The sequence below is a fragment of the Myzus persicae genome, unplaced genomic scaffold (assembly GCF_001856785.1).
Source record: "Myzus persicae strain clone G006 unplaced genomic scaffold, MPER_G0061.0, whole genome shotgun sequence".
Taxonomy (NCBI): Eukaryota; Metazoa; Arthropoda; class Insecta; order Hemiptera; family Aphididae; genus Myzus; species Myzus persicae.
This window is the reverse complement of record NW_019101535.1, coordinates 108,143-180,231: the sequence shown is the minus strand read 5'-3', so window position 1 is coordinate 180,231 and position 72,089 is coordinate 108,143. Positions and strand designations below refer to the sequence as shown.

Genomic DNA, 72,089 nt, shown 5'->3' with positions numbered 1-72,089 from the left:
TCAATACATTTCTAATGTTTCTGAATATATAAAAAGTTTTCTTATAGTTGAAATAACATAATCAATATGTATTTTCCACTTTAATTAATTATCCACGTGTAAACCTAAGTATTTAATACTATCCACTTTTCCAATATCTTTACAGAGGCAATTTATAAATGTATTAACTATACATAGTCCTAAGTGATTAATTATTTCACAACCATTTTTAAAGGCTATATTTTATATGTTGATTTTTTGAGGTTAAGTACTAGAAAATTATTGTCAAACCACAATTTTACCATTTTAAAAATTAGGTAAGCTGTTATGTCCAAACATTCTATATTTTTCTCTTTCAAAAGTATCACTGTATCATCAGCAAAATAAAGTAATTTAGCACCAACATTTAAATTCAATAAGCCATTCATATTGAGGGAGGGCTACCAAAATGTATGGTCTTTCATCAGTTAGCGATCTTCTCCAATTCAAGAATCTTATTCATTCTCTTTTTCTTTTTCAACAGGTATATTTAACCAGATCATATTCTCCTCAGAACAATATCCTTTTTATTTTTTCATTAGTTTTCTTCATTACCACAAGAGGTTTCCTAATTTTAACTTTTCAATAATTTCTACATCATTATTAATAATTTTATATTAAATAAATAAAAACACAAAAAAATTGAAAAACATAGAAAGTATATTGTTTATTTTTAGAACATTAGAGGTTAAAAATTGATTTTTTTTAATTTTAGACGATACTTTCTTACATCAAAAATGTATTAACAAATAATTTAAATTATATATTAAAACTATTAATTTGAAAAAATATTTGTACTTTTTAAAATAACCATAAATATTATAAAATTAGAATAATACCATTTTGATGTATTCCTGTATTATTATTATTCAATATACCCAAACATTTGATTTATAAAATGCAATGCATTGAAATTAATTAGAAAAGATATTATTTATTTTTATATTTTTATGAATTCTAATTTTTTTGAGAGTGTTTCATACCATTAATATGTCATATTTCTATATTATTTCAATTCATTATAATGACTGAATTATATTTTAATGTTTTTAAGGTGATCAACTTTAAAGCAATAATTATTACAAAAAACATTACATTGCAATGAGTCCTCATCAGATGCATCTTGTTCTGTCGTATTTAAAGAAGCACCACAGTCAAGTTCACCATCACATATCCATCCTCGTGGTATACATTTTTTTGATAGTGCACATTGGAACTCAGAATACTTGCATGTTGGACGGCCTAAAAGATATAATGAAAATAATATAACAATATAAATCTATAAATTTAATCTTAATAAGTTAGACAATATATTTTAATTATTTTACCACATGAATCAAATTCATCAGAACCATCAGCACAATCAGGACTAAAGTCACATTTCCATTTTAAAGGTATACATTCTCCGGAACCACATAAAAATTGATTTGGTTCACAAGAGTTGATAGGTTTTCCTAAAAAACAATTAAAATTAAATTTTAAATTGGTTATCATAATACATATATATATAATATATAACTATGTTTACTAAAATTTTACTATAATCATAAGCAGGAGAGAGCTTATACAGATGTAGATAGGATATAAGGATGTTCAAAAATTGTTATTAACAGGGTATTGTTTTTTTAAATATAAAACTTCTTCACCAAAAGATAGTTCCAGATTCCAGAAATACAATATCAAAAACAGGTAAAGTTTCAATGAACGTGCTTAGTTTTTATATTTATGTTTAGTCTGAATGCTATTTTTCATTAACTTATACTATTATCACAGTATATTTAATAAATATTAATAATTTAAATATGTATCCCCAAATAAGCCTACCTACCTATAAAAAGATTCCAAAATGCTATGTATTTATTAACATAAGAATAATTGGTACTTTTTGGTTATTGTGACAACCAGTTTAATACTTATTGACCCAGCAAAGTCACTTGCTCATTCGGATCATTTAAATTCAAAAGCATCTCTTAATTTTCTATGTTAAACCACCTAAGATCTTGGGTAGGTCTTTGAGTAAAACCAATATTTTTAAAAGCTCATAAAGACCTGGCATGCAGCGTGGTCATTCACTTGCTGTGCCATTGAAAAATTTAAATTGATATGTAAAACCACATGGTAATGGTAGGTTAAATTACTTTGAGACCTGTCTAGGACGGTTTTTCATCATAGCAAATCAAGGGATGTTTTGGATTTAAATTTTCTGAGAGAGCAGTGAATAAGTGAATAAGAGCTAGTCTATATGGTTGGGAGTCAAGAAAACCAAAAAGTATCTAATAATTTAATATTGTTTGAGAAAGTCTTGAAAAATATGCATTTATATAATCAAGTTATAGACATTACAATGGGCAGTTACAGAATCTTCATTTACTTATTTATTACAATAAATAATAACACTGTAGTATGCATAAAGCAAGAAATGTTATTGATTCAACGTTTTTTATTAATTAAGTTTCTTAGTGTTAACACTTTTTCAAGTAAATTTCAATAAGCACTAAGTATTGACTATTGAATACAATTCAACAAGTGTTTCACTGTAATAAATTCTGATTGCATGTTTAAAATAGTAAGTAAGAACATAAACTAAAAAAAAAAATAAGACAAATTTTTTTATGAAATACCAATATATTATAATTTACACTTCAAGCTAACTATTAAAAATCAACATTGGAATACATTTATTGCTTTGCTAGAAACTAGTATATACAATAGATAGGTACACAAACAACATCACATTTCATTATATTATACAAAAGAGATTGTACCTATTTACACTCTAAGGACTGAATATTGAAACAGATTTATTTATACATATATAATTCTCCCAACTGCCAAGTATATCCTTATCAAGTAAAATTAATTGGATACTTCCTGACACCACAAGTCAATTTAATTCAACATTAGTGAATAGTGGTTCATTGATCTATGCAATAACAGTTTTATGATTTTTTATAACTTATAGGTAGTTTTCATTATTTTAATAATTTATTTTAAGCACCTTTAAAAATGTATCTATAATTTCAATATATATATATTTTATTTTATTTTATGAAGATGTATTGTTCAAATACTGCAGTATTATAACAAACCCTATTATATATTTTTTTAAATTATTATTATAAAAGCCACTAGTAAATAACTATGATAACTTCACAATTACACCAACCTATTATATTAATGAACTAAATAATAAATGAGATAATAAGTAAATAATTTTCATTGTCAAAAAAAACAAAAAAATATACCTACAAAACTATTTATATCTATATTTTTATTTGATAATTATACTATATTAAATTCAGCACACAAATCAAAATTAATATTATCAATAAATAAAGATAACCTTTGATTATAAGCAAAAAATGAAACATTCATTAAACATAATTGTATGAAATTTACACTAAGCATTTTTTTTTCAAATAATTTATTTACAGAATATTTAGGTATTAACATAAGACATGTAAAACCAATATAAATTCATTAACAATACAATAAATAAAAATAATAATCTGGTAGTTGCAACTAAGGGTCTGAATTGACTGAATAGTCTTCAACGATCAGCCGCCAGAATAAAAATTAAGATGATCTATACAGATAAATATTTAGATACATTCTATCACTTTTTATTTTCATTTTCTTCACTCTTGTATTTAATGGTTTAGATTTTTAATGAATTTATTAAAATAACAAAACAAATGTGCATGTACATCAATACTATTTACCTAATTATACTCAATTGTTAGGTATTTATTCATATGGAATTAATAAAAAAGAAAAAACACTAAATGCTCTGTATGTACCCTGTGAAGTAGAAAATACAGCTAATAAAGAACGCAACTCAACACACCGATTTGAAAAATCCAAAGGTCATGATCACCTCAAACAATATTTACTCTTAAACTTATCAGAATTCCTTGAATTAAAAACATAAAAATGTTAACAAAGATGTGCCATTATTCATTGACCAAGATATCAGTTCATTCAAAAAATACATACATATATACATACAAGGAAATATTTTTAAATGTAAATTTTAACTGGCATGAAAACTTTAAAAGAATTTTTGTTAGTTAATTTAAAATAAGTCTAAAAAAAATCTTTGTTTATTGGTAAATTTCATATTATCATTTACCAGTATTTGAATGTTCTTTTTTGAATAACAGCATACGTTTAAATTTTTTTTTCATAAAGCTACCAATATAAAATTATTACAGCTCTACCTTTAAATTTCTGAAGTAGAATATTTTTTTTTGAGAGTTTTAAACTTCTAAGTATTTAAAATATAGAATGACCTTTTTATATTTATTTTTATTTTTTAATAATCTTGAATCATAAAAAAACATGTATTTTATACAAAAATTCAGTTTTATTATTACAAATTTTATAATTATATTTTGAATTACAAATTATTTATTGATTTATCTTATAGCATATTTCCGATAGCGATGGCTTATAATTTTATTGAAATAGAAAATATACATGCTAAATTTCAAATGTGATTGCAGGCCGCATATTATGACTGGGTGGGCAGCGGGTTGAAGACCCTTAACATAGATGAATGAAGTAGAGGACCAACATTTGGTGCATACACCTTTTCTACTCCAATCATCTTAACTTTAACTACATAGGTATAAGTTATAACTCCTTGAAAAAAATTTGATTTTTATACATGGAAATTCTTAGAAATATATTCTGATTTGGTGGAATATGAAATTAAAAATGTACCTATGGTTCTCCAAAAAAGTAAAAAATTATAAGAGTTTAATGTTTTTTGAAAAATGTAATTTATAATTATTTATTATTTCTTTTACACAATATCATCAACAGTTTTTAAATTTCTAAGAAATTTAGAACTTTACCTTCAAAACAATAAGTAGATTTATAATATATTTATCTACTGTTCAGAGAATTTCTTTACCCAGCATTAAGATATTAATAAATTTGTATGTATAATATTGCTAGTATGATAGTTCGGTAGTTAGCTCTTAGGTAATTAAGCCATTGTAGGATAAATTATAACATTTATAACACCCAAACAATAAAGAGTGCACTTTTAATGAAGAATCTGGAGCTCACCTCATCGGTAAATATCATATAACTATTAATGGTTATTTGGGTAAGTAAACAATCTTACCATCGATGGAATCGTCAAATGTACTTGTTGCCGATGGTTTGTTGAAGAAAATCAAAATCCCCAACAAACAAAACCTCTGGATCATTTTGAAATCGATCGTAGATACTTCAATATAGGTACTACTAATACTACGGTTCTAACATGTTATTTATTTTTAATTTGAACTTTGCAATTTGCATTTGCCAATACGAAAACTACAGGTCAGGTCAGCGAACACCGCCTTGCGATTTCAACAATTGGCAGCCGACGGCCAACTGAACAAATGATGGTAAGTATTAATTACAGATAGATGGGCCGAGTATCTCTCTAGATTCATGAGCGGAAAAAAAAAACTACGGTCGAACAAACTGGGACCTGTCCTTTTGTTTATTGCGCCATTTTGAATGTTTACTGGCGACCACCGACTGCCGTAGGTTGTGATTTGAGAACACTGAACCACAATTTTGTGATTTATCAATATATATATTATATTTTAATCGGTTTGACGTTTCCCACCGATCCATGATTCGCCGCCAGACGGAGTTAGCGTTAAGAACCGTAATATGTAAGCCGTTTCTAACTACAGTTACATAAAATTTGTTAACCTGTAACCAGGTTGAAGATAGTATTATCTAAATTAAATGATAAAATTAAATATGCACTTCGGTTAGCCTGCATTGCAGCTGGTTCTGGCATGCTTTGGTAACCTGTTTTGGAGAGCCAGCCATTGGAGACCAAGGAATGCGTTTTAATTTTTGTTTTGCACAAATTGCGACACTGTATTTTTCTTTGGGTTAGATTGTTTCGGTGCCCAAGCGCATGCGCTTATGTCACATGTTTGAAATTCAGAATACTGAACTGTGATGCGTTCCGGCTTCGGCATCGGCTACCACCTCGTTTGTTTGAAAGTCTGATTCACGTGTTTGTTTTATTCCATATTTTTTAATTTTTTTTTTCCGTAACTACACTATATTATACAATGGGTAAGTATTTTATTTTTAATTCTTATGCTATCTTTTTCGAAATATAAATGACACATGGTCACTTGTAATTGTTTTTTTTATAGACGTAAACACGTTTTTCTGTTTGATGAAAAATTACCTATACTTATTTTGTATTCTTTTTTTTAGGTTTTGACCGAGGTGGCCGTGGTGGCGGTCGAGGAAGAGGTGGTGGTGGTGCTCCTCGATTTTCAGGAGGCGGAGGACGTGGTGGTTTCGGTGGTGGTGGCCGTGGCGGTGGCGGCGGTCGAGGAGGTGGTGGCGGTTTCGGAGGTGGCGGTGGTTTCCGTGGACGAGGTGGTGGCGGTCGTGGTGGAGGCGGCCGAGGTGGTGGCGGAAGGCCATCTGGAGGACCTGGAGGCTTCAAAGGTGGCAAAAAAGTTATCATTGAGCCTCATCGTCATGCCGGAGTCTTCATTGCCCGTGGCAAAGAAGACGCACTCGTTACCAAAAACATGATTCCTGGAGAAACCATTTATGGTGAAAAGAGAATAAGTGTTGATCAGGTACATTACATCACAAAAAAAAAAAAAACAATAATATTTAGATGTTTATAACATGATCAATTTTTTCTTTAATTTCAGACTGAAGGAGATAAAATTGAATACCGTGTGTGGAATCCGTTCAGATCGAAATTAGCTGCTGCTATATTAGGTGGTATTGATGAAATCCATATGCCACCTGGGTCAAAAGTATTATATTTAGGTGCTGCTAGTGGAACAACTGTATCACATGTTTCAGATGTTGTGGGACCTGTAAGTTTTTATAATAACTAAATAATATGATTCAAATTTCTGAATGAACTGATAATTTATAGGAAGGACTTGTGTATGCAGTAGAATTCTCACACAGGTCTGGTCGTGATTTGATTAATGTTGCTAAGAAAAGAACTAATATCATTCCTATTATTGAAGATGCACGACATCCACATAAATACAGAATGTTAATTGGAATGGTAGATACAATTTTTGCTGATGTAGCTCAGCCTGACCAAGCTAGAATTGTTTCAATTAACGCACAATATTTTTTAAAGAACGAAGGTCACTTTGTTATATCTATTAAAGTAAGTTTATAATATTTATTTGAATTAGTGTGTATATTAATAACTTTTATACTTATTTTAGGCAAATTGTATTGACAGTACAGCTGAACCAGCTGCTGTATTTGCACAAGAAATCGAGAAATTAAAAACTGATAAGCTGAAACCAACAGAACAGCTTACACTGGAGCCCTATGAAAGAGATCATGCTGTTGTAGTTGGTGTATTTAGACCAGTTCCAAAGGGAAAGTAAACTTCAATCAAATGATTTTTAATACATAACAAGTTTTGTACAAATACTCGATGAAACCAATGTTTTTACTTAAAAAATAAGTATTCAAGCATTTTATTGCTAATAAAAATTGGATTTTTATTTTATATTATACAACTAATTTGTATTTGTTGAACTTTAATTGTTTAAATCCTTCTATACTATAATAATATATAACATGAATTAACACGTTTACCCCTGCTGCCGATCACAGGTCGGCGTTGTTAGTAGAGCTCTTCAGGCCACCACCGATCCGTAATCGTTATTAGTACAAATTGAAAATACACGCCTCTAATAATTCACCATAGAGGCACTCCTTTATTATTTATCAGGCCATTCAGAACTTATTAATAGAAAATTCTAATCATACGATTTTTGTTTCCCACATTTTTTCGTATACATTTTTAATATCCTACATAATATGTTATCCATATCTACACAGCGTGTGGCAGTGAACTTGTTAATTTACAATTGTCCAATATTATTAATTAGTTTATATGCTTGTTTGTTATCACCCCCTACCTTTATATTGGTTTTAATATATACTTATAAGATGTACACTTCAAACTACTATGTTCCAATTAAGTCTGGTGAAACTTGCATTAAGGTTGCATTAATCACAGTAAAAGAGACTGCACTTAGTGAACCTCAATATGTCATGTTTCCATCATGAGCTTTTGTCAGACTAAAACATCATACAACAGGCTATCAATATAATTAAATATTTTGCCCTTTTTCAAAGAATATAATTACATAGATACCAGACATACCTAAACTAGGTATCAAGATACAAAAAAATATATCATGAAAAGACTGCTGATATACCTATGATCTGGTCATGTGATAAAAAACAAGTTTTAAATTATTGGACTTCCTTATAACAGGCAATTGCCTCACAAAACCTTTCTCGAGTCATTGCCGGAAACTAATTTAAATTTTTAATAAATGATTGTTGAGACAACACAATTATTACTATCACCTTGCTCACAATGTTAAATTTAATTAACCATGTTATTTGGATATAAATACATAACTGTTTAAGTTATATTTATTTGAACATTTTCGATATTGTATTTAGTAGACATATATAATAGGTATTTTTTCGTCTAAGACCCACCACTTGTTTTTACATTTAATTTAAATACCAATAAAAAAAAAACATCTACAAATCTAGAAATAATATTACACTAATGTATTAATCGCAATCTGTTATCTAAATACAATAATTTTTTCATAACTGTTCATACATTTATTTTTATTTCTCTTTCATTTGATATATCTTAGAAAATACTCAAATGGGTATCTATCATTTTGTAGACACCACCATTGTTCTGCTAAAATTTAAAATATTTATATTAATATTTTGTATCAATTTGTTTATGCCCACTTTCTTTTAAAAACATAATAGTATTTTCCTCTAACTGAATAATTAAATTGACAATTTTTGCTAACCATAAAATAAACATGATAAACAACTTTTGAACGTCGACTCAGTAAATAATAAGTGTAAGGTAAGTAAGACCACATGCAACAAGAAAATATTGTAATAGTACTAGGATACATGTATTTTGATTTTTCATTCAGATCATTCTACTTGCCAGAAATTAAATAATGATGCAAACCGTTAGTTTTGTAATTAGGTTAGTCTTTTTGTATAGGTACTCATGTATAAATTAATCTAATTTTATGTCTAATTATTAAATTAACTGGTGAAATTTAAATCATGGTATCTATTCTACTGGAAACAAGTGAAGATAAGCAAGACCTCTGCTTGAGTTATAGACTTTCATAGTAGTGAAGTATTTTCGTCAAGTTTTCAGAGTAATTTGACACCCCTGGTATATTGGCTATAGGTACACGTACAAATAGTAGACAACAAAATAATATAATATGACTGAAATAAAATAAAATATTTGAGTAGGTACATTGAGAAAGGAAAATACTGAGAAGAATTTATGGTCCCGTGTTTGATGTAAACTTAGGAATTTTCGAAGGAAGAAAAAATGAAGATTTACAAAGACTTTAATAAACCGAACATTTACAAATTTCTTAGTAGCAAAAGACTAGAATGGACTAGGCACGTGTGGCGTGCAGAAGGATGTCTTATAAGAAAAGTGCTCGATGGAAATATGAGTGGAAAAAGACCCATAGACCACGTCAAAGATGGTTCGATACGGTGAAGAGAGACTTAACACGAATGGACCCTACTTATAGCATCAATTTGACAGTAGATAGAATACAATGGAGAGAAATTGTAGAAACGGCATTAGACCATAATGGTCTGTTCCAAGCCCAAGAAGAAGATTTGAGTACCTTAATACGAGTAGCTACTAAAATGCGATGTGTGCAGAAAAATAAAGAGATAATTTAGGAAATGTGATTGACCATGACCATTAAAAAAGTAGGTATTAAACACTGAAAAAAAAGTATTCAGAATACTTCCTCCAAGTCGACAACTATAGGGTATCTTAACCTTATCTACCTACCCACGTAACCAATTGGATCTGTAGAGATCGTTCACCAAATATTTTTGACATTTAAAATACCCCACTTTTTCTAGTTACATAGTGGGGCTATCTTTTTTTGGGAGGTGGCAAAGATATTATATTGCCCTCCCCCCCCCCCCAGATATGCCAATCATAGAAGTATTTAAAACTTCTAAAATAAAAAATAAATACACATTTAAGTATTTAATACACATTTGTAAGATACAAATATTTTTTCATCAAATTATTGTATAAAGATGAAGTACATTTTATTCACGTTTCTCCTGTTGCATAATAATATGTGTTATCTGGGTTACAAAAATAATCCAGTAATATTATTTCATGAATTATAATTACCTACAGGATTATCATATTACTTAGTTTTTTTTCAAACAAGTTAGAGCGCTTTTTTTGTGAAACTCATACTATGTACATTGTATTTAATATTATTTAACAATTTGTCGTGTGTACCAACGAATTACAATTTGTCTGTAAGTCAGAAAATGAGTTTTAAAAATCGTGCAAAAGCAAACAATTAGTGTATGGTTTTGATTTTGGTACATTAATTATTTTGCCCCTCCTAGTTGTTTATCCAGTTACGCTACTGTTCTACAGACTGCTAGGTGTTAAATTTATCTATACAAGTAGTAGTCAGGCGCGTAGCAAGGATTTTTCAGAGGGGATTTTTTTTATATGTATAGTTTAATTTTAAAATAACCAACGAGGTTCTCTAGATATTATTCTTCTAAATTTGATTATAGATCAATTCACTCCAATATTAATCATAACAGAGTTAAATCGATTATTCAGAACGTACTTACATGCAATTTGCCATATTGTTACCTACGCGTTTGTGAGACGGAGTCAACAAATGCTGGTGTGGAGTCCTCTTAATTGGTACATCATATAATCGTACTCGTACATGTACCGGCATACTTACAAGTTACATTATGGATATCAAAACCATACATATCGGTGGAACGTGGAAACAACTCGTTTGTACTTGTGTAGTTGTGTAGCTTTTGTAGTTTGTGCTGCTGAATATTAGAATTACGTAGATATATATATATTGTATGCTTACTAGTTACTGCACTTCAGGTGATTTACATTTGGGTGAATTGTTAAAAATTGCAATGTGTTTAGGTGATATTTTTGAATGTGATTAAAATTAAAAAAATATATTTGTTTTTTGTTTTTTAAATTGTTTTCCTGAAAAATTAGCCCCATACGTTTTATGCACTTTAAAACTTTAATCTCGAGTGACATATACTTATTAAAATTGTATCTTTTATCTTTTAAATTGATTAATCCATCATAAGAAACATATTACTTGTATTATGAAAATAAAAAGGTACCTTATTCGCCCAAACGCATGACGCCCCTACACGTACACCATTCAACTGGGATTTTCATAGGATTTGCAAGGCTTGGGTGATGTGAAAATAAGTACGGAAACCAAGATAATATAAATATTTATATTTATGAGTGCCTTTAACATACCTACCTACTTTTTTTTACTATTCATAATGATTTATTCAAAATTAACGAACTTCAGAATAATTGTCCATCTTTCAGCAGAACAAAAAAAAAATAGTGTAGTCTGAATCACCAAAAAAAAATGCATAGCATCTGATAAGAAAACTTAATTTTTAACTAAAGTTATGAACCCAAGAAGCAAATTAAGACAAAAAAAGAAATACGATCTATGGGGTTTTCTGAAAGTCTTATTCTTATATATTTATATCTTATACTGTACCAATTGGTTCTGTTCATCCATATTATGCTTGACCAATATAATTATATTTTACTTATTATATACTAACTAGTAACTACTAAGTAGGTAGGTAAGTATACCTATTAATATTAAATACCTATATATGGCTATATATCTAATAGCTATCGTAGACGGTATTGGCATATCGCATATTTCTACTTTATTTCTCTATGAAACATAACGTTTAATGCTATGAAATTAATAATAATATAAGTTTTGTGACCAATTTTCCTATTGTTTTATTTTCAAACACAACTGCACAAGAGTACGAGACGCAGCAGGGCTCAGCTGAAGTCTGAGTTCAGCACGCCCACATCTAAGGACGGCTCTGTCATCAATAACTATATACGTATACCTACTTATTTAGGTTTACTGTAGCCTTGTTGTCACTTAATTTGCATAATATGTCTACCTATACCTATGGCTGTATGCAAACCTAGTTTTTATAAGAATTATAGTTTCGCATAAGCCATAAATTGTAAAAATTGTTTTAATCAGCTATAAAGTTTATATCTTTATTATAGTTTTATTTATGTAATGTCTTTTAAGCAAATAAAATACTGCAAAATAAAATAGAATATCATTAAACGAAAAATAAAGTAAAATGAAAAAATTAATATCATTTTATAAAATGTTTGTATAAAAATAAAATTTATTTTTTACATTTATATAGTTTTCGTACTTTCGTGGCAATATTTTTCTAATCATTAGTAACTATCTTAAAAAAAAACTCTGACTTTTATATCCCTTATACCGATCATTATTATAACGCATAACCAATTAAATATTATTGTTAATTTTTTTACATTAGTTGTCGGTTTTTTTTTTAAATATAAACTTATCATTACACCCTGACTCTCGTGACAACTCGCCCACATAATCAAATGATGCCTATTGCGCAGTAGACTTTAGTTAAGAGAACGTTACATCCGCATATTAAAATTAAATTGTTTCCGTCTCGTAATATAACAAATTTTAAATGAAGAAGAATTTGTTATTTTTAATACCAAAGTAGTTAAATTGATAAATTATCATACAATTTAAAGCCAAAAATATTATCTATAGCATTTGGAAGTTCATTTTTATTTTTATTTTAAGCCAAGTTCAGAGTTATTAAAAGTTGTAAATTTTTGTTAGTTGTTCAAAGCTCATGACTTACTTCAAAATAAAATATCAAAAATATTTTTTAGCACTAAGGTGCCATGGATTAAATTATCTCCTTTAAATTGGATAATAGGTGAATTCACACTTAATACTAAAAATAACCGATTAAAACAGATTCTTCTTCACTTAAAAATTGCCATGTTATGGCGTTCGTTAGACGAAGCAGTGGTGGTCAAATAGTGGGGTGATGGAATCTAGGACGTTTCCCTCCGTGCCTTTCCCCTCATGCATTGGACGTATCCCTACCTACAAAATGGGACAATTCCCCCCGGACAAAAAGTTTAAATTAAACATATTAAACAATAATATGCAACTCAAATCAATAAATTTACAAATGATTCAATTAATAATATAATTAAATAAATAAATATTAATATATTAATATAATTCAATAATACGTTATAATAACACTATTGCCAATACAAAATTAATTATATATATATTAAACAATATACAAATTACAAATAAATAAATGTACTGTTAAGAGATTTTTCTTTAAATAATTATACAAAATGTTAAATTAACAAATAAATATAATTCAATAATACTCTTGCATAACTTTGGTTTATCAACCCTTTAAATTGAGTAATAAATCCATAACGTGAAAGATGGTAGTCGATAGATGATCATATACATCGGGTAAGATCAAAAAACGTATTTCCAATCTATTATTATGTGTATAAAAATATATATCAATTCAGGGGGGCGTGATGCAAATGCCGGGCTTATGAAGAGATGATCCTCAAGAACCTTTTATTTCAATATTTATAACTATTTATAACTTGCACTTATAATAATTATATAAATCGTGTAGGTCTCTACTTGAAGAGGTGTTTAAAAATGGCTAATCACACTATACATTTTTATTTAATTGAAATATTCAGTACAGCTATGTGCCTATGTCATTTTAGATATATAATCATATTGTAATAGAATATAGTTGTAAGCCCAAAACGTATAGAGATGGTGATATGTATACCTATTAATAGCTGTAACCGCAAATTTAGGTGATTAACTATAATTAGCAGTAAAATTGAGACATAATGTACATGTTATACTAGTTATACCTATTATAAAATATGAACTGTGAATTCAATAATATTTGCGAAAAATAATTAATATTTTGATACATCATATTATATTCTTGTAGATAATTTAACTGTAGTGCCTTTAACTTTAATTAATACAATTCGGTAATTAATGATGGAGGTTTTTTAATTGTTTCCATGCTGCATCGCATCTCAAACACTGTTTTATTTTGATAGGTATCTGCACCATAAAAAATAAATTTTATCATTGAAAAAATGTCTTAAATGTCCGGGGAACACTGGAGTGCATTTTGTTCAAGGCCGATTCCAATAAAAAATGTACAACATTTTGTTTCGTTGGAAATAGAAATTTGGAAACAATATTGTACCTACTGAACGTTATGTAATATATTTAAATGCGTTTGTTTGTATGGAAATGAGCATCGATAATTATATTTACCCCAGTTACTTGATACTTCTTATACTTTATATAATAATAATAATATTAGATAATTATTACTGTATAGATTTAATTCAATGATATCACGATCGTAAAATTGTGACATTAAAATATGTAAATTGTTTATTTTTTTAAAAACGTTATGGCCATTATGCACGCCACTATGTCAGTATGTGCTAGCCAGTACTAACTATAAAAACGTACCTATATGTGTAACAGACCACAGTAATGACTTATTAAGTACTTCATTGCGACTGCAAAATATGTGTCTTAAGAAAAAGCATGCTCATCTCATAAATTAATTTTTATATTTAATGTAGAATGTGGATACAATAATAAAATAATATATTATGCCAATGAAGGTACCTCGCCATTTATTGGGTATAGGTATACTACGAGTAGGAATAATAATACACATAAATCGTATGTTTATAAAATGATATTATGTTAGGTATATACCAGCTACATTTTTACGTGTTGTTATATAATTATTATACAGCTGCAGCGTATATACAATATAATATCGGTATCTTTATCTGCTACATTCTAAATATTGTATTTTCGTGCACTTAAAATATATTATACCGTGTTCAGCGTGTTGCAGAAACAAAACAAAAAAATAAAAAAATGGAGGGGCTTCCTGCTGCTGTCGTAGAATAGTGTGAATGGTTCGAGTGCGCCTACCTAATAAAACGAGTGGTACCTACGTTATAATATTATCGAGGCTGATGGTCGATGGCCACAAACTAGTAGGTATAACCCCGTGTGACTGTGACATCAACAATGTTAACGAGACCTCGTATGTTATAGTCTGGTACTGATCGTTCAGTACCAGGTCGGATCTTCTAGTACACACATGATTGGATTTTCAAAAGGATTATCGTACCTATAACTTATCAAGTAAGTCAAATTATAATTTTTTGAGTATATAAATAGATAAGTACCTCCAGGCTCCAATTGATCAATCACTTTTTATTTTAGATACGTAGGTCCGTTTATAAACATCTAATAAAATGTTACCTATATATTATTCTGTGGATGTTTATATAATATTATCACTATTTCATTTTAATTTAATCATACAACTTTATATTATAATATGATATTATATTAATTTAAAGCCTCTACGTATTATAGAATATAAGTTTGTTATACCTATACTCTATATTGTATTAAATGTTCATTGTTAAATAATATATAGGTATGTACCTGTTTAGTATTTCCATTGTTTTGGTAAGTATCTACCCAGGTACCTATAATCACTTCAAAAATCCTTTTGTGGGTAAATAAATGTTTTCAATCATTTTCAAATATAATATAATTTTAGATAGGTAATCATCAAACTACATAATATGGCAGGTGTAGTGGTATTACATAAAATAAAATATTGAAAATACACGTGCATTTAGTAACTGTTATGTAATTACAACATCCGGATCAAATAGTAAATTTGTTATTTGTTACAATTAGTTATATTGTTGTTGGATTTATTATAATCATAATATGTATTAAAAAGTCCATATTTTGGTAATATTTTAAGCTATTCGAACATTGTATTTAATAAGTCGTTTTAAAAGGAAAACGAATGAATTTCGTAACAATTGATAGTGTGGCCCAGTTTTATTAATAACCATATAAGCTGTCCATGTGTGCGCACGCAACACGTCCTTCGTCATTTTTTTTCCTTCTTAACTCTCAATACACGATTTTCTACAACTATGTGCAAGTGTGATAGTTTATAGGTAATTGACCTATCTGTACACTATGATAGCCGAATGGCTATTATATTTAAATTGCAATAGCCAATAACCCTATCTGCCTATGGTATAAAACATATTATTATCATCAGCTTTCTTTCATTTGTTTTTTCATGATATATAATCGTACACAAATGTTTTTAAGAAGTGAGAACAGTATTTAAAAGTAGGTACACGTAGGTTCTACAATAATATTACCTACGTCAGTACGTCAGTAAAACATAAATAAACTCGACACAAATATCGTGTCAAAGATGTCATAGGAAATGGTCAGATATTCAATAGATATATTAGTTATATCTATTTCTTGGTAATATAATTACATTTTTAGTTCAAATTATTACAGATGGGTCGGTATAGTGTTACTAACTACTAGTTTGTACTATTTTATTACACTGTGAGTCTTTTGTGTAGTATTTATGAAGTAATTTAGGTGTTACCTACATTTTATCTAGATATGCTATGTTTTTGGTTCTTTTATCCAAATGTTGATTGTTATTAAAAGTTATAAAAATATTAAAAATACATAAGTAACCTGTATAATGTATTTTTCATAATAAGTATTAAGTTGTTACTAATAACTTATTGGTAGGTGCCTATCTGTAGTCTAAAGTATTTCAATTATTCTCATTTATTAAATATTTAATTGAGGTCATAAAGACATCAAATTGTTTTTAATTTATACAAAATAGTATTATTTTAATGTGTTATTTTTTCGTAACCGAATGAGCCGAATGCGGACGAGTTATATAGTTTCAACATGCTTGCTTTTTATTTCTAAGATTTCCTAGATTATTAAGGTATAATTATTTGATATAAACTATTGATAAAATTTGTAGAAACAACGTCTTATTTTATGTTGTTTAAACTTTAAACTTGCATACTAGAACCCAAAGAAGACACTACATTTTCAGATTCTGACTTAAATTTATAAGCTAACTAAAATTAAAAAAATAAATAAATCATTGTAATGATGTAAATCTTTGTACACATAATATTGTAATCATATTAATCGTAAATCGTAAATTGTACTTAATATTGTAAAAATACCTGGTGTATTGACACAATTAAATTAATAAATATAAAAAAAAAACTTTAAACTTAATTTATTTTGTATTATTTTCACTTAAAAGATACATAAATTATAATAATATCTGGTGTTAATAAAAATATCTATTTCAATAAACAGCTCTACTTCTTTAGTTTAATATGTTCGTGTTTTTAATTTGGTCTGTTTCATTAATGGATGGTTTAATGGTTATAGTATGTAGTATGTACCTGTAACAGGCTTCTGCTTACACCAGTTTTTTCTCAGAAGTTGCATTAAAACATTTAAATCATCTTATATAATGTTGTAGGTTATTTGCCTTGCCCTGTAAATATCAGGCTAGTGACTGACTATAGGTACCTCATTGGACCTGGGAAGGATTAAACTCTTGGAAGTTAGGTAATCCTGTTGACATTTTGTCATTGCGCAAGTGTTTTAAAAAACTTTTAATCATTAATGTAGTTACCCTGGATTGTTATATTTAATAATTTTAAACTGATACAATTTGAAATGATGTATTTATTTATAGAAAAAATAAGTTATACAATTTAATTTTAATTTTAGGGGGAGAACAAGATTTATTTAACTATAGAACTATAGAGTATAGTTGTTCATTCTCAGTAGGTACTCAGTAAGCAAATAAAATAAAATTCACTCATATAACTATAAGAATTACATTATATTACGTCGATAACGTTATAATAATTATTAATAACTGTATCGTGATTTTTAAAGCTTTATACAAATTATTTAATATTAATTAAACTGTTTAATTTGGGGATGTTTAATTTGTTTAATTATATTTTTATTACGAAAAGATTTTAAATACGTACCTATTTTAGTTTCTAAATGTAGCAGTCAAAATTTAAAAGAAATAGGAAAAACATATCCTTCCGTACTATGGATGCACAAAATAGCTGGTATCTATTTCTACCTATTTTTTGATAAATTACAATTTCTATAGCCATTAATTATTATATTATTATGGGCAACATGCTGAACATATTATTGTCTTTGGCTATTTTATTGAACTGGCTAGATTATTGCATTTAATGTAAATAGTAGGTATATATTACATGTTTCGTTCTTAAGTTTTGTTTGTCTCAAAAATTTTACACGCCACTTGAAAATAATATGTAGGTACTTCCGCATAATTTACGAGGACATAATTTTTTTGTACATAAGTCTTAACATCCATCACAGAAGTATTTTTCACTTGTGTTCCTCGTATTATTGTGTGCGGATTTTAATCAAATAGTGTATGTCACGGTCATCTTTTAAACTGCAAATTGGTGAACAGTTTTTTTTTTTAAATTTTTTTTGTTATTATATTTGGATGTAAGGTCGACTAGTATTGATTCTTGCGACACACATCAATACATCATATTACAGCCCTTCATCATTTTAGGGTCCCCGTGGCAGGTGAATCTATATTATACCTATAAGAAACTTGTAAAATACATTTATATACATATATGCACATGTGGTGTGGAATACAGCAAAACCGATTGTAATGTAAATAAAAAAAAAAATCCGTCAGCGATCAATTAACTTAATAGTTAATATATTTTGTCTAGATATACGCAATATTATTTTGTAAATGGCCTTAAACCTATTACCCTTGCTATATACAAAACGAAAAATAATGGTAATTTATTAGTTGGTGTAGCCGGGTGTTTGGTTATTGAAACAACAAGTATTTGGTTATTCATCAATGATCCATAATCAATTAGTACCTATATAGAAGTAATATGTCAGACTCGGAAGATTCGGAACCATGACTCGGTTTGGTAGGAAATGGATTTATCATTGGTTATAGGTGGCCAGGAAGATATAATATCCGTAGGTAGGTATATTAATTTATCATCAATACCCGGCGGCCTTGAGAATTTCATGTTTTTTCCCCATTACCATTTATTGAAATATTGTAGGTACAGTGGCGTGTGTATTAAACGACATTAAGCGTATCTAGTACATACAATTTACAAAAAACAAGTAGGAATTTAGGGTGTTAGTAAAAGAGAGGAGATGGCGAGAAATGACCGAAAGAACGAGTCCCCGCAGCAGACCATTTTAAAGACATCTTAAAATACAATATGATTCATGTATAATATACTTACCTATCGAATATTATGCTCTCAAATTTCCACTAAAAATGATCGTAAAGCGTAATAACTATTATTATGTATGCCTACTAACATGCTAGTTAAAAATATATGTAAACGCTGCCTGGATAGCTGTACAGGTACCTACAGTTAAATAATATCGACGACTAAAGATGATTTTTCTCCGATTTAACTTTTAAAATTCTTTTATAATATGATACCTGTTTTAGAGCAAATATATTGTACTGAAACATTATATATTTGTGTGAAATTCATAAACTAAAAATTTTAAATAGCCATTAGGTGGTATATATAGATATGTTACATAGATACTTGCAAACTGATGGACTTGTTCCCATAGTCCCTTACGCGATACTACCGTAGACCAGGCCCGGTCAAACAATTACAGTTTGTTAGGAAGATATTATACAACACTATAATAAGTATTTACGAAATGTACAAAATTCCTATTATGTAATCGCGCGATGCAAACGTCTGATGCAAAAAAAGTAATAATCGTTTGTTGATTCAAACAGAATTCTGTTGAGTGTTGAATACTTGAATAATAATAAAAGAAGGTCCTATCTAATACCTATCTAATATTATATATTTAAACATTGTTTAACATTATTTTTTTTAAATAAATGAAAACATGTACATTGTACACATAAGTTCAGTGACGTATTATGAAAGGGGGCAAAGGGTTAAGCAGAAGTTTTCTTGCAGTTGTTGTACACAAGTAATACATTTATTAAGAAGGGAAGGCATTGGGAGGGGCTTAAACACCCAAAACTCTCCTGGTTACTTCACTGCATAAGTTTCGTACCTACCTACATATTATTACCATCAATTAATCAAATTTTAACATATAATTCAAGTCAATGGCACTATTTATTTTGTTATGTACAAGGAAATCGTGTTATTTAGGTTGTAATAAACACGTTTTAAGTTTCATATAAACGGGAAATATTATGATACTCATATGATGATTAGCCTATAGAGTAATACTTAACTACAAATATGAAAGATATTTTACTAATTTTAAGTGACTCTAATTGGAACACTACGATAAAATGTAAAGTAATGTAATACTATAAACATAGGCTAATGACTTAGTTATTGAAGTCTTTATTCTGAATGAAAATGAAGATATTTTTTTTATCTTTTATCGGTAAACTTTTTAGTTTTATTCCAGTTGAAATTTCGAAAACACTAGATTAATAATTGAATGCATATTCTTGCAGGTACATTCATAATTTCTCGATAACGTATTATTAGTATACATAATATATAGGTAGATACCTAGTATTAGGTACCAACAAAAAATAAAATGAGTTCGAAGAATTATAAATAATTCAATTTAAAACGAGATTTCAATCATATTGTTGTTATGGTTTATGAATAATCAATATTGTACCTAGAAAACGATTAATCATATATGTTTTAACAATACTATACCTACTCATATAATATAGTAGTATAATTGCATAGGGACGTATAAGTACTTGCAAGCTATCGGTACAAGCATTATTAGTTATACAATAAATTAAATAAAGGCCAGATTACTTTATTATTGTTCATGACTATTCTTCAATTGAAGATCTGTATTTTTAATTTATTTATATCTATTAAATCTCCATTATGTCATTTGGTTCAAATGCCTGAGGGGTTCATAATATTATTATATTTATTCTCTCCGGGAACACTTTTGCTTTCTGTATGTGTTCTCCTTCGGTCAAGGTTGATGGATTCAAGGCTCAGATTTCACTTTTAGATGAACTTTATAATTTATTCTAATACTTACACACGTAATTATATATTTCATTTTATAATTACGTATGTTTACAATTAATGAAGCAATAAAAATATTTTAAAACAATTTAATCTATAATATTTATATTATTCACCAAATCGTGCTCACACACTTTCGCATAGACAAATAAGTATAATATCATTATACATTTTAAATGTTTTAGACCTTGTTGTTAAGAGCTTTCATCATTGTTTTGGAGTTGTTGTTATATGATTATACAAGCATATAATAACTAATAAGACGTTGTTTACGATTACATTCCGTGAGTTACAATATTTTTCATATATAACCAGAAAGAAAAAAAAAACTTGAACGTTGGCCGTCAAATGAGGTTAAAACATTAATATGTCGTATTTTTATTTGGTAGTGACGTGATGGCTTTATATATAATATTATATACTAGCAATATAATAATATATTCATGGAGCTCGTAGGACTTTTCTGAATTTTACTTAAATGAAGACCTTCACAGAGACATTTTGTACACATCAAAAATAATGTATAGTTGTAAGACTTAGACATTTGCATAATCCTTAAAGTACGACATACTACATAGTTACACATGAATTATAATCTAAACAACAAAATCATTATATTTATCTATTAAATATATGTATTTGTTTATATGGTCTATAAGCAAATAAATCTAAAAAAATAATCGTAGGTATAATTAATGTGTGCTAGGTATAATAAGATATTTTACTTGAAAAAAAAATTAATTTTGAATAATATTCAGTTATTATTTTAATTTCAAAGACATACAATAATGAAAAACGAAATTAATGTAAGTAGGTACCTACACATGTAAGATAATATAGTTCAGCTGACAACTTTATTAGATAAATGTATTTTTTTTAAGTGTGGATTAATAATCTATCATTTAGTGGTTTAAACGTTGCAGAAAGTAAACCAGTCAAAATGCATTCTATATATATGTTTAGGAGTGTAGGTAGTGGTTTTGTTGTAGAGGTATATAATATTTTACATTAAAAAACGCGTCGAAAAGTGTTGACCCGGTCTCCAGACCAACAATACGTTAAATAGGTAGGTAGGTAGGTTAGGTACCTATTGGTAGTTCATAATTTTTTATTTTGTACTTTCCCTTTATTCCGTGGCTTTATGTTACACAACATACATATAGGTTACCTTAAACTTGGCATCGTGTTTTTTGCATTTCATGTATCGAACTAAGTAGTATACAGTATATTATACACTTATAAGTTATATTTTAATATACCTATATAGAGACCCGTTTTTGATCAAACGTTCGTCTATATTATTAGGTAGGCACCTACTGTTAAATTGTAAAATTATTTTCAATCGAATCTTCTTCGTATTACCTACCTATTCGTTAATGGCTTGTAGGTGTAGTATGGTTTCCATTAGCTGTGAAAAGATTATTTTTTAAAATATTTTTGTACCAAAAACATATACTATATAGGTTACATGCCAATATATATAATAGTTTATACCTATACTATATATTACCTGTTTATAATGTGTCTGTATATAACAACCACAACGCTATACACAACGTCATTGGTAGTATCTATATATACATGCACGTGTTAATAAAATGAAGTTACCTATAATATGACATAAGATTTTAAAAACCGCCATAAGTAATTACACTTTATTAGCCGCAGCAGTGGAATTAAATTTAAAATGTTCATCGATACACAATCACAGCACGGTGAAAGTAGGACATTGATTTGGTAATAATATATGGTCAGTGCAGAATAACATACGAGACAATTTTTTATTCATTCCAATACATAATAAACTAGTTGTATCGGTGGATGTGCAAAACGTAGTAAAATTATTTCAATTAGATAACAAAAAATTAGTTATACACGCAATGAGGTTTCCGGTTAAGACTGACAGGTCTTAAAATGCAATTCGTTAAGTTTAATTACATTAGATAAATAAAAACAAATGCGTACACCAATAGATCGTTGGGTGTACTAAATATTTCCTTCAATCCCACGCCGTAGAATCATAATTCATATGATATAATAACACAAAGTATTGTGTAATTATTATAAATTAAGATTGTGAAAACAAATTTCATATTTTTAAAATTTATACTCGACGCTTAATATTTTTGTAATGTTCGCTTACAATATTTACGTTTAATGTAGGTAGTAGGAATAGGTATACTGTATTGTTGAAATTTAATTAAGTACCTAACTTATGCTTGTATCATTGGAGATTGGAGTTTTATGTACCTATATGTAATTATTATAAGTATAGATAAATTCATTTTCAGATTTGAGTAATATGGTAATATATATAATATAAATTGTATTATATATTGTACCTATATCGTTAATAACATAAACTGTAAAATGGAAAACCTTATATAATACCTATATCTATTACATTCATTAAAGTTATGAATCAGATTCTGTGATGAACATTTCATGGAGTTAAATGGTTTGGTATAATATATCAAAAAATTAGATTTATATTTTTTAATTTATCAATTATTGTTAGGTTCCTCAGTTTTATATATTTCCTGGGACTTTTTTCCAGTAACACAAAATTATTTATTCTGATTTCCGTATATTATTTATACTTATAAATTATTATTACATAATATAATATATAATATTATATATTATTACGTATGTATTTTATTTATCAATGCTGCTTATAAGTTTATTAGCAATCATACAATTAATAAAATAATATTTACATTTATAATATAAAAATTGACAAAATTAATTTTCGATTATTTTTTTCCTATTAATAGGTGGGGTACCCTAATATTATTTGTAATTGGGTAGTGGTAAATGGTAACGAAATTCAGACTAATATCAGACCGGAAATATATTTATTTTCTTCAATGTCATTAATTTAATTGAATCATAATAGGTACTTACCTAGTTGGTATTATTATATAGGTACACTGAAACTGATAATGAACTAATCAATCGGAAATGCAATATTCATATTATTGCCATTTTTGTTTAACATTTATTTAATTGATAATAATTGGAATAACATTGAATGGACACTGTAGCGATCAACATAGTCAATATTCTTATATGACATTGTAGAAAAGCAGGGTGATTGTTTTATCTGGAAAAGTATAAAGGTTTTCGGAAATATTTTCATTACATAATTTGAGGTCACATAAAATTACTAATTTGAAAAAAATTAATTTTTCTCCAAATAGGCACTTTTTATAAACGACACCATACATTTTTAAATCCATATATAAAAGTCGTAGAATATAGTTTTTACAAATTTCGATGTACGTTGAACGGTTAGGTCGTTCATCTAGCACCTTTAGTATCGTTAAGTTTAGATTAATTTTGTAGTCTTGTAGAGGTGCCTACCTAGCATTACCGTAATATAATATGATAAAGGTATGATATATTAATATAATAATATATTATATAAGAAGGTTCGTGGATAAATGGATAATATAATTTTTCACATAATAATACATTAAATAATTTAACATCACTAACGAGCATTAACGTAATATTATATTACATTATATTATGTATTTATGTCTGTGAACCACACTATCCTCACAATCACTGAACATACCGATGATAGGTATCTTTTAAATTATAATTAGGTAATAATACACATAATTAAATCATTTATTTTTGACGGGTCAATGAGATATAATGAATTATTTATAAGAAATAAAGACCCATTTCACTAATTATTTAAAATATTGGTAGGTAATTTAATACCTATATTTAGATTGGATCGATATAATTAATGCTATATAAACTTTCTTACATTTACAAATATCATGTTTAGGTACCTATAAAAATCTTGCAGATTATTGATTATAGTAGGTATATTTTAATAGGTATTTTATAATATTATTTTTTATTATACATTAAACATTTGCCGCTTCACATTTATACCCCGATATACTTATGTCCTATATCATTATATGTCATTTAAAATCGTAATTGTGGTTTTTTTTATTCATAATAAATTAGATATCAAAATATAAATGTAAATAGGTAGGTACCTATTCTCAAATCTCAACGGTTTAAATTTTATATTTTAAAACTATAAAATATGTCTAATAAGTTATGTAATCAAATCAAATTATTAAAGCAGGAGAAATAAATTACTGGAATACTGGATTGAGGCCATCATCAAGGAAAACCTATGGTATGACACAATAGTATAATAAGGAACTATTACTACCTAAAGTTATAATAACAATTATTTTTTAAGAAATTATAGTTAATAAATTACTTCATACAAGAATAGAAATTAATAAATAGGTTTATTCAAATGGAATTGATCTTCATACAGATTTTAGTTAATAATTAGGTAGGTAACTAGGTATAGTACTATAAATAGCAGTTTATATCTTTGAAGTTATTTTTGGACAAAATTTAAAATGAGTGCCTATAAATATTTAAATTGAAAACTAGGTAGGTAAGTATTTTAAGTTATCAACAACTATGTGTATGCCCACCATATTTTTTTTAAGCTGTTTTTTGTACTTCGAAAATTAGTTACAAGATAAGCATAGACCTGAGAACTAACGAAATTGCATATTATCTACAAAATTATTCATATGAATTACCTACCCATCTTATATAATTTTAATATTTTCAAAATAGGTACTCTCCACTCAATATAGTTTTTATTCTAAAATACCTAATTTAGTAAACTATTGGTTTTACGATGATATGGGCATTACATATACTTTTACTTTTTGGTTTTTGTATGACTATTGTGATCGCCGATCATAGTTTTAAGGTAGAATTATACAGAAACATATCTTTGGCCGACACTATAATATTATATTGTATTTATCCTAATTATTATTGATTGTAAACTAGACCAAGTTCGTTTTTTATAAGTACTAAATCATAAATGAATTTACTGAATGTATTTTTTTAACACTTCAAGTAGGTACCTATAGTTTTTGATTTTTTTTTTTTTTAAATTATTTGAATTTATTTTTACGATGGACCTGATGTATATATATGAAATATATACAAATGTACTTAAGTTATTTTGTTTTGATCCAGAAATCCTAGTTATAGCCTGCTTTAAACTTACCTACGATTTTTACCTAATATTTAGTTTAGACCATTGTTATAAAAATATAATTTAGTATTTGACAAAAATAAGTAATTTTAAAGACGTGATGATAATATTATTTTTATATTATAAATAATTAATTTTCAAATACGATGTACCTATTTATACTTAAAACTATAGTACAAGTGTACAACTTATTTACTTTTACAAGGTTACCTACTTCATATGAACTATGTTTGATTTTTCATTAACCTTGTATCATTACTTTGTACGAGCTCTTGAAATTGTTTAAACGTTTTGTGGACACTGTAAAAAGGTCTGTGATTCTCAGTAAATAAAAAAAAATGTTTTTCGAATGCAGTAATTTATCAGAATAATAAGATATTGATTGCTTTCAAGTTTAAAATAATATTTACATACTTTTTTTACCCATACCCAGTTTTTTCTATCAGTGTTTTTTTTAATATTAAATTAATGTATTGAATAAATGCTTATTTGGTGTATAAACCTAATACAAAAATATCTTATATTATGAATTACTTCAACTTTGCCTGAAGAGTTTTAAATAAATTAAAATTATTATGATTTATAATGATATATTTGTAACATTTATACTATAAATAACTATACATCGGTACCTGACAACAGTGCTAAAGTACCATGCGTATTTAGTAGTTAAAATAACATAACTAGTATTCATCCTAATTTTGTAATAATATTATAATCATTTCTTTAAATTAATTATACATGAACTAACCTTCAGTAAAGTATTGATAAGTCTACTACAAGCTACTCTTTTTATTCTATAAACTTAAATAATTTAATAGGTTGATTATTTTTTACGACATTTTTATAATACGCCTTTACTCTGTATATATTATATTATACGAGAATATATAATTGATGTAATTGTTAATTGTTAGTTCATACTGTAGGACGCTATTAAACTTGGAAGGTTTGTTTATAAATATAAAAACCGGTACCTACCTACCTACAAAATTATCAATATCACATTTATTATTTTTAAATAAGTACCTGTACCACAAATAATCACAATTGAATACCCCCCAATATGTTTAATATTGGTATTTAGGTGCCTTCTGAAATGGAGTAGGTACCTAACATGCATTTAAAAATACCGTTTAGGGTAATAAAAATTTGAAGAAAATGGGTCATCTATAATATTGTTACAAATACTTGAATATTTTTTATAACAATTCTAATTATAGTATAATTTTACAAAACTATACGTAAGTAATTTTCACTTTAAAAATTTGAATAATTTAATATAAGTCAAGGTCAAAACAATGTTGTTTCAATAAGATAGGTAGGTAATAAAATACCTATATATTTAAAGTAGATATTAAATATGTCTTATTAATTATTACCAATTATTATAAAACTACACATCGGCAAAATTAAATAATTACATCATTTCGTTTTTATGTTGACTATTTTATAATAGCTTACCGATATAAATATATAATATTACGTTTCTCGCTATCTTATTGAGACAATAAAATTTAATATAGGAGGTAGGTTAGGTTACCTACGTATAACTTCGTGAGTTTCTATATTATTATATTATATTATATAATAATATAATGCCATACTACCATAGTCATAGCAGTAGATATAAGGTATGTAATTAATGTTAAATATGAAAGATATGTAAAAAAAAGCCGTTTAGCGAGATAGGTACAAGAACTAGGTGGGTCACTGGGACGGGTGTCTTTGAATTTGAAAGCAATGATATGTCATATAGTGTTCTCCAAGTATGATTCCAACGTTGTATCTCAGTTCGCATTTTATAATTTGTTTACATGATGCTTTAAATATCGTTAAAAAAGTTATAACTCCTAAGTGTTCGTACAAATTGTGCTGGATTAAAATAAACAGCGAAGTGTTTGCCAATTGATAGCATTCATTCAGTATTTACTAATTAGTAATTTTCTCAATAAATACTGAGAAATTATAAAATGCAAGTTTTTTAACCAGTACAATAAAACATTTCCAACTGATTCCCCTTATAATTAGTCATATTAAAAATAACAACAGTCCAAACTTATGTTTAAGTTGTGACCTACCTAACTAACTTCAAACTTGTCTTTTTTTGTTCTTAATGAACTTTGTTAAGAGTGAATCATTGTATCAATACCTATGACTATTGACTATATGGTTGAAAATATGAGAGACATGAAGATGAGATAAGGAGACCAAACTCCTATCACTGCCTCTTATAAAAGTGGTCCGACAAAAAGCGCATGGGTATTCTGCCACTAGGAGCGTGTGCTTTTTTGGCCTATATTGTATACGTAAGTATATGGTACATATTGTATAGTTCGGTCTCCTTATCTCTATCTTCATGATGAGAGGGCTGTAACCCGGAGTGGGCACCATGGTCACGGAACTGACAGTAAATAATTAACAACAGTATAAGTAGTAAGTACTTATAGGTAGCTATATAATTATTTTTGAAAAGAGAGAGAGAGAGTTAGGTAGGTATTGACTCGTATTTATACCAGTCATATAATGGTACTTAAACAGTGATATTTGTTGGCATGACGATAGTTATACGGGGTTTTCCATTAAGCATACCTTTTTATCTAACCGGTATTCTGGTGGAGTGCACAATCGCCCATTTCAAATGTGCACACTGCAATTTTAAAGAACTAAAAAAAAAAAAATCAAATATTTGATATTTTTATCCAGAGACCTAGGTACCTATATATTTACCTACAGTATGATGACTGTATAAATTCTCTCATTAAAAAAAATAATTTTATACTTATTATTTATGTGATGTTTTGCTTTGTTTTGTTTAATAGGATGTGTAGGGACGCTATCCAACCACAGCCACCACAGCCGCCACCGCTCGCTTCGGTCGAAGTACGAAGTGCGTTTAAAAGCTATAATTCGTCGGCTATGGTGCTGAGAGGAGTATCCCTGACCGTCCGTAGAAATACAATGTATATAAACGTATTATTTACTATTATTAGATTTACAAATAAAATACGTACCTACTAATCAATTCATTTCATATATGAATATCAAATAATAATATGTATAATACGGTTTTTGATGAATTATTTTATTATTTTCAGTTATGGTCTATTAGGACCCAGTGGTTGTGGCAAAACAACCCTTTTAAATTGTATAGTCGGTCGAACGAAATTGGATAACGGTGTCATCAATTTAGAATCAAATGTAATTGATGATATTGGTTACATGCCGCAGGTGATTGGACTTATTCAACATATTATTAACAATATTATAATACAATACATAAATGTTATTATAATTATGTTTCTAGGATTTATGTCTAGATCCTTTACTTAGCGTCGAAGAAATTTTTTTCTACTTTGGAACAATTTTTGGTCGTTCTCGAAATGAAATTATAAGTCGTTACAAATATTTCAATGCTTTATTTGACTTGCCTAAACGAAAAATGTTAATAAACAATTTAAGGTAAGCATAGCGACAAAATATTAGGTACCTACCTTTTAAGGATGAAATCTTTGTTAGAATCCTGATATTTAACAGATACCTATGCAAAATTCAGTGGCATGCTTGACATTTTTAAGTGGCAGCCATCGCCTATCGGCGAAGTGTAAGTTAAAAAAATTGCCGAGTTATGCATTGTACAATTTTTTTAGCACTCAAAGTTAAAAATTCATCAATTATATCAATATTTGGTAACTTTGTAGTGTGTGGCAAGAGTTAGAGTTTAATTTAAAGTGAATAAACTGTACCTACGTATAGAAACTCAATGTATTATAAAAATATATTCTTTTTAGTGGAGGTCAACAACGGAGAGTTTCCCTCGCAGTGGCTCTTCTCCATAATCCAACTCTTTTAATATTAGACGAGCCTACTGTTGGTTTGGATCCAATACTGAGCGAAAAGTAAGAATTATAATATGATGTATACCTACTAAAATAAGATAGCTAAAGTATGTCTACCTACCTACAGTCTATGATTACCAATGTAACCATTCGTCCGTACCATATATAATAAAAGCGTTTTGTTTTATTAGAATCTGGTTACATTTATCTGACTTGTCTTCTGAAGGCAAGACAATTATTATTACTACGCATTATATCGAGGAAGCTAGAAGAGCGCACACAGTTGGTATGATGAGAAGCGGAATAATATTATCAGAAGATGCTCCGGAAAATTTACTTAAGTGTTACGGATGCTCAACTTTAGAAGACGTGTTCCTCAAGTTGTGTGTGATTGATACGTCAAAAGTCATACAAGTAAATAATTTATTTTCTCCTAGGCACCTGTAAAATATACTTTCCAATGTTACCTACATATTCAATCTTAAACTTGGGAGAGCTAAAAATGTTTAATTTAAAGTAAGTCGAATGGGGGCTCGCTCCTTATAATTTCCTCCGTAATTTTTGTATCATCAAACTAAATACAATTAATTTATATCAATATCTATATTTGCAAATCAAAAGCTCATTTTGATTAGGTCGATAGTCAATAACAAATATATATAACAAATCAAAAATTATTAGTTATTAATTATTTATCTCAAAAATAAATACTTACGTCATAGTATTATCATTATTTGTCACTTACAGCGAATACATGAAAAATGCTCTGCTAATGTCAATTATTTTGCATTGTAAAAAAGTCCATAAGGTGGGGGGGGGGGGGGTTGTCACGTAAACAACCATATTCCGGCCACGTGAGAACGTGGTCTATATTCTATAGGTACTACGATTTTATTTCCTCCAAAAATATCTCTAATTGCGCCAATGTATTCATAGACTTATAGTTGCTCTACCTACCTAAATAACTAATACGTAACTAAAATATGTAGGTACCTATACTAAGCGCCAGTGGTAATATTAGGTATGAGTATTGTAAAAACCTAATAACCTTAACTCAATAAAAAAATGATATGTTTACTATACATTTATATTGTATTGAAAAATTATATTTTTTATTAAAGTTACATTATTGTTTAGAAGTCTTCATTGCCTATTGATGGTGATGTACAAAAAAAACTGTTACCTTTAGACAATAACAGAAAATTCGAAACGAGACGATTTCGGGCCCAGATGTTGAAAAATCGATTTTTACTGTGGAGAAATAAACAGTAATAATATTTTAATTATTATTTATTTATTTATACATAATAATATCAAACATCGTTGAGATATTGTTTTTATATAATATTTGATACAAATTCATTTTTCAGAATGACTTACCTGATGCTGGGCCTGCCAATCATTATAACTTTATTTTTCAACATGGCGATTGGACGTGATCCCAAGAATATTAGAATTGGAATTATAAATGAAGAAATAAATTTAAGAGACTGTGCAAATTTTACTTATAAAAACAATAATAATTGTTTCTTGAACGAAAAAATTTATGGGAGTTGTCAAATGATTTATCAACTTCATAAAAGAACTTACAAAATTGTATGTAAATAAGAATACATGTATATATTTTATTTTTTTAACATGCCAACCATTTATATTATTAATTAAAAATGGTAATATGTGCAGAAAGACTATTATAATATTGAAGATGCAAAAGCGTCTGTAAAAAAAAATGAAATTTGGGCTTTGTTACGGTTCAATTTTAACTATACGGAATCGTTGAAAGAAAGAGTCAACTCGGGTCAAAACAGTTTGGAAGATGTAGTTGATAATAGCTTCTTGGAGTTTTGGGTCGACGATTCAGGTGATTTTAATTTTTAAAAAATTTTAAAATAATGGTTTAATTCATTCAGTCTTATGGATATGTTTTAGATAGATATATGTCGATTTTAATTGAAAGAGACGTGACATTGAGTTTAGCGGATGCTTTTAAAAATCTAGTCGGTTCTTGCAAAGATTCATTGGATAAAGTTTTTAATTATCCAATTAAGGTACCGTAAACTATAAACCGTCATATTATCCAAGCATTTTGTTGTTAATATTCTTAAATCATTTATTGTACCTGTTTTAGATACATGATGCTCTGTATGGTTCAAATTCAGGGTCTTTTGCTCATTTTGTTGCACCAGGAACAGTATGCATGTAAGTATTTCTAAATTTTCATTTATTTGTATGCTAAAATTAGGTAGTTGATAGAACAGCACTCTTCAATATTTATTATTTAATGAATTAAGTAAATATATTAATTGTGTATTTACATACCAGTATCTAACATATGGCCCTACATTTATAAATTGTAATTTTATGTTTTTTCAAAAATATTTTTAGATGTATGTTTTTCTTGCCATTGATCTTTACAACTTTTGTTATGCTTGATGAGCAAAATGATGGAATACTGGACCGGGTATTAACTTCTGGTATGACATACATTGAAATTGCATTAGCTCATTCAATCATTCAAATTACATACATATGTATCCAAGCTATTGAAATTTTAATAATTATGTACGTCTTTTACGACAATCCATACATTGGATCGATTACGATTGGATTTAGTCTTCTCATAGTCATTGGAATAACAGGAATGATATACGGTTAGTGTTATCGAGAGTATCTTGTTGTTGATTTATTATTTTTTTAAATTATGCATAATAAGTTTTTTTTAATTAATATTTATTATTTTAAGGTTTTGTATTGGCTTTGTCAAATGACAGTCATTTTGCAGCTGGATTTGCTGGAGTTGGCACAAATTTTTTGTTGATGTGTGCTTGTGGTAAATAAATTATCATTAAATTATCTTAACAAATTACAATTTTTCAAACAAACTTTATTTTTAGGTTTTATTTGGCCTACTCAAGGAGCTCGTCATTTTGTTAAATACACCAACAAATTCGTCCCAATTACATTGGCTATTGAAGCATTACGAGGTATAACCATGCGTGGTTGGTCTATTGATCACACGGCAGTTTATATGGGATTTGTTTCGATGTTAATTTGGGCTTTGATATTCTACGCAATATCTTATATGTTATACAAATCAAAGAAAGGCACATGGAAGAAAGTGTAGATATGAGATCTGCAGGATCTCAGTATAAAAATAATTCAATGTGTCAAGTACAAAAGACTGCCAGAATGCTTTGTGGCAATCAAATATATTAAGCTTTTTCTATAATGTTAAAAATCTATAATAAATTGTAAATAAATATATTTAAGTAGGATAAATGTAATTTATTACATAGGCTTCTAAAATATTATGTAAAAATAAAATATAAATAAATGAAAATGTAACGTTTTCATAGTGCAAAAATACTATTTAATATTTATTATTCATAATAAAGTTATAATATAGGTAATACAAATGTTATCTAGGTGCACTAATTAAAGATAAAATAATTACTTTTTAAAATTATTTATTAATGAAAATACTGTTTGTATTATTTCTTTAGAGTCATTAATGTGATCAATTATTTCTAAATTGTCATTAATATCAATAATAAATTGATTGATGCTTTCTTCAATTTTTTTCTCGCTAGATTGTGTTTCTAAGCAACTCTTCGCCAAATTTGCCAATGATGATTTTTCAGAACCAAATATACTATCAAGATCAAATAGTTCTAAAAATGGGGATGATAATTCTTGAAAAGGAGGTGGATATACCTAAAAGATAAATAGTATTTGAACAATTAAAAATAATTAATTTATATATTTAGAATTTAATACTTACAGCAAATTGTAAAGCAGGCAAGGTGTCATTGAACGTAGGAGGAATGAGTTGTAACTGATTGTGGGGTACATTCAATGTTTTATACGCTTCAACTGTATCTGGTAGCATTGTGGTATTTAAAGAACACAATTTAGTGTCTATAAGAGAATTTATGTTGTCAGCTGAGAATAAAAAATGACTCGTATTGTTCAAACTTTCTTGAAGCTGTAGACAAGTGCGAACACGAGATGATAACATTCCAATATCCGGTACCATTTTATAATCTGAAGTCTTGAACAAAGATAACAACATGTATTACATTAGTAGAAAATTAAATATTTTATATTAACTTCAAATATACTTAAAAATATTCAAATATAATATAGGTAATGTGAAAAACAAAATGGTATGAATATATTATAGCACGTGGTATGATCTGTGGTGTATTTATGCAGACATTCAACATTGCTATCTTATAGGGTATTAGTAAATTAATTAAGAATATAATACACAATTTAGTTGTTGGTACTTGTTTTATTTTAAATTGTATAAAATGTTACTAAAAGTTGTCCAATTAAATGTCAACGACTATCAAAACTAAATTGTAGATTCTCTGTCAGTTATTTTGCAATATATTTAGCCTAAAATAATCAAAAAAATTGCTTTGTCCATGTTTTGAAAATTTGGGTCCAACTAATATTGATCTTGTTGAGTATACAGTAGAATAGTTCAGTGTAGTAAATTTATAGAAAAAGTATTTTATTTTTCCTGATTTGATACATATAATTTTTCTATGATTTAGTTGTCTGGTAAAAGACTAATGCCTGGCTGCATGAAAAATGTTTTAATTTAATGGTCCAATAAAATTTAATGGACCAATTATGGACCACTAAATCATGTTTAAAGGATCATTTGCTCACTACGGATTCGTTAAATTTTTAGTGATTGTTCATGCAACCTGGCATAAAATTGATAATTTAAAGTTGGATATTAAGGTTAGATATATGGATTTAAATATAATAACTTGATATGTACCTCAGGATCGTTAGCATCAATTTCATTTAAAGTTATGTTATTTGTGATCAAGAAATCAAACAAAATCTCACGGACTTTATCATTTTCTTCCCAATTAATATATTTGTCTGTTAGCAAATGACCAGAACCAATGACTGCAAGTTTTCCTTTTTTGGCTATAATAATATGTTAATTGAATTATTATATTAGTGAATATTACTTTAATCGTAAAGATATAATTATTAAAAACAATCAACAAACTAACGACATGTAATTAATTTTATGTACACTATTTAATCTTATGAAAAAGTGCAAAGGGTGAATTAAATAAACACAATATAATGCAATTTGTGCATTATTAATTATTTGTTTCTGGTACCTTTGTTGGAATACTTTGAAGCAGAATAAAAAGCACAGAGTGGTCTATTAAGAGGATAAGCAACAGAACCACTAGTAAGTATAGGAGCAGCTGGTTTTGCCACATTTAAGCTAGCACCATAAGGAAATACAAAACTTATACATCTGAAAATTGTTTAATATCTATTATTATGATAAAAAGTCTAGAAAAAATTAAAGGCAAAAAAAGAAAATTGAATTTATCTTTGTTGTCATTTATTAGGTGATAAATATGAATATATAACTGGGACAGTGAAATGGTCGGTCACGATTAACAAATCAATCTCGGATGTTTCCAAAGTCGATATATCTATTTGTTAGAACTTATTATTAGGTATATTTAGTAGATTACATCTGCATACATATTTCAGGTCTTTCTGTTTGTGTGAAATCGCATTTTTTTACATGAAAGTTATACAATAGAACACCGAGCTACATTTTCTTATAAAAGTTTAAGACAGCATCTTCGTGCATAGCAATTAGCTACTATAACTCAGATTATAATTGACTGGCTGATTATATATAATGACACATTATTTTTCACACCGGTTTAGCCTAGCAAATTTCAAAAGACTTCAATATATAAAAATAATATTTTTTACGTTAGTTGATTCTCAAATAAAAATATATGCTCTCAGTAGATCTTAATAAAAAAAATTTGTATACCCCCGGTATATAAAGCATCAAACAATTGTTGAGTTATCTGCCGATATTTCACAAACAAGTATATCGAATATTGAATAATAACTCAACATCATAGCTACCAGAAATTTAAGGTATACTTTCTTCACCAGAAAACCACCCTGAGACCTTCCTGTTAGAACAAGTCAAAGTGGTGGAGTTCTGCCATTTATATGCATGACTGAGTTACTTTCTCTAGTAGAACAAATTATAGAACAGGGGCCACTTATTAATATTTTTGGAGGGCCACATGGGGAATTTTAAAAATGTTCGAAGGCTTTCAAAATTCAAGGTAAATATTTTGAACATATTTTATAATAATTAAAAAGTAGGTAACATAGTGGGACATTAATAATTATTATTAATTATAATAAAAATAGAAGACTCGGTTAAATTTTGTGGCGAAAATGGCAAGTCTTGCTTTCAACTAACTGCTTGATAGTTTGCATGATAGTTTTGGGTCACCTCAAAGTTTTAAATTCAAAGAATTAATATGTTGAAATATACTTGCGAAAAACTCACAACATTACTGTTGTCATTGATAAATTTAAAATAATTTTTGGCAGCCTACTACTTAGTAGTAGGTTAACCTACTCTTAGTAAAAAATAGTTCAATTTCAGTAAGTAAATGAAAAAATCTGTTCAAAATATTTCCTTTGCTTTGACACCTAATATTGTTAACGAGTAGTAAATTGTCAAACTGAATATCAAATTGTTGAATAAGTGACGTGAATTGTTTGGGCTGAAGTTTCTTCCAAACCCAAATCCAGTTTACATCAGAGGACACTTTGAAATGCAAGAAGTACACTTAGTCATACTTTAATTTTTGAACAAAGATCTTGATGAGTGCCAAACCATTGCTGGTGCACCATCAGTAATAACAAAGATAATTTTTTTCAAATTCAATTTTTCTGTTTTGAAATACATTGTTGCAATTTTTACAAATTGTTGCCTTTGATGATTGGGAAAAACCGGAATTCTATCCATTAAGAGAATATTTCTAAAAATACCTTATTAAAAATAATTAACATTATATTTTACCTGCAATAAAAAATTATCTATAAAAAAAATAATCATGAAAAAACTTGTATTAAATATTAATATATGTGTATTATAGATATATTAACTGTTGATTTACTTTGATGTGTTTTTATTTTCTCGGTCCAAATATTTAGCCACAGCTTCATTAACAACACCATCCTTAACCAGACATTCTTTTGGGTGGAAATATAAATAATAGTGTGTGCGTAATACATAGTCTAAAAATAAAAATATAAACAAAACAGTTACTTATAATAAAAATGTAATATATAGTATCAATTAATTAAAGAAAAAATGTATAAAATTTTATTTTTTATAGTTAAGGCTTGATAATGTAATACAAATGTCACAGTAAGTAATTTCTTACTGAAACTCAAAATTCTAAAAAATATATTTGCACACATTTTTTTTTGTAGGCATTTGAAGTACAAATTTTGACAAAATTGGGTATCTATTTAAACTAAAAATAACGATTTTAGTTATTTTGTTGTAATTCAAAAATATTTATGATGGCTTGAAATTATGACATACTTTATTATCATATTTATCTATTCACAATGAATTTTCAAAATATTTAGATTAACTTTAATAGTTTTTGCCTATTTAATAGTATATTGTACTACTAATAGTAAACAATAATTGTTATATTATAATATTAATTATTAATCAATAGCAATATAAATATTATACGATAAAATGATGTATTATAGTTTGACAGAACATCAGAATTGTTTTTCTTATGCAATAATTTATCGTTTGAATTTAAGAGGACATCTTACACATATATGACATACCAAATTAGTTACAATAGTGAGCTGTTAATTTTGATATTAGAGTGAATTTATCTACTATCAAACTTTAGGTAAAGAACATTATCTATATTCCCTCGTTGGTTTTTTACAATATTTTTAAGTGAATTATGCTATATGCTAATGCATTTTAAAATATTAATACTTTATATAACTCTCTTAAAGATTAAAATATTGCAAAAAAAAAAACCAAAAAGAGAACAGAGACAATGTTCTACCCTAAAAGTTTGATAGTAGGTCAATTCACTCTGATATTAAAACTAATAACACATTATTGAAATTACTGAACAAAACTTTGGTATGTTCTAAGTGTGTAAGACAGAGACAACATATGCGGACGAGACGTCTAATTAACACTTCCATTAGAGTGACCTACCAGCTCGATTCCAACTATACAGCAGAGCGATTGTTTAACTGCCAATTTCTTTTAAACTTTAAATATTCTTACCACTATTAACCATTATACCAAATTCTTCTAATAAATAATTTATATTGGTATGTAGTTCTTTTTCGCCTCCTTCAGAAAACATAACTAATACAGATCCTCCAAGATCAATATACTTATGAAGACAATTAAATTCTGCTTCTGAAAACATAGCACGTGGAGCTCCAAATACAACTAACTGCACACCATTTAAGACATCCACTGTTATCTCATGTTTATTTCTACAAATTGTTTTAAGATATGTATTAAGACAAGACATAATATAACTAGTAATTTAATATTTTAGTGACTTACATAGCAATTGTAAATGATCCTTGCAATTTCCTTCTTAAAATTTTCAAATTATCGTTGATATCAAACATTTCATTTTTAGCCATATCAAATAATATAATATTATTATTATCATCTGCCATATTCATAATGTTTGTGGTTGTACTCAAGCAAAAATATAAAAGCTAAGAATATATTAAATTATATTAATTCACTGTTAAGAAAATTTGATCTCAATTACTGAAAATTAGGTACCTAATGAATAATGATAGCAAGTTAAAAACGTATTTTGTTAAGTAGTACTGTAGTAGATACTACAACTACGTCATGTAATCTTATGGAGACCAAATACTAGAAAATGTTGTGTGTAAACCACTGAATGCAGATTTTGGAACATCTATTTTGTTTGGTATGTCCGAAGTGTGAAGTCAGAAGACAGGAGACAGAATTACTGAAATACTGAAAAAGTGAAAAGCGAAAACTGAATTTAGTTTCAGTGATAGGTTACTGATTTGTACTATCTTAAATCGAGCCCACGATGTAGATAATATTATTTACATAGTGTCTAAACCTATTAGAGTAGTTCTGATTGGTCAATATTTTTATAGCGGTAAATTCAAATTTATAAAATAAAAAAAATTGAAACATTGGATATTTTTTTGTTGTTGGATCTTTTTTAATAATTTCTGTTACCTATGATTGTTGAGGTTTTTTTTAATGATTGACCAATAAGTTGTGTATTTTGTTTATTTGTCGTCATGGAGTGGTATACAATCGAGCAACGTGTCCTTGTCCATTAAAACTCATTATAAATACAGCGAGAGTGTTGAGGAAACTGTTAGGAAACTTTGTAATATATTCGGACACCATGAAGCCATGAAGGACCGACCACAAAAAAAAACTAGGCTAGCCCGTAAATTTGGAAAAACAGGCTAATCAACTGTGAGATTAAAGACCAAAATTAAAAACTGTGTTCTTTATAAAACACTTTAGAAGAATAATTATACAGATATTAATAAATACGATAATTAGGTAAATTAATAAAAAATAATAGTTTGCGTGTAATATATTAATCTCTAACATTTAGCGGCAAATTTTTTTGATATGTAATGGGATTGAATTGTTGAGATATTAATCCTATCACTACCATTCTATATTATTATATTGTCATATTGTTTATTGTATAAATACATATATTCGAATACCCTTATCGATAAACCTTTATCTACGGACGTGTCAATATAGTTAGTCTGCTTTATACTGTCCACCAGTGCATTTCACCTACAGACTCCACTACTAGGGCCACGTTCAGTGGCTTGCCCAGGAAATTTCAATGGGGGGATATATGTTATAAATGTTTTGGTAAAAGTACATTTAAATTAATATAAAATAATTAAATAAGTTGAAGTCAACGAAAAAAAGTCAATGAGGGGGGGATATAACCCCTAACCTCCCCCCTTGGGCACGCCACTGGCCACGTTCATCGGAAACGACGCAACAGCGATAGCATTACTGGTGCAATGTGTGGTGGACTCACACCTGGAATATGTCAAAGATGCAACTGCGGCTAAAACAATTTGGGAACGGCTATGTGCAACGTTTGAACCCAGAGGTGCGTCAAACAAATTACTTCTCTTAAGGAATATGCTCACATTAAAATGTATGGAAGGGGAAGAATCCATAGAGCAATTTCTAATTCACTTCGATGATTTATTGAGAAAAACAAAAGTTGCGGGTTGCAAAATCCAGGAGGAGATGGTGGCATGCTTGTTGTTATTAACGCTACCAGACTCATACAACGTCGTGGTAACGGCTATAGAAACGCTGTCAGGCGATAAAATAAGTGTTGATTTTGTGCGAAAAGGCGTTTACTCGATGAAACGGCTAAAAGAGAATCATGCTAAGTTGAATCAATCACATCGAAAAACCAATACCACTACCTACTGGCGCGAGTCAATTATTTTTTTCCAAAAACTCACAATATTGATTTAGTTTTAATGGGAAAACTATAACTAAAACTAAATATAAAAGTATAAAACTCCAGAAGTGTCTAGACTTAAGAGAAATTCAAAATTAAGTTTTGAAATTTACAAAAGTTTAAAAAAAAATAGATACTTTAATTGCGCCTATAATTCTCTCAGGGCTCGGCATTAATTACTTATTAAACTATTAATTCCATAAATATTGTGCAGTTACTGATGTATTTGTTGAAAAACTGTGTGATTATAAGCTACTACAATATTACGCGACCAGTAACCACGATTGGCTATAGTAATGGTAAATATTAATTGCTATTTTGAATTTTCTAAAAACTCAATCGAGGAACTAAGGCCCCTCAACAAGTTTTCCATCACCTATCGTGCTTTTCCAACATCCACATAATTGTAAATCGTACACTATCGCGCTATCTAGCCAAGGAAATTTAGCAAATGTGATGATCAGTTCTTCACACTCACGCGTAAGAGTTCAAAATTATTTTATAGATAGCGCTGCTGTAATCGAAACAATTTAAATCTAAGTAATAATACCGGCCAATTCCGTTATCGCGGCGTCGGGTGAGACTAAACCTCATCAAACCTCACTAAACCTTACCAAACCCAACTAAACAGTCTGTGGTTCGGGGAGTTGGTTCTCGGCTTGTGACTTAATATTATGTTATCCGAAAAATATTTCAACAGAAAAGTTAAAACATGTCCCACACGACTCGTGTAATCGGCGAATATTCGTCAATCGTACTACTTTGCGAGTTGTGTGTGAGGTATTTAGTCGTAAAGCACGGCGATTATTTTTACTCGCCGAGTCACTCACGGTTTCCCGTCGGTGTCGGATACAACACGAGTGACTCGTACTGATAAAAAATTTAATCTTGGATTTCCCCCAAAAATAGACCATTATTTATTGTTAATATCATTAGGTGTATAATAATAATATCACCAAGGGCGCACCCAAGGGGGTGGCTAACGGGCTTTAGCCCCCCCCCCCAAATGGCTAGCCCCAAAACATATTTTATTAGGTTTATTGACAATTGACATTTGACTTTAAATTATTACGAAAAAAAAATATCAACTATCGAAATTTAAACATTAGGTATAACATAATATTATATTTATACCTGTCATTCCGGGCCCCGAGAGAGACCTCTGTTGTTTATTATTATCGTCGCGACGTCGTTAGTTGAAACTTTGTACTGTGTAGGATACAGGAAACGTCTTGATTATACATTTTTATCGATACAAAATACAATGAAGTTTATCTCAAGCCGCAGGTATCTTTGCGACAAATTCCACTTTCATTTTATAACTTATTTAGTAGATTAACAAGTATTGTCGTCCAACTGTTCAAGTCGACATCGTTGGTTTTTCGCGAGCTTATTTATTTATTCGTTTTTAATTGTTAATTAACAAGCTTTAAGATTTCTGTACATATTTCAAAATAAATACTAATTATTAATATTAAATTTTTTTGAATTTAGCCCTCCCCAAAAAAAAATTCTGGGTGCGCCCCTGAATATCACTATAGTAGTAATCACAGGTGGCACGTCATTCCACACGAACCGTGCACTTGGCAATCGGCGTCAATATTTAAATAGGTATTTAATTAATCTTTAATTAAATTAAATTTTTTTTAACTATTTAAATTTAAATACCTTCTTGTGGATTATATTTACTAAAATTTCATCGAAATGGAGTGGTCTAATGAAAAGACATTAGAATTTTTGTCGTTATTTGAAAAGGAGTCATTAATTTGGAATCCAAAGGACCCAATGCATAAAAATAGAAATCTTGTCAGTGATGCCTGGAAAAGGATTAAAGACAACTTCAGCGAAGACATTGCAATAGAGGAATTAAAAAAGAAGGATTCGCTTATGGCGAATAGGAATAACGGCCATTGGCTCAAAAAGTGAAAAGCAGCACTAAAACTGGGTCCGGAAGAGACGAAATATAAAAACCAACCGAATTGGATCTTTTATGAAGTAATGGCAACTTTTTACATGGAGTTCATCAATCAAAAACAGCTTCGACGCCGGCAGCGCGGCGAGACGAACCGGTTTTCAGCTTGCGCGGCGCGACATCTGTTCCGTGTTCGAATATACACTTATATATAAAATTATACTAATACAATTAATCAAATATCTGATATAATTCATATTAAACTTTTTACATTTTACTAAACATAATATATAAATGTACTGAAATCTAGCAATAGCAAAGCATTGACGGGTGGCTAGTATTATTTATGATTTAAATACCTATTTGAACTACAAAAAATAATAACCATCGTCGTTATTCTTTGTTAAATATCTAATTTCGCCCAAATTTGAATTTAAAATGTCTATATAATTTGGAAAAATTGATTAAAAATATTTTTTATTTTGTTTTTGGGTACAGGCGTTACAGCATATTACTTATATCTACTTACGAAGAATCTTTTTTTAAATATATAGTTTCTTAGATTTAAAAATTGAACATTTTATACAACTTTTACTACAAAATTATTCGCATTGTTCGTGATTTTTAAGAATTTCGTCAAAATTTGAACTTAAAGTGCTTGTGTAAAAGAAGAGTTGGGTGTCATTGTTTCTTCAATTTTTGTGAATTGCTAGGACAGCAGCTTATGAGGAACCTTTGACCTTATATTACATGTTTCTAATAAAATCAAAAAATAAATTTAAACCACACTCACACAGTCATATACGTATTTTGTTCAATACGAATGTAAAATCTTTAGGATACATCATATTTGGGATTTGGATCATTTACAACTATAAATTTAATTAAACATAAAAGAAATTAGTAAAAAAGTTGAGTGTGAATCCACAATATTTTTTTACGAGTGTGTGAATTTAGGATTTTGACAAAATTAGTAAAAATCAAGACAATTTGAAAATTATTTTGAATTAGAACTTCATAAAATGTTTTATTTTTTTATCTAAGATTTAAAAATGTAATACAAGATTCCTTATAAATTGGTTTACCTTTACCTAAAAAAATTTCCACCAGAAAGTGAAATTAAATTTGACATTTTGACATTTTTACATTAGATATTCACTCGATTTCTCATACCTATTTAGCTTTTTTCCTATACAAGTAGGTATACCTAGTTGTTCCAATCGACTACCGCTTTTGTCCAATACCTACCCAATTCACATTAGTAATATGTCACTTAAGTTCATGAGCCTACAAGTAGGTACATAAAATATAGATACAATATTATTTATCGGTTATCTAATACCGTCTATCCAATTAAGTTTATTGTCCCTGGGCCAATCTGCCCAGGATCATGAACCTATTCATACCGTAGTATAGCACTACCTACTTACTGCAATATTGACTTATAAGTTAATAAAAATACTATACATTTTTTTTTATTAATTCAGACACTGAGGGTGTCTAAATGACCTCGAATAATATCAATTATTAATTGGAATGAACATTATTTTTTCTGTTTACATGGATTCGCTAATTTCTAAGCACTTCATAGTCTCATATATGTTCACCAGATTCTATAATTATTAACTAATGTTTAATTATGTACTCATACAAAAATGTATGTGACGTTTTTATATTTATAGTAAATAAGTAACTGATCCCTGCACTTCGTTGCCCGTTAAAAATGCCATATCTTCTGTCTTCATAAGTGATTTAAGAGACTTGATGGTGATAATGCGAGCAGTATATTATATCAGGTAGGCAATCCACCTGTGGTGGATTGCAAACCCAGTTAGGTGCATACTGAATACCATGGCTAAATAACTAGTTATTTAGCCATGCTGAATACTATATTAGTATCTGTCAATTTATATGATTATATGAATAATAAGTTTTATTTTTATTTTTATTTTGATTGTGGACACTGATGAGCGGCTATAAGTACAACTCAGTCTCCTTGGAAGGCAATGTATGAAGATTCGATTTGTTGGATGCTTAAACCTGTTCTGCTCGATTAAACATTGGCAACCAAAAAACAAAAAAAATACTAATTTCCACTAAAAAATTAAGAAAATGAATTAATAATTAAAATAAACGTGTACATTACATACGTTTATAAGCATATCTTATGGCACGGCGGATTTCCAGTAACCTGACCTTTTCTGACTTGTAGCATTGCGACTTGCGAGTTCCGCGACTTAAGTTTGTATGTCTAGTTGCTGGCATTTTTAGAAACAAAAATATTCGATCAAAACTTACCAAAACTCCTAATATTATTGCAATGCTCTGTTTTTTAAATGTAAAATGTATGTATTTTATCGTTTAAAAGTTATATTGATAATAATACCTATTCGGTACCTAACCATAGTGTTGTTGTACGATCGGTGCGTATTATTATTATTATACAATTTACACGTTAAATATTAAAAAATATTTTGTGTGAGCCACTCTTTACACCTAGGGGTATGAAAAATAGTTTACATCACTCTCCGAGACCTACCTTAATGTACGTACACACAAAATTTCACGAAAATCGGTCCAGCCGTTTCGAATGAATTTGGTAACAAACATTTTCCAGCTTGACATGAGATTTTTATATATTAGATTAATTAAAAAGTTGTTGCAATTTGGATATTATTAAAAGGATACCCATGAGTAGAGGTTGCGACATATTGGTTAATATAGCAGTATAGGCTTTAGCACTATGTTCAATAGAAAGTAGAAACAGATGCAGTAAAAATTTGTTTTTCTAATAGAGGATATATTACATAAACATAAGGTCGAATTGTCCTCAAATTGCTCGAGTTAAAAAATACAAATTGTATTTTAATCCCACGAATGAACCATTTAAAAAATAATAAACCTTTAATAATATAATGTTGTTTATAAATAAAATAATTGCAATAAAAAATTTAAAAAAAAATTTTAAATTTATATACAAATAATATATAAAACAATATACATACAAGTGGTTAATATACATAATATAAAATTAATGAAGGTAAGGAATACTTTTCTTAGATAAATTTCAAATAAAAATTTGTTTTGGTATTTGTGATAGTATCGCGAACCAATTTTTTCATCAAATTTTCAACAATATCATTTTGTATTTCTAATTCATCCATTTGAAAATCAGTCCATTTACTATCTTCTTCATGCATTTGTTTCACAACAAATTTATTTACTTTCTCTTCACACTCGTCTATGTCAATAATCTGATTCATTTTTTTTATTACTACATCGCTTAAATCTTTAGGGTTTTTTGGCCTGGCCTTAAATTGTTTCAAGCTTTTTATAGATCTCTTCCATAAGGGTAAATATGTTTTGTCAATAAATAAGTCTTGTGCAATTTCTTTACAGTAATCAAAAATCAATGTTTTATAATCAGCATGTACAATTGAATCTGAATCTATAATATAGTTGTTCAATAATGCACTTTGAGAACCATTGAATACTTGATTAGCAGCTGTCAAAACCATTTTGTGCACTTCATCAGATGTATAAGGTACGTCAATAAGGGCTTTGTTTTTAGTAGGACTTTTATAAGGGGGCGGGGGCTTATTAGGTATTTCTCTTAAAAAAAATTGTACTTCTTCCGACATGCGAAGACGTTCAATCTGAAAAAATACAAGCCCAATATATTATTAAATATAATTTACTCTGAAAAAATCACCCCACATACTTCTTCTTCAATGCGAATTTGTTCTAGTTTTAATTTTTCTGCTTCTTGTTGCGTATGGTTGAGCATAACATTGTTACTTTTATCTTGCAAAGTCGGGGATTTTTTCTAAAACAGATTTGATTAGAAATTATTCTTATGAATAAATCCATTTAGTTAGATTATATAATCAATTCGTAAGAACAAGTAACATGTTTGTATTATTACCTGATCTAGATACTTCTGATAAAACATTTCAAATGAATTTTCATTGTCAACATCAATTTTATGCTCTAGAGTAAAACCAATAAATGTTTGTACAATGCATACATAATATGTTACATTATTAATTTATAAAGCTGAAGCGATTTGCGATTAATAATGTTTAAATTACATAAAAATAAAATTGATATTGCATAACATATAAATAGAGTATACAAAAAATATCTGAAAAAAATTTTAAAAACAAAACCAGAAATTGCATTCAAGTCTTATATTTAAACGATAAAATAATAAAATATTTCACTCATAAACACAATTTAAGACTTTAATTTTGGTTGAGGATTTTATTTTAAATAAGAAATATAAAAACAAATACAATAAACATGAACAAATATTAATTGATTCACTCGATAAATAATATAAATAATTGTAAGTAATGGATGTTTTTATGCATACTTGAAACAAATGTAGAAATTTATTATTATGAAGTTGAAGTACATATTTGTGCAAAAAAGCAAATTAACAGCATGCAGTAGAATAAGCATTAATAAAATAAATATACAAGCAAATATTTTAGAGCAGTCAAATTAATAACTTTATATTTAACCGAAAAAATCACTTACGAAAAATTAAACATTCTGATAACTTCAATTTTTTTCTTTTAGTAGAAGACCACTTTAAATATACTGTTAATTTTTCCATTTCCATTTCATTCAATCTAGGTAAATACATTTGAAGAGTTTCAGAAATAAGAGGTTGTAAATGATGCTTAAAAAGTGCATCTGAAATAATTGAAGCTTGCTCCGAGAGAATAATCCGATTTTGATTCTCTTCTTCCCGTTTTAAGATTAACAACAATGGAGTTTCTTCAGTTAAATTATCAAGATAATTTTTCTCTGAAGAAAATAATGATTTACGCATGTTAGATTTTAATGATTTTTTTGCATCTTTCAGAAGACAGTTAAAAATGTTGGTAGTAATAACATGAACTTGGTCATTAGAAGAATTCTCATTTTGAACCTAAAATATAATACATTAGAGGTTTGGTTAGGGTTTTTGAAATAAAAATAACTTATTACAATGGTATAATTTTACTTACAAAATCACCATGATCATCTGAATACGGTTCAATAAATGTTTTATCCTCAAATATTATTTCTCCTTCACTTCTGTCTTCTTCATAAGAAGTTTCATTACTTTGTTCACTGTCATTTGATTCTATTATATTATCATTTTTATTAGATTGAAATGACCGTTGAAATTCTGATGTATACTCATCTGATGTAAAATCTGGACTATAAATATCATCTGATCCCATTTTATAATTATGTTCCTCAAATTGACTGACAATGTTTTTTTGCATTTCACATACATCAGTATCATTTACATTTATAATGAGATTGTTATGAATAGCACTACTATTAGATGAACTTGTATTGGAGCGGTTAATATTGTCATGAATAATCAGTGACTTTTTATTATCTGTTTCTATATGTAATTCTTGGTTATTGGAAGTTTCTGATACAATATTATTTGGAATAGAAAACTTGCATAAAGAAATATCTAAATTTATATCATTGTCAATTGTTTCATTTACTTCACATGAATTAGTTTCTTCCCTTAAATTTACTTTTAGATCATTTAATTTATGAATGTCTAAAGTCTTCTGTGGTAGAAATTTAAAAGGAATATTTACTTCAGTTTCAATTTCATGAGGTTTGTTTGAATCATTTACTTCTTTTGCAATGTGCTTTTCATGTAATTGTACATCTTCACAAACTGGAATTGTTTCTAAAGATTGAAGTGATTGTTCTATACAATTATAATTATCAATATTTGAATCAAAATTAATTGTATGCATATCGCAATTTTCCTTGGATTTATAAACATTTTTTTTTTGAAAGTCATTTATTGGTTTATCTACAGATAATACACTATGATCACATTCCTTATCGGTAGCGACTGGATAGAAATATTTATTTCCATCTGTCCGTATTATTCTATCTGATTCGTCTATATGCTGACTATGATCATTCTTATAGTTAATAATATTTTGAAGAACAGAAGAACTAGAATTTGTCGAAGAAGAAGAATCGTTTTTTGTTGAAGATTTTGAAACATACATATTTTTTTTCTTTATTTCAACCATCAAACTTTTTCTCGATTCTTCAATTTTCTTGTCATATAAATTTATCTGTTTCAAAAGATCTTGCTCTTTAGCCTTAAGATTTTCTAATTTAAGTTTTTTTTGTTCTTTTTTCAATCTAAAAGTTTCTAATTTTCTATCTTCAAGTTGTTCTTGTAAAGACATTATCCGTGTATCCAGGTCACTCTGTTCTGAATTTGTACCTTGAAAATAAATGAATATACATAATTAAGTAGAACTTTGTTTTGAAATTTCAATCATTTTATTTACTAAACGATGTCTCCGTAAGATATTTTCTCAGTTTAACAGGACTTGTAGGTAAAATTGGTGACAATGATCTTTTATCCTTGGTTTTAATTGCATCAAACATTTCATCATTTTTATAAGAAAAATCAATTGGATTAAATGATTTTATATTTTCATTAGTTGTGTGTTTACATCTAAATATTTTATGATTGGTTAGTAACCATATTAATTAAACAGTTATTAAAGAAAATTCTATACTTACTTTGTTTTAGAAGTTTGTATAGATTTATTAATGACAGACTGTGAAGAACATTTAACATCTGTTTGAACTTCGACATTTTGAACTTGATTGAAAATATTTGTTTCAATACTAATAGGAGAAGTTGCTTGGTCTAATAAACAAAATAACTAATGTTACTAAAAATTAAGCATACAACTTTAAAACTAATACACTAATTAAATGTAAAATGATAAACAGTGACTTTTTTAAAAATACAACTGATCTCAATAATAATATTTATCTTTTTACCTGAAGTAAAACATTATAATTGATATATGAACTTACTTCGCAAAATGATTTTAGATTTTTCCGATTCAAACACCATTGGCGATGTATTATTTTTTGATTCAATCGGATTAATCTTATCATGTTCACTATCATTACTATCGAAATAGTCAGGCTTAATAATTTTTTTAAAAATATGAGAATTAAGTGACTGACAAGCATGTTCTTCTATCTAAAATCAAATGTTATTTATTAGTCTCAAGTATATCTAAGATTTAATAAACAAATATTACCTTTGGAAATTGCTCTAGGCTTTTTAGTTTTCGTATAACTTTTTTAGAAGATGATTGGTTTCTTAAATGTTGTAAATGTTCATTAAACATTATAAAGCGTTGCTTATACACTGAATCTATTACTCTACCAAGTCGTTTTATTTGAGACAAGGAATTTTCCAACTTTTTCACACTACCTCTTTGTTTTTGTTTGAACAACTGAAATTGTTTTTCATGACCAAGTTTGTTTTTTAAATTCCTATAAAACGTACAAGATATTGTTTGTTAAAATTAAATGTTATAGCAGAACTTTAAAATATTTTAAAAAGTTCTTACTTCACTTGAAGGTCATACATAGTAATTTCCCACTTCAAACGATTAGTTAAAGATTTTTCCCTTAAACTAAGTATGGTACGGTGTTGTTTTGCCCGGAGTTCTTCATCTTTAATTAATTGTTCAAACTAAAAAAATATTCATCGATATTTAGTAATTAATAATATAAATAAAATATTCAGTGGCAAGCCCAAAAGGCTCAATTTTGCGCCAAAGTCCATTATACGATTTGGCGACATTTTATTTACATCATACATAACTTTGTAATCAGTAAATATTATATATTAAAGTAAATAGTGGTGTGGTGGTGGTCAATACTTAAATATGAAATTGTGTCATTTAAAATGTATGTTATGTCTGCTACTGAGTATATTAGTACATAAGAAAATCTGTTTAACTGGTTACACTCTCTTTTTGTGATTTTGAAATTTATATTTTAATTTAGTTTGAAGTATTTAATTTACTAGTTACTAAAATATATTTATTCAAATTCTGAATGGTGAATCAATATTCTTAATATAATAATCAGAAGTTGCATACTTTTCCAAAACTTTTAATATAAAATCAAAATTTGAATAAATAATTGTTTTATTTAAACCAGAGGGTTCCCAAACGGCGCGACGCTCTTTTTGAGAGCACCATGACTCAAAAAAAATTATTTATTATTTATTGTAATTTTTGTTGATTTCAAATTGAATCTTGTGAAAAAATTATTATCTTGCAGTCCGATTCGGACAGCACGAATCGAAACTATTTATCTAAAGGCACCACTGAAAAAAAAGTTTGGAAACTGCTGATTTAAACTGATGCCTTTATACATTTATATTTTTAATCATAATATTAAAACTTGTTATTGAGTAGTAGTACTGATTCATATTGAATTAAATATATGATTACCATTTGAATAGAAAAGCCAGTTATTGTTTTATCTACACAAATCATATTTGATGACAAAGCATTTAGTTTGGAAAATGGTGTAGGAACATCATTATCATTATTAGAATTACAGTGATCATTCAGTTCAATAGATTGTTCCTGAAATGTAAGGTATCAATTACAATTTGAATACAAAATAAAATAATATGCGGAATTATAAAATAGAAATGTTAAAATATATATACGTTAGATTTAATTGACATGTCGCAGCTCATCCTTTCGATATGACATAAAGAGTCATTTAATTGGTCGAGTGTATCAAGTTCTGCTTGAAATTCATCATGGATTTCAGGAAACTAATACATAAAAAGATTAATTTAATCTTAAAATTGAACCTTTTCAGTTAATTTATTACTTACACTATGTGATGATCTATTATTTGAATTATTTTCATCAAACTTTAAATTTATGTAAGTGTTACATAAATTATTTGAATTATAATAATTATTTTTTGTCAACAAATCAAATTCGTAATTAAGATTTTTTAAGACTTTTTTAATATCTTCATCAGTTATTATATTACATTTAGTAAATAGTTTGTCATTATTTACAATATTTATTTTTTCTTCACAATTATTATTTTCAATAATTTCAATTGAAGATAAGTTATTAGGCTTTAATTTAATTGGTTCATCAATTAATAAAGGTTTATAGCTATCTAAACAGTTTTTTGTTTCAATATCATTAACATTTGGTAAATTTACCTCTTCATTACAAATATTCACATCTGGTTTATTAAATTCAGTAAATTCAACATTATTAGTTTTATTAGAATATAAATTATTTGTTATTGTGTGTTTATTCATATTTAAATTAGCAGCAGGTTCATAGAATTCCGAATTATTTTTTTCTGATTGTTGTAAATTATGTTTACATTTTAATACTGAAATAAAACTCATTGGAGGTGGAGGAGATTTTAAAGTTGACAATGATAACATATTATTGAAATTCTCAGTTTGGGTTGATTCTGTATAACAATTTTTAACTGGCAAACACTGATCAAATAATAATTCTTGAAGCTCTTCTAGATTGTCAATACTTTTCATAATTTCCTCATGCGATTTAATAGGCAATTGCAAGCCTGTGTGTGATTTAGTACAATTATTTAAATTATCCAAAGACTTAATACTCAAATTAATATCAGGCATAGTCAATTCCTCTCTATTCAAATGAGCACTATCACTTTTTTGTTTTTCGTTATCATGGCACGATCCATTTAACAAGGTCACTAAAATTATAAACTATATTAATCTTTATACTTATAATATACTTAAACAATATACTTACCATCATTATTACATTTTTGAATGGAAGATGTATCAATGTCATTTGCTTTAGGCATTGAAATATCACATAAATTCTTACCAAATAATTGATAATCATCATTGAATTTTAATTTAGAAAATAAATTTTCAGGTTTGGTAACATCACGTATTTTAGGTTCTAAAACATCAATTAAAATTAAAAATAAGAATATTTATTATACCATAAGGAGAAAACATACTTGAGTCTATTAATTTTGTTGTTGAAATTGTACTTGGTATTTTTGACATTTTTGAAAATTCACATGCACTTATAACCTAGTGGTTAAAAATAATCATAATACAAACTAATTAAATAAAAATTAACAATTTTATTGTAATTATTCTTAAATTCCTAATTAATATTAGGCATGCGAAAAATTAAAATGCTTATTATATATTATAATTTTAGTAATCAATAATAAGACCACAAAGTAAGCAAATTTTTACTATCGTTAAGGTCTTCCAGAAAATTAAATTGTAGGTTTGTTAAAAAATTTAGATACCATACTAAGCAAAAAATAAAGGGACAGCTATTATTGGTATATAAAATATTGTTCGTAACTAAATGGCATGCGGGAAATAAAAAAATAAGGCAATTTTTGGCACATAACGTGAAAAACATTTGCTATCCCTGTCTTATACTAAAATAAATAAAACAAAAATAATTACATCTTTTGTATCATTTGAATATTCATCTGTAATTTTAAAATCTTTTATTGATTTTTTTTGCACATTTTTATGAGCTTCCAGTGGTTTTTTACAATTTTTAACTTTAGGGGGAGGTGACCAAGTTTGATCCATCTAAATGTACATTTTATAAGTATCAGGTACAGGTTAGTAATAAATAAAAAATTATTAATGCTAAGTACTATACTTTAGATTCGTTTGATTCAGTTAGTAAGTTAATACCAATTTTTTGAACATTTCTAAGAGCTTCTAGAGGTTTTCTAACACTTTTAACTTTAGGTGGAGGTGACCATGTTTGATCTACCTAAAGATACATTTTGTAAGTATCATATAAAATGTGTAAGTAATAAATTACAAATAATTAATGTTTAGTACTAACTTTAGGTTCATTTGATTCAGTCGGTAAACTTATATCAATTTTACATTTGTCTTGAACATTGATAGCCTAAAAATGTAAATAGAAATTATAAAATTATCGTAGAAATTAATGTTTCAAAATACAATTTAAGTTATTGTATGAGGAAATTACACCATTATAAACAGATTGTTCATCCTCTACATAGGTAATATAATACAATTCTTGAGGATTATTCCAAAAAATAACCTTCTAATGTTTGTTATCAACTACAAATACAAATACAAGAAGTACATTATTTAATATTATGATTAATTTTTAAATATTTAAGTTCTTGAAGATATATTGATTATTGAATCTAGATTTCAAGATATTTCTTGGTATACAAATTTAAACAATGATTTAGCAAACATAAGTTTTGTAATGTTACATCATAGAATAAACAAATACCTTAATTAAATAATGGTGTATACACTCTGTAGATATTAATAATATTATAACTTATAATCAATTTACTTTTCTAAGAGCAAATGGAGACTTTATGTTTGATTATAAATTGAATATTTAATTTTTGGTTATCCGAAGTCTTTAATAAATATGGACATAATATACAACCCAATATGCATTATCCATCTTTTGTTTTCGTAACACATAATTCATAATTGATAAATTGTAATTACCTTTTGCTTTTTAGAAGCTATAGCTAGTTCTCTTGTAGTTTTTTGTAACTCATCTAATTTTTTTTTTCGTTCTTCTGCCAACTTTTTTTTCTCTAATAAATCTAATTTACATTTTGAAGTTCTTTCTTTTTTTTTCTTTTCAATATATAATTTTGTTTCTGTAGCTTTGGTATTTTTTTCAGTTTTTTGCTCTTCAGCACAATTGTTTAATATTATTTTATCAACTTTAGTTGGTTTATTTTTTGGAAGTATACCTAAATTAATATAAATATTTAAGACAATTATTTTATAACTTAACAGTTAAATATTATTACATTAAATATGACTTACATTGTTTATTAAGCAGAACAGTTTCATTGATCGAAGGAATTGGTGGTCTAATAATTGCATTATTTAAAATTTGAATTGTATCCTTAACTGTAGGTAAATTTGGTCTACATTTTTGCTTACACGTATCTCCTATTATTATGGCTTCTGAAGTATGAACCATGTTTTTGGGTTTCTTTAGTTTATTAGGACTATTTTCTTGTATATTTAAACCAATATTTTTGTGAGTAGACATCTTCCTACAAAATTGTAAGCAATGATTTAAGTTGTTTAAGATCATATATAATTTTAGTTAAATAAATTAAATAAAGAAATAAAACCTTTAATAAATTAAACCTTGTTCAACAAATATAAATAAAATAATTATAATTCATTAGTTGTACAAGTTAACACAGTTTGCAAAATTCATAAACAATTTAAATATGTATCATACAGTAAATAATTAGAAACAAACAAATAGGTACAACATAAATGAATATTATACTCACTACAGTTCCAGTGTATATAATGTAATCGTAGGTGATGAGAATTTTGTAGTGTATGATTAATTAAATCAAACATCATTGAATTTATGGCATGTTTAGTTTATTTATTGAACATACATAATAAATACATTATAATAAGGTAAATAACAACGTATGATGAAATATATTAGACTAATTTTTAATTTTTTCCATTTTCTGTTACAAAATATCATAACATAACAAACGTATAATGATGTGAGAATACGATGTTTGGTGTTATCAATTTGTTATCAATATTTCTAGTATTTACTATTTTTTAAATTTTTTTACCTTTTCCAGTGAAACCACAAATTGAGATAATTTAAACCAATAATTAATTTAATATTATCTTAGAGAAAATATAAAACTATAGACAATATTTTACTATATGCCATATAGTTATGGATACAACATACAAACTTTTTAATTACCTATAACTACGTCCATAATATTATATTGTATATATTTTGTATGTAGTATATACTATTATACTATATAGGTGTTAATGTGTTATAGAACATTATGTGTCAGTTTACAGTTACCACTATTTATTAGAGGAAACTAGGCAAACTAGGGTCCCAGCGTCACTTTTAATTAAGAATTAAGATGCCATAATTTTTATTTTTACGCTTATCCGTGTGAACAAAAATTGGGGTCAGTACATATGTCGTATGCTATCTACCGACTACCGGCGTATGCTATCTACAACAAATTAATACTTGTGTCGTATGCTACCTACGCGAAAAAAATGTAAAAAAATGTCACCTTACCTAAATAATTTTATTAGAGCTTGTAGTTTTACAGTTGTCATTTAAATAATAATATATTTATAAAAACGTATCTTTATGTCTCTCAAGAAACTTCCGAACGTATTGGTTGGATTGATTGAACGCCACTATTCTTCCTGTAATTACCTTTCGATTAGGTTTGCAGCACCACGTGATCTTATATTGTAGTTGACCTTTAGGTGTCTCCATAAACACTCAATTGTTTGAGTTTGAGTACCTGTATGCGGATCTATGAAGTTCTTACTATGATTAACAGTTTGGTGAAGAAAACAGTGATTTTTTTAATTGCTGTATGCTCTCCACTCATCTGAATGAACTTATGTTCCTGGTTCTATTTCTTGAATTATTATTGGTAATAATGTGTCTCGATCCCTCTTATTGACTAGAAAAAGACGGCGTTCTAAAATTGCATCTTCACGCAAACAGCACATGCCAAACACCCAAGGTCCTTGAACTCGGCTGCCATAATTTCGATTAGTATTATAGTTTTGATTTTCTTTGTTAGAATTACCCTCGGAAGTATCGGAACTCGGAAGTATTACTATCAGCATCTTCATTATCAACAGGTTTATAATCTCCAAGGCGAAGTCTTCCTCTGTTGTCCTTACGTTTCCCTTGAAAAATAGATTCGTCTATTTGTACTATTAATCCTTATCCACCTATTTTTCCACGTTTTTTAAACTGTTCTGCCACCACGCCTCGACATAGATTGAACCAATCTGAGACTGCACGATGACTTCTGCCAGTTATTTTTTCTGTTTGTGTGACTAAATTATTTACCCAGCACCAAACAAGTTCAATAATTTCATATAAACTCAAACCACTTATATTTTTTATATTTTTATCCACGTAGGTAAAAAATGGATTTCGGGAACGTATTGATTGCCATTTTTGACAACCTCTTGTTTGGCATCGCATGTTTTTGGTTTTAACTAATTGACAGATTGCATCTCGTTTTTGACTATTTTTTAATGTTTCTTTCATGTCACCACCACACACTTCACCCGTAGCATTTAATTTAGTACATACATTTGAATTCGGTAATAACCCGCATTCTTTTAAACATTTGACACAAGATTAGTCGTTAAAAATAATATTTCTGTATAAATCACCTAAAATACTCATTTTCATAAAACTCAAATGAACACAAAAATACCAAAACGAACACGTTTATCGTTTATTTAGCACCAAACATATTCCAAAAGTTACAACATATACGAATACAATTGTTTCGTAGTTGGTAACGTATTAAAAATAGAAGCGGAAAATGTGTAGATAACCTTAATAATGTATATAGCATACGACACCAATAAATCGACTGTAGATAGCATACGGCACGTGTACCTTGGGGTCAATAAATTGTCGATTATTACCAACAAAAAAAATTCTAATTTTCTTAATTCTTACATATTTTATGAAAATATTAAATAAAAGTGTAGTGGTATCTAACCTAATTAACTATACCTATGCACCTAAGTGTTTAGTTTTAATTTTTATTGATAGGTATATTATATAGGCACACGTGTTTCCTAAACACCCATATTCTTTAAGTTTTAAAGGTTTTTAAAGAGGATTTTGCAAAACCTAGTGGTGGCTAGTGCTACGAATTTTAATATTCATTTAGGCGAGGCGGCCGACGGGCACAAATCCGCTATACCTCGACCTACTGTATAAACTATAAAATCTCTGCGAGTGGCAGGTCCATCCCTCGGCAGTCGGCACGAATCCCACATTAGCGCCTGGCACAATTTAATTGTGTTCGATTTATATTTTTATTAGGGGATATCGACCGTTATCCGTGTATCGTCTTATTATTTTTTCACGTATTTTATGTTCGAATACGGAAACATGAAGACATACCTACCATTTGCATATAATTCTATTCGAACACTATTTTAGATTTTAGGCGAAGCGATGAATGTACTGATTTTACAATGGTGTGTGTTTTATTTAATTTTTATTTTTGTGTCTATTATCAAGGTTTGGAGCAGTAAAAGTCCTTCATTTTCTTCAACACCAACTTTTCGGGTAGGAAAGTGAATCTAGTTGGTGCATTAGGGAGGTCAAAATTTAAAATTCCCAAAAGTTTTCAAAAGCGACAAGAAAAATAAACGAAAAATTAAGGAAAAAAACGGAATTTTTAAGCAAAATTAGTTTTTGAAAAAATCGATATTGGTTTTTAGTCCGTGGTTAAGCGTCTGAATTTCAAATTTCGACTAATTTCGTAAAAATCACTAAAATGTACAAATTATTTTTAGTTAGAAATTCATAAAAATTATTTTCGTATCTAAAATTTGACACTTTAATACAAGATTTCTTATGAGTTTATCTACCTTAATAAAAAAAAAATATTCTATCGAAAAGTCAAATTGAATTTTTACAACATTAGATATTCACTCAATTTTTCATGTAGCGATTTATTTATTTTGCTGTAATTTAAAAAATAATAACTAGATACTTGAAGTTTACACACGACTACACGAGATGCCCCTATAATAATTTTACATTTAATTTTAATAAGAGGTCAATAAAATTCACTTTGATTTTTAAACTAATAGAGCTAAACGTGATCTGCTAAACTGTAAAATTTGATGTACCATCTTGTAAGATGGAGACAACACATGCGGGAAGCGGGTATAACGTCCTCTTAAACTGTTGACGGACATTTTCAATTTTCATTTTTTTTTCTATAAATGTCAATAAAATTGTATTGATTGAGTCAAAAACCATGAAAATGTAATACAATAAGACTCCTAATATATTGTTACAATAGAGGTTGAAAAATATTAAAAATACACATCCACGATTTATTTATAAGCATTTAAAGTTCAAATTTTGACAATATTTATCAAATTGAAAATGTACAAATTATTTTGTTGTTAAACATTCTCAAAATGTTCAACTTTTATAGCTAAGTATTGAAAATTTAAAGCAAGGTTCCACTTACCTAAGCAGTTTTTTCCGTAACTAAAAAAATCTGATAAATATATAAATATAGTTATTTTGTAGAGACATTTTAAGTTCAAATTTGGACAAAATTATTTATTAATACACAAAGAATAACGATTTTTGTCATTTTGTTGTAATTCGGTTCCAAAACTGCTCAATTTTACAAAAGTATATTTTATATTTTTCCAGCATCACCGATAATTTCAGAATAATATTGGGAATAATATTAATTCAACTTACCGGCTACCATATTAATAATAAGTAAAAACACTTTGAAATTTCCTAGACTGACATACCGTCTCCGCTCAGAATCGTTTTTCGTATACAATAATATGATATTATATCATTGAATTATAAATTTTACACCATCTATTTCAGTGACCCACTTGTTAACTACTGAATTTTTTAAGTTTGTACAAATTCATCACGCCAAACCGGGTTGAAGGCTTGAGAGATGTTTAGGAAATTGGTAGGCTGTACTTTAAGTTTTCTATAGTATACGAATACCTAATGGATAAACATATTTTTATTAGAGCTGGGACTTTCATGGATTTGCTTATTTTTTCTGGTTAACTTTATCGTATGCTCAGTAAGTATACACAATACATTTGACAACGTTTGCGATTAAATACTCAAAGTTGTTAGTGCATATTTTCAATTTTTTTTTTAGAAAGGGAAAATTCCCACCTATTACCTTAAACGTGCAAACTCTGCCAACCTCGCAGACTTAGATCATATACACTGGATTGAGCTATAGCGTATATCACGCGTAGTCCGTGTTTGAAGCAGACCTGTCATGCCCAAAGTACCTATTGCGCATGCGGGAGAAATGAAATAGATTGCGCGGGACGGGGAAAGAACAATAATGTGCTATAGTGATAAGGACGATTAGGTACTGAATGCTTAGATCATATACTTTGCTCATGCGCAGTGATGACTTCGGGCACGAACAGCTATGCTTCAAGATTTTAAATCATAGCTCTATCCAGTGTATATGATCTAAGCTCGCAGAGAACTCGTTATCTAGGTATTATCATTGATCAACGTCTTATCTGGTCTAATTATCTTCGCAACAAACTTCTATTCTTAAACGATCGATTTCGTTTTCTCCGCTCTCTCCTAACCTCCAGCCACATAAAGCTACCAATCAACTACTAATATACAAACTCTACCTCAAACCACATTGGTCCAGGTTGGACGTAAGGAATCCGAAAATGGAGTTCTGCTGAAATTTCAAACAAAAACCGTATTCAGCGCTTCCAATCCGAAACCCTCCGTGTTATAACTAAAGCACCTTTTTACATATGCAATTAGTCCTTACACAATGATCTCGGTGGTTCACGATGTAGCTTGAACTTTTTGTTGGCGATTCAACTTAAATGTTCAAAATCACATCAATCCCTTCATCAAAGGGCTTGCGCCAGCAATTACACCAGGTAACCCCAGGAAAAGATTAAAAAGGACTGTACCTACATACAGTATTAGAATGTATTATATAGTAAGAAAACTAGATGATGTACCTTATTATAACAATGCAAAAACATTAAGTAACATTTTCAGGCACTCAGCTGTGCCACCCGACCTGGACAGGATCCCTAAAAATAGACTTTAACTTAAACTATAACATTTTAATAGTTAAGTACGTACTACAATCATTTTGTTCAATGATAACAATATGTACAGTCATTACCATCTATAACGGAGGCCAAAGGATAGTAAAAATATGTTGTTTTAACCAGATGTTGCTTTATAAATGCACATATAAATAAACAAATTTTTTCCGTGGCCTAGAAATTAACGTCGTTCTTACTATTTATTTATTATGAAAGACACGGGCTTAACTCTTTTGAAAACAATATAAACATATTTATAATGGATATTTACAAATGTAATAATATGTAAACAATTATTATATAAAAATATTCAGAAGAAACTCAGAATTATATAATATAACACCCTATTTTATATCGTTATGATCGGCGTCGATATAGATGGTGGTGACTGTAATAATGACACTTGTATTATTAGCTAAATAAATTATATTCAAGTAATAATAATATATTAGTTATATTATACATAGGTATATTTTAAAATCAATCGCATATTTTTGTTAGTACTGTTGTGGTTTTACGATCGTACCATAGTTAGAACTACTTAAAGTTTTTGACTTAAGTTTTGCACTTTTTTCATATGGTACTACATCATTTGACTCGTTTATGTATTCATATTCATTTGTTCGCTTCGTATACAGCCATCTAAACATAAAAATAAAAACTTAACAGACAATAATATTTTAATATACTAATGGACTTATTAAATATTATATAAGTAGTTTAAAAATTAAAGATCTGTTAACATTGAATATTAAAATCAGCAAATTGTGGAAAAATTAAACTAACCATTTTTAGTTTGATAAGAATATAACATTGTTACTACTTGTACGAGTCAAGAAAATATGCTCTATAAATTTCATGCTGTGTGATTTATCAATTCAATTTAAAAAAATGTAGATATTTCTAAAAGACATTTTTTGGTTTTTTTAGTAAACAGAACTTTAAATAAAACACATTTTTAAATTTTAACGTTTTAAATAATTAATATAAATAATTATATTTACAGGAACAAAACAATAGACGGGGCCATGAATATGAAAGTGATCGTATAAAAAGCTCCAGGTAGAATATTAATTGTGGTTTCATATAAGCCATTGTACATGAGTCCAAACACTAATGAAACCATAATTTCTGCAATGCCAAATATAGCTGCTATTTGACCTTAAATAAAACAAATTTATAAAATTTTTATAATAATATTTAATTCTAAAAACTTTCATTTTCAATTTAACAATTTATTGAATGTTTATAGTTTAGAAATGTTATTTAATTTTTAATAATCTTTCCATAAGAAGTAAAATATTATACATGGGAGAATCAATGATTATTAATTTTGTTATAATCATACGTTGGTTAAAATCAAAAAATATTTTTCTGTACAAAATATTTTAGAGTTCCTATATACCTAATCTATTTTTTTTAAAGTTATATAAGTAATTTTTTAACGTGTGATCAAATAAAAATCAAATAATTTCTTGTGATATGAATAGTTTATTTATTTATTGTTCAAAAAACAGTCTGAGTTTACTTATAAGAACTGGTTGAAGTGGATTAATATAAGTTGGGGACGAGACTAATACTCTTAATTTTTATAACTACTTTTTTATACTTTCCAATTAGGCGGCTTGCATTGTATCGTGCTGAATATCTATATACTACTTATCCCAGTTGCTACTTATTAGTGATTCATTCACCTATTGCACTTATTCACATATTACATTATTGTAGATATTAAATTATATATTAGTGAGTAAGTGACGTTTTATCTTTTGACTTCCGGTGTCAAACATTACAATAATTGTAAATAACAAAATATTTTTTACAAAAAATATCATAAGAGAATACATTTAGTTTATCCAAATCTAAAAGGGGTGGATAATTTTAAACAAAATAAGAGGAGGAGGATGGCAAATGAATGTACATAATATTATAGAAGTGGAATATTGTCATCCTCACTTATTATTTCCCCACTTCGACCACTAAATATTATAATCAATGTTAAGTCATTAGGTCTTACTGAGTTCAGTGCTTGGTACTAGTTTTGTCATCAATGATTTGGTAGATATATTTTCTGCAGTGACCAAAATGTTCACTAGAGGTCCTGTACACGATTGAACATATTGAATAATGAAAAAATAACTCTATCAACGAATTTCATTACTTACCTATATAGAAGAGGGATTCGGTATAAGCAAAGGTGTAGAACAATGCACCCAGTGTTTGACTAATCGTTGATAACATTCCTAATATTTCATCGGAAATTTTCAATTGCTTACTAAGGACAAATGAGGTAAATAGAAGACCTGAAAAAAAATAAATTCGTCAATTTCGTCCTTAAAAAAATACATTGATATTTGATATCATTAGGAGTTATAAATTGTTTTTTAAACAAACCAATTATGTTTACTGCTAATTCATACGATGCAAATACACTGTATTTTACTTCGTTCCAATTGAATTGCACTCGGGTGTACAAATAACATACTGTATGATAACCTACACAAGTAAACAAATAAGTAGGTAATTAATAAATATCATATTAGTTATAATAAATTTTATTGCAGTTTTATTGTTCAATTTTTTCTATGATTTCTAATATGAGGTTAGTAGGTAATTAGATAAATATTAGTAACACACTAATGTGTAATTATTATTAGAAAAACTTCTTAAATGATATCGTCATAGCTTATTTTGTGTTTAGCAAGGTAATTGGTTTTATAATATTATAATGTCGATAGTAGTGCTATCAATTTGATTTACACTTATTTGGAATGCTTGTAACTTAATCACCACTTTGGCGTCTACATATGCACGTACATAATACAGATTAAAAATGTTGATTTTCATAACTCAAAGTATGCCAGTGCTTTGTGTTTCAGCAAATTAAATTAAAGTAATATAAGCAACAATTTGTTTAAAATTAACTAACTTCACTATAAATCAATATTTTAGCTCTAGGATTTATCACACTCAAGTATCGTACTTACTACTTTTGAATGGTCACAAATACGATTGAATAATAGTTTATATTGTTATTGTCTTTTCCTTATTTTTTAAAATCGATACAGTACAACTGATAATATTAACTAGGTTCTAGATATGTTTCAAATTTTGAGTCAACTAAATTTTAAATATTAGAACAGTGTTAAAATCGTCACAAAAGTAACGCGGAATAAAAAAAAAATCGAATTTCTTAAAACTGTGATTTCTTTTTTTATAAGTTTCCTATTTTCATTTTAGATAACAATAACTTCTTCGTTTCGTTCAAAATCTAAAAAGTGGACAAGTGGGTACCACTCAATTATACACTAGGTATACCTGGGTATACAACTACGTAGTTGTCGAGTATGTCATCGTAATGGATGTGTTAGATTTGAATCTATGTTAAATCATTGAATATGAAAAACGATTCTGAGCGGAGATGACGTGTCATACTGTCATCTTATAGTATACTATAATATAAATAGCCAAAATTTAAGTAAAAATTAAAAATCGCTGAATATCAAATATCGTAAAAATTTTAAATTCAAACGCTCATAAAAAATGTATGTTACCTCAGTAAACTTTTTTTGATAAAAGTAAAAAAACTTGTGGTGAATCTTCTAATACATTTTTTTATGTGAGCTATGAAAATAAAAACTTTTATAGATTTTCTAATTGAAAAATAATTTGCAAATGTTCAGGATTTTGATGAATTTTGTAGAAATTTGAACTTTAAATGTATATAAAAATTAATCGTGTTTATGTACCTTCAATATTTTTTGAACTGCTATTAAAGCAATTTATGACGAGCCTCTCATTCAATTTTAAATCATTTTTACTAAGTGAAAAAGTTTTTGTCTACAGTAATTTTAAAAACAATTCTAAGATTTAAAAAATTTCTTATGGTTATAAATAGCTCAAAAAGAGTATAGAGTAAGTGTATGAAAAATGATGTATAAATATTTGATAAACATTTCAAGTGTCTACGGTGATTAGTTTTTAAGTTAGGTACCTGCTACACCAAAAATAGAATCAATTTTTGTCGAAAATTCCCATTTTTCCTTAATTTTAAATTTTAACGCCCTCTCCCCCTCCCCACGAATGCACCAACTAGATTCAAGTTTTATCAGAAAAGATGCTGATGTCGAAAATTAGAGCATTTTAACTACCTCAAATGTTGATGACAGTCAGAAAAAAAAACTGTAAAACCAATACACTCATCAGTCATCGGTACGTTTAAAAACTAATATTGTTATTCAAACATATTGTTTTATTTAGTTTCAATTATACTAACCAGCATTTGTACCAGCACTTGCCATGAATATAATTAGTAAAATTATAATTCTAATCCTTTGTCTGTTTGGACGTTTTTTAAAAGTAGTATTGAACGACCGTGTGATGTGTTTGAAGTCTAAAAATTCTGATATGGTCGTTCGATATGATTTGTTTTTATTCACTTCCGTAACTGGCGTCACATCTTTGACAAACAATAATCCATACAATAGACCTATTATAATCAACGTAGACGATATACCATATGCTCCGTAGAATCCTAACTTATTATATATTATGCCGGACATTGACGTTCCAATAGCCATAGATACAGCCATAACAGCATTCAATGCTCCAATTCTGAACGTTCGTTGTCCCACCTAAAAGAAATAAAATTATCAAATATAGATTAAATTACTATAGATTAAGATTACAACAATCAGTATCCTTCTTGTTTTTTTTATGTACATACATTTTTATTTTAATAAACAAATTAAAATGTTTTTGTAAAACAAATTTTATGTCTGTAAACTTGTAATATATTTTCAGTACTTACATCGTCATTCTATAATAAATTAGCAACATATCTTTCAATATTTAAAATAACCAAATTTGAGAAAAAGTCTTGAAAAATACTTGTATTTAACCAATTTTCGGTATTATCGAAGGGAATCATTTTCATGACTATTATTCGATATATATTTGGGGGAACTATGAAAATATTTGTGGTGCTTATCATGTATTCTATATGAATCGATTATCGATAGGACTATTAGGCGAGCAGCCAAGAAATACAAGTTCAGTGATTACGTTCTCGAAAAATTATTTATCTATAATGGTTATAAATAGGTACCCTATATGATAATAGCCAGTAACAATATCTATATTTATTACTTTTTGACGTATTTATCTAAAACTTTTATCGAAACTATTGCAATAGCACTTCTTTTATTACATTTACTTATCGTACCTGCCTTTAAACAAGATAAGTATTAACTAATAACAATAGAAAATTAGAAACCGTGTTAGTTATCATTAATGTTATTATTGAGCCAAGTTCCAATTCCAATAAATTAGAACTAACATTTTTTCAGACTTGGGATGGCAAAGATGCTCTTTCGGGACAATAATGGTTCATTATGCTTAGTAAAATTTGAAGATTGTTCTTGGATTTATGGTCTTGCATGCCTTAGCCTTGCAGTAAAACCAGGGCCGTATTAAGAAATTATGCTCCCCAGCGCAATTCTAAAATTTCGCCCCTCTTTTTGGTGGATGTCTAGCGTTAAAAATTAAAATTATAAATATCTGTATGAAATTATAAACATTTCCTCGTATTTTAAGTAAAGGAACAATTTCACTTTAGTTACCACCAGTTTTTAAAAAAATTTTTTTTAAAAATATTATATTTTAACGTTTTTTTTTTATACTTTATAAGTTGTATAGTTGAGAAGTTCCGATTTTCTGTTTTTATGCATGTACGACGTCGTGGTTTACCGCCGCGCATAGCGCTCATAACAAATTAAAAATGTAGGAGAAAAATGGTTTCTCTCTTTGGCCACGGGCAACATAGACAAAATGCATTTACGTAGAATAATTTTTTTTTGTTTTTAATTAGTGATCTTAGAGTAAAATCACCCATTATAAAAACTATAGAGTATAATATTATTGTGGTATAATGACATCTCAATTTGTCTAAATATTATCTTAAAACAATCATTATTTAAACATCATTTAAATGTACAACATGTTTTAGTTTATTTTGAAAGTAAAATACAAAGACAAATAACAATAACATATAAGATCGACATGTCATACCCTCAAAAATATTATTCTACATCGTTTTTATAATGGGTGATTCTAAGTTTACTTTAAAACATAGAGAAAATTATTGAGTAAATGCGTTTTGTCTTATGTTACGCCTGGGCCAGAGAGAAAAAACAAATAGTGCGGTGATATCCTCATAAGATCTTAAAAGTAGATAGTAGTTGCTCGCTAAGCCTACCACCTCCAATCGTCAAATTCTAGGTCCTATGGACCTCTCTTAAAGTCAAAACAATGGAACATTTTCTGTTAAAGTAACATATAGTAAAAAAGTCGGTTTGGAGTCTTTAATAAATAGAACATGTCTTTAATAAACACTAAAAATGTATACATTCGTTATCAAATAATTCATCCAGGTCATCATTATACATTTTATGTAATTTCTTAGAAGCTTTGGAAAATTCAGATGACGTGTATTCTAGTATAGTTTCAAAATAAATAAATATTTCGATCGACTCATTCGATGTATTAGTGTTTACCGTTGATAAAACTATAGTAAAATTATGATTTTGTGCTATATAAGTGTATTCTATACAACTGTAACAACTGGCACGCCAGCTGCGTGCGGGATTCTGCTTATTGTGTAAATGTAAAATATGTAATACTGTAATGTCGTATTATCGTAATCAGTTAACCAAGAAACCGTTCCGCATTCGTACAAAAATAGATTTGAGAGATTATTATTGAAGTATAATAAACTTTGGCTAAATTTCCAACTATAAAGCTACAGTACAATACATAGAGAAGCACATTTTATACAGTTCTAATTATTTCAAATTGGTTAAACACAAAAAAGAAATTCATGAAAATGTACGGACCCAAAATTTCACAAGGGGAGGAAATTTCCAACCCTGACCCCCTTAAATACGGCCCCGAGAAAGACTTTGACCAAGACGCCACCAGACGGTATTGGACTAGTAAGGCTGTTGCAAGATTGAGACTGTGAAACCAAGACCAACAAAGCAAGGCTATTGCAGTCATGCTAGTTTTTTCAAATTTGTTCTGTAAACATTTTTTTTTGACCCTTGGCAACATAGACCATTGGGTTTGTATGTGGGGTATAGTTGGTATGATTGGCACGTGTGTTTTTATGGAGGGAGAGGATTCGTCACAAACAACTCAGGTAAACAGGTGGTCAATCATCGGCCCAACCACCGTACACAACAGATCTTTTAATTAAACACAATGTTTAACTGCATAATATATTAGGAAAAGTAGGTACAATAGGTACATAATATTTGAAAATGTATTAGCATATTATTATATTAGTTCATTTTTAGCATTTTAAGAATTCTTATATTTATAAATGTAATATTGTAAGGTCAGATCAATGTTGTTTGGATAAAGTTGTAATAATCGATAAATTGATATCGAAAATTGTACGATTAGAAATTTAATGATATTTAGATTCTAAATTGTATGGACAATTTAAAATCAGTATGTGTTTGTGTATCAGCGATCGGTGCTCAGTGGAGTATTTACTATTAAGGATTTAGGAATTGTATAAAGAAGAGGATAAGGCGTTGAATCACAAATATTTAAGTGATAATTAATTCTATACATATCTATTATCTAAGTTAGTTAATTCGTTAGGTTAAGCAATTATTTCTTCATAAATTATCAATTAAGCCCACGGGACACAGTTACGTCGCCTGTGTTGCCATCATGTCCAAAAGTTGAGTTCGGCCCAACTCTGGAGATATCCTGGTAGCTCATAGCTAGTGAAATAGTGAACGATACCACGATCACAGAGATAAATCAGAATAAAATAAAAGCTACGAGACACGACAAACGACGTAACAGCTGTGCAGTTGAACTCGGCTTTATTTTGGACGTTTCGAAAATTATATATCATGTACCTCCACTATGGATTCAAATAAAAAAAACATTTAACTGTGCATATAGGTATTGATAACTGTAATTGGATTGACATTTTAAGAAATTTCAATGCAATAATTTAATGCCAAATCCTAAATTGACAATAATATTAAAACGTACTGACCGAAGTGGCGTCGCCGATGTAACTGTAGGCAGTCATGGTCATGAGGGTTTGGCCACCAGTCAGGGCCAGCGGTATCGTCTCGGCGACGCCGGCCGCCTCCATGGGCAGCTGATAGAAGTAGTAGACGCACAGCATTTGGCCAGCGTTCCGGGCCAGTTCACCATACAACGGCAATAGCATGCACGGAACGCGCTTCCTTGTCCGGTCGCTCCAAGCACCCACCAACAGCATGAGCACGCACGGCAGCACGTTCTGCGCACACGTCTGCCACATCATCATGCCGGTGACCAGTTTTTGCACGGCCACCTCTTCCGTCGGATGGCCGCCCGCGGTTTTCGTCTCCAACGCCTCGCACGTCTCGTCGGGCAGCTGGAGGTTCACGCGGCATGCCTTCTGCAAGTTCAGGTTGGACACCGTGAGCGTTACCATCGTGAACGCAGTCATGTAACACGCGACCACCGGTTCGACGGTGACGCCGCTCCAGAACCTTCGCCACATCGACACCGCCGCCGCCGCCGCGACCGGCCGATGGCTCATTGTTGACAGGCTGGCCGGCTCGACGTGGACCGAATCTGACGGCGTGTAAGATGCGTGTAAGTAACCTAACCTAGAGTGGTTGTCAGTATGTATACTTAAGCTGTATAATATTAATTATAATAATCTATTAAATATCATAAAGAGATAACATTTTTTAATATGCATTAGAGGGTCATGTCCACTGAACCGATTCTAAACATTCTTTCATTTATAGAAAGCTACACCATCCTTGTGTAACATAGTGATTTTATTTAAGTATATATTATTGTGTATTTAATCGTCTTTTATTTTTGAGATGGTTTCGGAAACAACAGGCCCGATTTACATGCTGTTTTTTTTTAATTTTGTATGCAATTTTGCGATTTAGAATGGCTCAAGCATAAAATCCGTTCTTGATGATAAACATCAAATAATTTTCTTTGTTCACATAGAATGACCACTGATTACACAAATAAAATTAAAAATAATAATTGGTTTGGACTACCCGACTATCATGCCTTGCTATTGGACTTTTTTCAAATAAAATAAAATAATATTATAAGCCCCACATAAGGATGGTTCAGTTTTTTTCCACACAAACATATTTTCAGGACATATTTATAGGTAGTAAATTATATTTACATTTTTGTTAAATGACGTATAGTTAAATAATACATTGTTTAGTTTAAATTACACAACAATGATCAATTTTTACTTGTTAGACATACCTACTTAATGGATGGAACTGTGACAGTCTGTAATCTATCAGTCTATCACATCACATAGAACGTATAGGTTAGGAGTACAACGCGTTAAGTTGACTTAATGTTATAAGTTAAAGATTACCTTATTTCAATCCACTATTTCTCCATTTAGGTGATATTAGATTTTTGACAGCCACAGTGCGTTGACAATCACACGTTTCATAAAATGTTTAGAATGGAAAAGTTCTGTATTCCAAGTATTTGTAATTTTAATTGGCGCGAAAATTCTTTAAATGTAAACAAATTGAATCGTTCAAACGTAAAACCAACAGTTAATGAGTGGTCTGGACGCGGTAGCGAAGAGAACTAGATAATAGTACACTATATTCTACATAATATAGGTAATCTATTAGTCTATATAAAAAATACATAGTTGTAATAAAATATATGTTTAGAATACTACATAATATGGTGTATACATGGTGTGCTGAGGTATTTTCTCGTTTTTGTTTATCAGCTATTTTAATTATTAATTATCATTGTACTCACCAATGCTAACCATGTACAGTATACGAACCTTAGGACACTCCTCCCTCCCTAATCCCCCATTCTACACATCGAACGTTTAGCGTCTTAATACCTACGTATATTTTAATCTTGTCGAATACTATAAATTAGCACTGTTCATTGTATTTATTTATTTGATAGTTTAACACCTGCAAGGGGGTATAATTGCCCAGGTTTTGAAAATAGAAATCCAAAGATAAGTGAGGTACATTTAATAATACATTTATAAATAACTGAAAAACATTTGCATTTAAACGTTTAATAATAATTGCGTTAACATAAAAAACACGTATTTACGTATACAATATAATAAACATGTTGGTTACTTTTCCACATAACATCACTATTAATACTTCGTACTTATCTAATTTTGCATTCTTCCTATTACTTGTTTTAAAATGTATTCTTTGTAGTGTTGTAAATAATGAAATACGACTTTTATGAGTAGGTAGGCACTCACCGCGGGTTATATCATAGTATAGCTTACTGACCTTTCTGTTTACTGCAATAATGTGTTTTGTCTAAAATCATACATTGTGTATGATTGTACGAAGCGGTAACTGTGATATTGAATATTACATAAGTAATTAATGTGTATATTTACGTGTATGCATATGTCAATTATTACTGTGATTTATTACTTTATTAGCTATCATATCAGTTAATATTTTTTACTAAGTATTGAATAATAGTTGAACTGTGCTTTGTTTGCTATTTCGTTGTCCAATTAATAACTAATTATAAAATAATGATGAACACGAAACAATGCGTTTATAAATAACCGATTTGTCAACAACCTTATCAAAAGATAAACGTACGTAGGTAGCAGGTATATTAATGTAAGCTCCGTATCACGTTGGCGGTAGATACAGAGGATGGCATGGTCAGCGCCCAGTGATGTATTTAGGATTTTGCTTCACTAGGTGTACATTTTCTTCATACCCTCTTTCCCGGTTCTTATGTAGGTAGTGTAATATGTTTAAATCAAATACTAGATGAAGACAATTATAAATAAATATAATGAAATTTAATTGTCTGTTTTCTGATAATATACATTTTGTTGTAGTAATTTTGATTTGTTTTTTGATTCTGGGCTTAGAGCTTCAGCTGACACAACAACCAAGATATTGTTAATACAAAGTAGGTATGTAATATTTCAGTGTTTAGTTAGTTTGATTATGGTACTGATAAACCATGAACAAATTACTAGGCATTGGCAATACAAAGTTATAGAGTATTGTACATTGACATTGCCCTATACCCCCCCCCCCCCAAAAAAAAATTGTTGTTTGGTGAAATTGCCCCCTAAATACTCCGCTGCTAGAGCTGATGCAGGGAGACAGGATTCTGAGTATTTACTGGCTGCTACACTTCTACTTCAAGGTATACTTTTTAGAGTAGGTACTGAAACTTTTTTTCGAAAATGTAAACAATTATAGGTAGGTATAGTAATAACCAGGGTTGGGATTTTATAGCACTTAAAATTACATAAATATGCGCTATAATATGACCTTAACTATCGCTAAATATGCGTTAAAAATATGCGATAAAAACAACAAAATATGAAAAAAAAAGGAAATTTATTAATTAATCACTTACAAATTTGAAATTATTATAGGTAGTTACTTAAGCTAATTATCGCTAAATATGCGCTAAAAATATGCAAAAATATGCAAATAACAAAATATGAAAAAAAGCAAATTTATTAATTTATCAATTATCACTTACAAATTAGAAATCATTAGGTATACGTAGCTTAGTCACTCTGGTCAGAATCTTGAAGGGCTGTAAAAAAAATTACCCAATTAATTATTTTCAAAAATTTTAAATAAAAAGTAAGCGATTTAAAATGTTTACCAGAGTGTTACATTGAATTATTAAATGCTTAGCCAGATTATCAAATTTGAATTTACGGCGGTTGTCTGCCAACATAGTCTTGTACGTCATTTCATAACATGTTGACAGATTTTGATTCAAAAACAGGTATAAATGCAAAAAAGTCTCAAAAAACCCAAAAAAAGCAATAAAAACTAAAAAATCGTAAAATATGCAAAAAAAAGCAAAATAAAATTTTTAATTTGAGTTCTCTGTATTATGAAACATATTTTTAGCTTACTCTGCTATTTTTTAAGCATCTCGTAAGAAATACGCAAATGCTATAAAGTCCCAACCCTGGCAATAACTGCCACCACTTATTTAATAGAAACAATCGACCGTAAAATTATGATCATATAATAGGTAACATAAAGTTGACGGATCACACTGGTCGGCTGAAAGAAATTAATTTCTCATAATATTCCTAAAGCCACACACGATTTCTTAGTAATAGTTATTCATTATTATATAACATACACGCAATATTATGTTTTTAAATAATAATTTTGAAGTATTGGCCTT

General features: G+C 28.4%; 7 protein-coding genes across 11 annotated transcripts in view; 3 read left to right on the top strand and 4 right to left on the bottom strand.

The window, feature by feature from the left end:
- LOC111029444 (low-density lipoprotein receptor-related protein 1) overlaps positions 1-5,597 on the bottom strand; it is a 43,797-nt gene extending 38,200 nt beyond the window's left edge. Inside the window, exons 1-3 of the mRNA XM_022308445.1 lie at positions 5,153-5,597; positions 1,347-1,472; positions 1,114-1,260 (exon numbers count right to left, since the gene is read on the bottom strand). Of these exons, the coding sequence (XP_022164137.1) occupies positions 1,114-1,260; positions 1,347-1,472; positions 5,153-5,237 (358 nt within the window). The 5' untranslated portion in view covers positions 5,238-5,597. The remainder of the gene's footprint in view (positions 1-1,113; positions 1,261-1,346; positions 1,473-5,152) is intronic.
- A 369-nt stretch (positions 5,598-5,966) lies between these two features.
- LOC111029445 (rRNA 2'-O-methyltransferase fibrillarin) lies at positions 5,967-7,556 on the top strand. Its single transcript, XM_022308446.1, has 5 exons — positions 5,967-6,114; positions 6,262-6,638; positions 6,717-6,887; positions 6,950-7,195; positions 7,257-7,556. Exons 1-5 carry the CDS (start codon positions 6,111-6,113, stop codon positions 7,422-7,424), a joined length of 966 nt encoding a protein of 321 aa, XP_022164138.1. The 5' UTR covers positions 5,967-6,110; the 3' UTR covers positions 7,425-7,556.
- Positions 7,557-15,071: 7,515 nt separating this feature from the next.
- Positions 15,072-33,317, top strand: LOC111029455 (ABC transporter G family member 23-like). Its single transcript, XM_022308458.1, has 14 exons — positions 15,072-15,254; positions 28,943-29,083; positions 29,219-29,351; positions 29,428-29,582; positions 29,912-30,019; positions 30,151-30,373; positions 31,097-31,227; positions 31,330-31,555; positions 31,643-31,820; positions 31,889-32,007; positions 32,088-32,158; positions 32,345-32,610; positions 32,703-32,789; positions 32,854-33,317. The coding sequence occupies exons 2-14, from the start codon at positions 28,944-28,946 to the stop codon at positions 33,081-33,083; spliced, it is 2,067 nt and encodes a 688-aa protein (XP_022164150.1). The 5' UTR covers positions 15,072-15,254; position 28,943; the 3' UTR covers positions 33,084-33,317.
- A 53-nt stretch (positions 33,318-33,370) lies between these two features.
- LOC111029450 (intraflagellar transport protein 52 homolog) lies at positions 33,371-38,884 on the bottom strand. Its single transcript, XM_022308452.1, has 8 exons — positions 38,631-38,884; positions 38,400-38,560; positions 38,109-38,326; positions 36,949-37,069; positions 35,113-35,255; positions 34,755-34,909; positions 33,741-34,010; positions 33,371-33,673 (listed from the first exon to the last, which is right to left on the bottom strand). The coding sequence occupies exons 2-8, from the start codon at positions 38,522-38,524 to the stop codon at positions 33,410-33,412; spliced, it is 1,296 nt and encodes a 431-aa protein (XP_022164144.1). The 5' UTR covers positions 38,525-38,560; positions 38,631-38,884; the 3' UTR covers positions 33,371-33,409.
- A 3,173-nt stretch (positions 38,885-42,057) lies between these two features.
- On the top strand, positions 42,058-42,451 carry LOC111029458. The gene has a single exon (XM_022308464.1). The coding sequence runs from the start codon at positions 42,058-42,060 to the stop codon at positions 42,277-42,279; it is 222 nt and encodes a 73-aa protein (XP_022164156.1). The 3' UTR covers positions 42,280-42,451.
- A 2,793-nt stretch (positions 42,452-45,244) lies between these two features.
- Positions 45,245-54,683, bottom strand: LOC111029448 (uncharacterized protein MAL13P1.304-like). Of its 3 annotated transcripts, none has more exons than XM_022308448.1 (21): positions 54,464-54,683; positions 53,979-54,214; positions 53,649-53,902; positions 52,993-53,058; positions 52,801-52,917; positions 52,596-52,727; positions 52,127-52,202; positions 51,910-52,065; positions 50,982-51,850; positions 50,808-50,918; positions 50,584-50,721; positions 49,690-49,814; positions 49,375-49,612; positions 49,142-49,313; positions 48,839-48,968; positions 48,601-48,770; positions 47,284-48,533; positions 46,808-47,204; positions 46,191-46,255; positions 45,987-46,091; positions 45,245-45,921 (listed from the first exon to the last, which is right to left on the bottom strand). In XM_022308448.1, the coding sequence occupies exons 2-21, from the start codon at positions 54,208-54,210 to the stop codon at positions 45,322-45,324; spliced, it is 5,403 nt and encodes a 1,800-aa protein (XP_022164140.1). In that variant the 5' UTR covers positions 54,211-54,214; positions 54,464-54,683; the 3' UTR covers positions 45,245-45,321. The 3 variants fall into 3 exon arrangements, with proteins under 3 accessions (XP_022164140.1, XP_022164141.1, XP_022164142.1); XM_022308449.1 differs by having other exon boundaries at positions 53,979-54,210; XM_022308450.1 differs by lacking the exons at positions 53,649-53,902; positions 53,979-54,214; positions 54,464-54,683 and having other exon boundaries at positions 45,246-45,921; positions 52,801-52,913.
- A 5,145-nt stretch (positions 54,684-59,828) lies between these two features.
- Positions 59,829-69,566, bottom strand: LOC111029457 (solute carrier family 46 member 3-like). Of its 3 annotated transcripts, none has more exons than XM_022308462.1 (8): positions 69,268-69,560; positions 67,906-68,477; positions 64,105-64,462; positions 62,223-62,324; positions 61,994-62,131; positions 61,846-61,929; positions 60,833-60,989; positions 59,829-60,470 (listed from the first exon to the last, which is right to left on the bottom strand). In XM_022308462.1, exons 2-8 carry the CDS (start codon positions 68,440-68,442, stop codon positions 60,326-60,328), a joined length of 1,521 nt encoding a protein of 506 aa, XP_022164154.1. In that variant the 5' UTR covers positions 68,443-68,477; positions 69,268-69,560; the 3' UTR covers positions 59,829-60,325. The 3 variants fall into 3 exon arrangements, with proteins under 3 accessions (XP_022164154.1, XP_022164152.1, XP_022164155.1); XM_022308460.1 differs by having other exon boundaries at positions 67,906-68,512; positions 69,268-69,559; XM_022308463.1 differs by lacking the exon at positions 60,833-60,989 and having other exon boundaries at positions 60,332-60,470; positions 67,906-68,512; positions 69,268-69,566.
- Between the last annotated feature and the right edge of the window lie 2,523 nt (positions 69,567-72,089).

Excerpts from the sequence above, each read along its gene's own strand:
- LOC111029445 (XM_022308446.1), top strand. Across the intron at positions 6,888-6,949 it reads TTTCAGATGTTGTGGGACCT|GAAGGACTTGTGTATGCAGT; the intron begins GTAAGTTTTTAT and ends GATAATTTATAG. Across the intron at positions 7,196-7,256 it reads ACTTTGTTATATCTATTAAA|GCAAATTGTATTGACAGTAC; the intron begins GTAAGTTTATAA and ends TACTTATTTTAG.
- LOC111029455 (XM_022308458.1), top strand. The coding sequence starts at position 28,944 with ATGTGTAGGGACGCTATCCAACCACAGCCACCACAGCCGCCACCGCTC. Across the intron at positions 29,583-29,911 it reads ATGTTAATAAACAATTTAAG|TGGAGGTCAACAACGGAGAG; the intron begins GTAAGCATAGCG and ends TATTCTTTTTAG. Across the intron at positions 31,821-31,888 it reads GTTTTGGGTCGACGATTCAG|ATAGATATATGTCGATTTTA; the intron begins GTGATTTTAATT and ends GATATGTTTTAG.
- LOC111029450 (XM_022308452.1), bottom strand. The coding sequence starts at position 38,524 with ATGAATATGGCAGATGATAATAATAATATTATATTATTTGATATGGCT. Across the intron at positions 38,327-38,399 it reads GGATCATTTACAATTGCTAT|AAATAAACATGAGATAACAG; the intron begins GTAAGTCACTAA and ends AACAATTTGTAG. Across the intron at positions 33,674-33,740 it reads TGCCTGCTTTACAATTTGCT|GTATATCCACCTCCTTTTCA; the intron begins GTAAGTATTAAA and ends TTTATCTTTTAG.
- LOC111029458 (XM_022308464.1), top strand. The coding sequence starts at position 42,058 with ATGGAGTGGTCTAATGAAAAGACATTAGAATTTTTGTCGTTATTTGAA.
- LOC111029448 (XM_022308448.1), bottom strand. The coding sequence starts at position 54,210 with ATGTCTACTCACAAAAATATTGGTTTAAATATACAAGAAAATAGTCCT. Across the intron at positions 52,066-52,126 it reads AACAAAATTAATAGACTCAA|AACCTAAAATACGTGATGTT; the intron begins GTATGTTTTCTC and ends TTGATGTTTTAG. Across the intron at positions 51,851-51,909 it reads TCAAAAATGTAATAATGATG|TGACCTTGTTAAATGGATCG; the intron begins GTAAGTATATTG and ends TTATAATTTTAG.
- LOC111029457 (XM_022308462.1), bottom strand. The coding sequence starts at position 68,442 with ATGAGCCATCGGCCGGTCGCGGCGGCGGCGGCGGTGTCGATGTGGCGA. Across the intron at positions 64,463-67,905 it reads ACATCGGCGACGCCACTTCG|GTGGGACAACGAACGTTCAG; the intron begins GTCAGTACGTTT and ends TATTTCTTTTAG. Across the intron at positions 62,325-64,104 it reads AAGTGCTGGTACAAATGCTG|GTTATCATACAGTATGTTAT; the intron begins GTTAGTATAATT and ends TTACTTGTGTAG.